The 60,948-nt window shown below is 43.9% G+C and overlaps 2 protein-coding genes across 4 annotated transcripts in view; both read left to right on the plus strand.

Moving 5' to 3' along the window:
• Positions 1-11,987, plus strand: part of LOC118233083 (potassium voltage-gated channel subfamily KQT member 4) — a 54,122-nt gene extending 42,135 nt beyond the window's left edge. The window contains exons 10-16 of one of the 2 annotated variants that reach the window (XM_035428435.1): positions 59-79; positions 998-1,054; positions 3,712-3,938; positions 4,418-4,517; positions 8,558-8,689; positions 8,807-8,942; positions 9,177-11,987. In XM_035428435.1, coding sequence (XP_035284326.1) covers positions 59-79; positions 998-1,054; positions 3,712-3,938; positions 4,418-4,517; positions 8,558-8,689; positions 8,807-8,942; positions 9,177-9,383 — 880 coding nt within the window. In that variant the 3' untranslated portion in view covers positions 9,384-11,987. The remainder of the gene's footprint in view (positions 1-58; positions 80-997; positions 1,055-3,711; positions 3,939-4,417; positions 4,518-8,557; positions 8,690-8,806; positions 8,943-9,176) is intronic. The other variant, XM_035428434.1, reaches the window with a different exon arrangement.
• Positions 11,988-29,179: 17,192 nt separating this feature from the next.
• Positions 29,180-58,957, plus strand: tinagl1 (tubulointerstitial nephritis antigen-like 1). 2 transcript variants are annotated; one of them, XM_035431541.1, is made up of 12 exons: positions 29,180-29,345; positions 34,816-35,126; positions 37,397-37,463; positions 41,957-42,049; positions 42,751-42,865; positions 44,102-44,225; positions 44,484-44,634; positions 44,893-45,079; positions 46,286-46,331; positions 49,402-49,525; positions 53,743-53,788; positions 54,254-58,957. In XM_035431541.1, the coding sequence occupies exons 2-12, from the start codon at positions 34,823-34,825 to the stop codon at positions 54,428-54,430; spliced, it is 1,434 nt and encodes a 477-aa protein (XP_035287432.1). In that variant the 5' UTR covers positions 29,180-29,345; positions 34,816-34,822; the 3' UTR covers positions 54,431-58,957. The 2 variants fall into 2 exon arrangements, with proteins under 2 accessions (XP_035287432.1, XP_035287433.1); XM_035431542.1 differs by lacking the exon at positions 29,180-29,345 and having other exon boundaries at positions 34,823-35,123; positions 54,254-54,430.
• The last annotated feature ends 1,991 nt before the right edge of the window (positions 58,958-60,948 follow it).

Consider the following 60,948-nt stretch of genomic DNA (forward strand, 5'->3'; position numbering starts at 1 on the left):
CCATTCTCTCTCTCTCTCTCTTTCTCTCACTCTCTCTCGGCCACCGTTCATGTTTCAGGAGGGATGAAGTCACGTGCAGGTTCGTTGAATGGCGCTGGGGTGGATTGATTGATTTTGTTCTTTACCTAACTTCTGCAGTTTTGCCGTGTGGGTGAGATTATGTGTTGTTTAGAACCGCATCCATGTTTGGGAAGGGAATTCGCACACACAGCCCCTCTATAAATTGATATTGATATTCCACATTTTTGCATCACTGTTAAGGAGAGAGGTGAGTTCTTTTGCCAGACCACAGAGGCATGTGATTTTGTTCTCTTTTTAAATACATTTTAAACGCATTACTTACTGTGTTTTCCTTCTCGAACCTACCAAAGCTAATCAGAAACATACAATATTATGGATCTGACTTTGTTCAGCCAGGTATGTAAGTGTTGGGTTTATGTATCGAGGCATACAGTGTCTAAACACATCACAGAGACAGCTCACAGCAGGAAGGAGACAGCAGACTATGGAGCGATTGCCATCACGTCACTGTGGATGCATACTAAGAGTCTCCCTCTATGGAACCTCACACAAGCACAGTCTTTTCTCTTTTCTACTCTCTCCTCTCCCTCACTCTCTTGCATCTCATGTCTCTGTGCCAAGTCTCCTACCTCTCTTTCTGAGTCATGTCCTTTTCAGCTATTTCACCTGTGCCCCGCATTGCCATTTGCCCCACCCCTCTCATCTCTGAGCCACACCCCTCTCATATCTAGGCCACACCTCTCACATCCCTGAGCCACACCCCTCACATCCCTGATCCACACCTGTCAGCCCCTGTAGCCACACCCCTCACACCCCTGAGCCACATACCCTCATGCTCTTGGGACACTCCTCTTACCTCTGTGAGCCACACCCCTCACATTCCTGAGCCACACCCCTCACCTTCATGAACCACACCCCTCGTATCCCGGAACCACACCCCTCACACAGTCTCCCTGTGCCTTGTGTGTCTCCTCAGTCAAATGATTTGTAAAAAGCGGGGTCTCTTCCGGATTCACGCGGGCCGCAAGCAGAGGTATCCATGGCAATGCGCCTGTGCACTGGGCACGGCCTGAACCCCACCCACCCCCCCCACCCCACCCAACCCCTGACCCAGCTTATCCTGCATCTACAGTCTCAAAGCCTTTTGGTCCAGAGCAGTCTGCTCCCAGTTCATCAGGCAGACTAGGGCACATGGGTTAAAGTGATGAATGTGCTTTTATCACTAGAACTAGAACAGCGCTGAAGATTGGGTGCAGCTCCAGCTCTGAATCAAAAGCCTTTGATGTTCCTGCTGATGTATGAGACACTGACAATCCTGAAGCCTTCAGGCTCTGTTGTACCTCTTGCTGCTGGTTAACATCACTTTTAAAATGTTCTAACTGGAAAGTGGTCAGTGGAGTTGGAATGAGCTATGTTTGCCTGTGCTTGACCTCATTAGGATGTTATATCACAACTGAAACATGGCTGCATACTCAAACGATTATGCGGACACAACTTTTTTTATGGTTGGTTTGTTACTCCGTAACAATAGATCCATCCTCCTTTTTTATATGTGAACATTTTAAAGCTTAAGAAAAATTCAATTAATTTGTTAATTTACTGTGTACCTTTCAAAGCTGATAAAGTCAAGCATTTCATCTTCCAGTAAGGCAAGGCTTTGAAAAGGTCACATGCATGACTGTTTGATGTTAAAAATGTGCAGTAGGCTGAAACAAATCCTTCCTTTGCCTGCTCTCCTGGGTACGCCACCCCCTCCCCCCCCCAAAACCCCAACCCCTGTCTGTTATGAAAAATTGGTTTGAAATGCATTGCATGTGACCACAGCTGTGCTTTAGCTCGAGAAACTTTTGTTTTGCAGCATCAGATTTGGTACTTGCGTAAATAAGTTGTGTTACGTGTACTGGCAGAAAAAATAGGAACTAATTTTTGTCACATGCGTCATCTGGTTGATCCAGCTGCACCGTGCTCATTTCTACCATTTCTGCAGGAGAAGCGGGATCCCAGAGAGTTTCATAGGACCCTTAATGCCTTCTCATTTATAGTTTTACTCTTGGTTTTTTTTCTTTGTGTGTTTGCATGTAAAAGGAGTAAATCCACTCCCAACACCACCCTTCCTTTGCTATTTAAATATTCATTTAAATGGCGGCCCAAACGCACAGAGTAAATATCGTAGAGAACTTCGGACGTAAACAGCGTCTTTGGTTGCGTAGGCATGATGCCTTACAGTGTTTTAAAATCAATCTTACAAGCCCTGCTAACAGTGTATGTGGGGGGAGTGGACACCACAAAAAGTTTCAATGGGAGGGAACTTCTTTGATCTAGTTGTTAAAAGTGGGAGGTGCTTTGGAAATTTCCAGAAAGGTGGACTGTCCCCTCTGCCATGTATGTCCTGCCATGCAAATGTCACTCAAGGATCAACACCTCTTCCTCAGTTTACTGAGTCTACATTATATAAGAGTTTAGTCAAGCAATCACATGATCCAGGATGGCTAGAGAGTGTTCCTGTTGTAAGTAGTACTCTTTCTACACACATTGTGCAAATTGTGCAAAGTGTATTTGGTTCTCTCTGTTAAAGTGTATTTCTCACCATCCACTCAAAGTATTGGAAAATCAGTTAGAGAATGTATGGTCTTTGAAATGTCACTGCTATTGTTTAAATCCACTAGCACTGATCATTGTCCCCTTAAGGATTTCTTATTACAGTAGAAATCATTGCTTAATACAATATGTGATTGGCCATTTTTATCGTCGGTTGCATATTTTTGGATGATTGTAAGCACTAAAATGTTCTTCATTTCGTTCTTGATTCAAATACTGCTAGCTGGTATATTATTTTCTGTTTAGAATAACTACAGTTTCCTACATTGACTGGTTCCTAGCCTTGGTAGATTATGTAAGTCGTGCACCTGCCCTTGATAGATCTGATTTTCTTGGAAAAGCTGGATATGTATGGTATGCCTGCACTGTGCGTAACTATGAGAGGCCAGCTGACTCTTAAGGTATAATTCTGGTGATTTATAGTCTAGGAGTTAACAGAGGCTTGGAACAATGATCACAGCACTGTTAATAAAAATGTCCCTCTTCTAAGAACTATGAAGCCTTCAAAAGGCATTAAACATGTTTTCATACTCTCCCTTTTAGAATCAATCTGTTCTGTCTTCTTGACCCATCTGCGGTTAATCTCTCTCCACCTCTCAGTTGTTTTTCCATCCTCGTATTTCCAGTCAGAGGCTATGTGTGTTTGCCTGTTTGTCTGTCTCGCCATTTGACTGACTAACTGCCTCGATAAGTGTGCTGCACGTGCTGTCATGAATCCCATAATGTCAGACTGACCCACAAACCTGACTTTAAGCAAGTCCACTTGGGGTCAGTCAAGCATGGATTTTGGGTAATGGAAAGATAATTGACATTTTTTGATGTTTTAGTAAGGTAGAGGGAGTTGAAGTTTGTATTGAAGACAAAAAACATTGTTAGGAATTTTTGATTCTACTAGGCGGCAGTGTAGTATAATGGGTAAGGAGCTGGTCTTTTCAAAAGCTAAGGGTACCAGTCCAACCTGACAAATGTTACATTTGAAAGAGAGCATATTTAAAAGAGGAAATGAGTGCTGTTCTCCCCTGTGCCCCTGTGCTCAGTACTTCCTGTTTGTGAACAAAGGGTGGCAGGTTAATAATGGGTCTCTTGTGGCAGTGGGAAGATGGGGTTTCGGGATCGAATCCGGATGAACAACTCGCGTTCATCCCAGGGGATACGCGGTAAGGCATCCCCACTGCCCCCGGGGGGGGTCCGTCGTACCCCAAGCTCAGAGAACGTTCCGGAGGCCACCAGTCCAGGAAAGGTCCAGAAGAGCTGGAGCTTCAACGACCGCACCCGTTTCCGAACCTCCCTGAGGCTGAAACCCCGCCCCGCTGCCGAAGGTACCTACGCCTCACACACAGCCCTCATCTCCACACACTGAACACACTGTGAGTGCTACACACTGTAGTCTAAATGCCACACACTTTACACACTGAGTGTTCTACGCCATAGACCAAAAACCCACTAAAAACCTACCCCTTATGCTCATTACACTCAGCCCAAATGCTTCTGTCCTACTATGCAGACTGCACACCTTTCTCACACACACTCCACACATTCCACACAATTCATCAACATTTCGCCAACCAGCCAGGAGGTCACATCCGTTAACTATACATCCATTTACTTTACATTACTGTACTATAGGTTATGCACATGCATACCCAATACAGACACAAAACATGCTATAAAATATCAAGCACGCTGCTCTGAAATGTGTCATGGTTAAAATGTAAAGCATTCTTTACACTAATGTGATGCTCTTTCCCTCTTCATTTTTTCCCTATTGCTCTCTCACCCTTTCCTCCCCCTCTCTCAGTGGAGGGCACAGGGGAGGAGAGCACGGAGGACAAGGCATACTGTGACGTGGCCATGGATGAGGTGATTCCCGCAGTGAAGACTCTGATTCGGGCTGTCAGGTGAGCCCCTGGTTTATTTGACTTAAACACTAATCGTCTTGAGGAAGTTTAAAATGTTACCCTCCACGTGGATACACTGTAAACTTGTACACTGAGGCAGGTGTTGCTTGTTTCTCTGGGTGTGTTTTAGTCAGATGGAAGACTCACAGGGGCGAACACCAACATTTAACTTTTGATAAGATAAATAAATTAGCTTCCATTGTAACAAGCTTTTCCTTATTTTCGACCATGTGACCCACCAGCTACATGACTGAGCTGATGCCCTGTTTCAGGAAAGCATGGGTAGAAATTCCAGTAGTCTCATGAATCGCCTGTCTGCGCCTGTCCATAAGCGTTCCAGCTGACAGAGGGGAACGTCCACTTTATCACCCTAACCGAGGTGCTCAGCCACGGGCAGGCCTCCTGGCCCCAACCCTGTTGCTCAGGCGACCCGTGCCATGGCAACACATCCATCAATCAGCGGAGCACCGCGCAGTTGGCGGTTTAGTGATTGCGGCCAAGCGGCTGCTGAGCTCACAGAAAGAGAGCCTCGTCGCAGTGTGCTGCTGCATGTGCATCTGCGTCGAACACTACCTGTTCCACCTTCTGTCCATCAGCATTAGCGGCCTGTCCATCTTATGCCTCTGCAGGCAGGGCATCTCTACAAGGCTGCGAGCGTGAATGCGTGCTACATTGTTCTGTTTTTTATTTTATTTTTAATCTGCAGTAACTGCCGGCACATTGCTTTTAAAGCTTTTCTTTGAAAGTGAAGAAAGAGCCAGATTTAGCACAGTACACTCAGACAGGAAGCCTCCTTATGTGTGGATATCAGGCCTTCTCTCTGCCTTTAAATATGTAAACATCCCCATGCTTCAGAGGGTAGGTATCCTGTAGCACGGACGTCCACGCTGTCTCCCCCCCACCCCCACCCCTCCTCACACTCAGGGGCCACAAATATTTTATACTGAGGGAAGCAGAAAAAATCAAAGTGCCAGCAAACATCTGGATAGCAGGCAGGTTTCCCTGGAGAGGGCCCGCAAATGGATTACTCTCAGCCCCCGTCAAGGCTGGAATGCAGACACAAGGTATTTCTTGTGTGCATGTGCATTATGCGTGGACTTGTCCACGTTTCGCTAAATGTCTCCCTGTGTCCAGAAATCTGCTTTGCCCTTCTCTTGAAGATCCGTCCTTTGGTTAGTCTTTCCTTGGTGCTGTGGAAAGGAATTGTCATGGCTTTTCAGTGTTATATATCAGATTGAGTAGCATGACTGGAGGACTGTAACTAGGCCCTTGATAAGGTGGGCCCCTGGTGATGCAGATAAGTGAGAGAGGAGTTCCTGTGGATTCCTGTGGTGGAGAGCTGGGCTCGTGTGTTGCGCAGGACTCGGCTGTGTTGACAGTGTCAGCACCGTACGCCGGTGAAAGTTTCAGACTTGGCTTTGGATCACCTTGTCTGCACCCACCACCCCGAGTCAGGTGACCACTGCTGGAGCAAGCAGGAAGGGTTGACTTCAGCAAGACTAGCGCTGTGCACTGAATAGACTGCATAAAGGCCGATATTTCTACACAGGTACTTCAACTGAAGATGGATGTCCTGTGGAAAAGGTAAATTTAGCAATAGGCAAAATGCTGAGGTTTTGCTTTGAAGTCAGACATGCAGTTTATCAGAGCACCACAGCAGAGATGTTGAGCATGGGTAGCATCGGAGATCATTGGGCTGATTTAGGAAAGAAACATTAAAGGCCTTTTGTATTTGTCTCCTAGCAAACAAGAAGCTGCACACAAGGCAATAAAATACGGCTTTACTCCGCCCCACCCAAATATATCTGGAATGTATCATAAAGTTTATTTATTTTGCTGATGCACAGTTAATGCTGCACTCTTCTGTGTACGACTGTACGCATGAAGGTTAAGCGCCCGTCTCTAACCAGTGATTTTACAGTCCAACAGTCTGCTGGTCATCTAAACAACCAGCCACAGCTCCAAACCCATGTCTTTGAGTCACTCCAAGGAGGGTAATGGATGTTGGTGTCCATCTCAAGTGGATGAGGTTGGGAGACAGGAAGAGAAGAAGAATCCATGTCGAGAGGAGACCTTAGAAAGAAAGGCGATGGGGGAAATTTTCGTGGCAGACCACATAATGATATTTGGGTGCAGTGTGTGTGTGAGAGAGAGAGAAAGAGAGAGAGAGAGAGAGAGAGAGAGAGAGAGAGAGAGAGAGAGAGAGAGAGAAGCAGTCGTTAGCCAGTCAGCACTTTACAGAAACCCTCAGAGGAAGAAAATAAATGGGATTTTGTTTTTTCCCCCACTTCACTTCTTCCTCACCCTTTTTTTTACCTGCACCTGAGGCCCACCGACGCAAAATGTGCAGCTACCTGCAAAAACACGCGCAGAAAATAAAAAAACTCGAGTCATCAAGAAACCCGAAGGCGGTTCTTCCGGAGAGAGTCTGAGGGGCTGCCGCGGCACTGCCGGCTGTGTGGACTTCCTCCGGTCTTCCGGGGGCAGAAACGCAATCAGACGGGGGAGTCGCAACTGTGGCAGCCGCCCGCGAATGGGACCTCCTCGCCGCCTCGTGCGCGCCCCCGCTTGTTTCCGGATCGCTCCACGCTTCCCGCGCGGTCCGGCTCTCAGGGATGTGTGATGCGATTCCTTTCTTCTCTGTGACAGAGAGCCTGGGTGTTACAGGGAGCCTCATCTCGCAGGCCGCCATCTGTTTGCGGGAGATAGGGCTTTCTCGTAAAAAGAAAAGGCCGGCTTCCCTCCCCCAGCTCTGTCCTGCGAAGTTATCCATCACACCGAGGGGTGATGTTTTAAGTGCCGCTGTGTCGTGAAATGTTTTTTTTTTTTTTTTTTTTTTTTTTTAAATCTGGTGTTTTGCCTTTCTGCCGAGTCAGCAGCCTCAGCCATGGTAATATGGGAGTGATAAGAGGAAGTGGCTTTCACCAGAGAGGAAGGGTAGCGTGTGCTAACTGTCCCTGCAGGCCTGACACCTTGCGCCACAAGTTCCTGCTATGGGGGGGGTCTCTCTCCAGGGCTGCCCAACCCTGATCTAATAGATCTATTGTCCTGTAGGTTTTCATTTTAACCCTAATTTGGCACACCTCATTCTACTAGGCAGCAGTGTAGGATAATGGGTAAGGAGCCTTACCCTTTAGCAAGGTACTTAACCTGCATTGCTTCAGTATACATCCAAATCTCTTACCCTTTTAAAATAATGTATTTGCTTGTAGCATCTCATTGAAGATGCATTAAATTATTTATAATAGTTGTGCATACGTATGTGTACAGGTGTGACATGGCAAATGCATTACATAGGCTATTGATTTCTCAATCTATTGATCAATATCCTACATATCATGAAATGATTGGCACACGTTGTAATACGTCTGTGTCCGTATGTACAACTGGTGAAGTGAAAAGGATAATCATCCATGCTTGTTGGATGCCAGCTTGCATTTTACAAGGAAGTCGTTGACCTCTGGCTCCTGGGATCAATAAAGCAGCCTGGAGGTGTGACCTCGAGCGGTCCATCAGGGATCATTACCGCCGGCTCCCTCTGCGAGCTCCGCTCCATTAGGCGGAGGTGGAGACGGTCGATGCCAGCTCTTCTCACGGTCAGCTCGGATGATTCCCCCTTTGCGAGGAGAGTTTAACACGGCACCAGCTGACCCGTCTGAACGCAGAGGCCACGCAGGGGGTGCTTTATGAGAGAAGGGTTTGTCCAGGGTGGCTCGACTAGCGGCTGGGGTTGTCGCTCTCAGTGCATGGACCGAGTCGTTATTTTCAGCAACATGAGGAAGGATACGATAGGGCTGCCATTTACGGAAATGTACAGTAGCTGATATTTGACCGCTGCGTTCTTATTTTTAATAGCTTTTTATTGGCCGATTATAGCTCCTCATCTCATTTATCTCAGTTCATGGAGGGTTTTTTTTCTACCCCTTTTCCAATAGTGTTTAAGCTGCATTTCTCTGGAACCTCTGTAATTACGAAGTAACACAAACCAGCAAATGAAGAATGTGCTGCTACTGTGTGATTGTCTGTTCACATCTGCGCAGGATTCTCAAGTTCCTGGTGGCCAAGCGCAAGTTTAAGGAGACGCTGCGTCCGTATGATGTGAAGGATGTGATCGAGCAGTACTCCGCTGGACACCTGGACATGCTGGGCAGGATCAAGAGCTTGCAGACCAGGTAAACGTCCAACACAAACGTGCACACACACACACAAACACACTGCCCCTGAGCTTATGAGTTATTTTATTTTGGGAAATATTATATGTTACATGGATGCGTATGTTATTCTGGCAGGGTCGACCAGATTGTGGGCCGAGGATCAATTCAGCCTGACAAGAAGGTGCGTGAGAAGGGCGAGAAGACGCCTCCCGAGATGGACCCTATGGACGAGCTAAGCATGATGGGACGTGTAGTGAAAGTGGAGAAGCAGGTACAGCACACATTCACAGCTGTGTCACCTAAGCAGAATTTTCTTCCCTGCTGTCTCTTTAATCTTTCTCTACTGTATTCATCCTCTTTATTTTCCTGTCTCTGTCTGTCTTTTCTGTCCGAGTTATATAACAGATCTTTTATGGGTCACAGTATGTAATAGATGACATGTGAGTGACAGGCATCACATGGGTGACACATGCACTGTGAGTGACAGGTGACGTGTGGTTCCCAGGTGCAGTCCATCGAGAACAAGCTGGACCTGCTGCTGAACTTCTACACGCAGTGCGTGAAGAAGGGCTCGTCCAACTTCACCCTGTCGTCCCTGCTGGAGCCCGACCTCACCTCCGATTACCACAGCCCCACCGACCACCGCGAGCTCTTCCCCTCCGCCAACACGCTCACCATCTCCCGCTCCGAGAGCGGCGGTACCATGGACTGAGCGGAGAACCCCCCCCCCCCCCCCCCGGAGCGGCAGCCAGGGTGGGCCTCGCTCATCCAAACCCAGCCAGGACTGAGCAGGAGGCACAAGCACAATGTTCCCCCAACAACCCCACTTCACACTGCTATTCTATCACCCCAACCCTTTACTCATCCACTCCACCCTTACCTCAACCCCCCAGCCCTCTTTTTAACACTCACTTCACCATCTATCTCTCTCAGCAAAATGCTTCACCTCTTTTCATGCCCTATCCCCTTCCCCTTCTCCAAACCGTCTTTTCGTTTCTCTCTATTCTTGACTCCTAACCCTCAACACCTTGAACTGTCTCCTTCCTCTCTTCATTGCTCCCTTCTCCCCTCACCCTCTCCATGGCAACCCCATGCACCAGCAAGGCTTGCCGGGAGAAACACAGCCCTGCTCCAGTTTTGAGGCTGTAATTAAGACTTTTTTCCACCAGGGGGCAATGCCTGAGCAGAGACACTGTAAAGTCCGCTCACTGAATCTTCCTCTCTAGATCTAAATCTCTGACTGGAGGGGGATAAACGCTACCTGACTACTGATATGCAAGCACTGTTTTACACACCTCTCCTCATCAGTTTTTCTTTTTTCTTACTTCCAGCATCTGTGGACACACACACAGACACACACTGTACAATGTCAACTGTCTTTTGATGATTTTATTTGTTTTTGATTATTTGTTTCAGATTTCATTTATTAGAGTTCCTACATGTTTATGTTTGCAATCAATAGACTGCCTAAAAATTTTTAAACTATTTTTTGGAGTCGTGAGTAGTGGGGTTGGACATATTTTTTTCCATTTTGGCAGAAATCGATTTCCTCACGATTGAAATCTGCACTTTTCTGCCGAAACACAGCGATCAGACCATGGGCAGCCATTGAGCCTCAGAAGAATGTAATCACTGCGCCTAAGCAGCCGAAGACATCGGCCAGAAGGAGGCAAACACCTTCTCTTACCGTCCCCTCCTGAACCTTTCCGCATGGCCCCGGCGCACCCGCTAAACCGGTCCTGAGGGAAACGATCCATACTGACAGAACCTCAGTTCCCACGCTGGGAGAGGAGGAATCATCACCTTGTGGAGCTGATGGAGTTGCAATTTCCTGCCACTCAGGTCTACGTTTCAGCATTAAGAAGCCCACTGTGCAAAAAAGAGAGAAAAAAAAAACCTTGCAATACTCCTTTAATATAAACTGGTGGCATGCATGATTGTGAAAGGGTGGGTTATAGAGGTCTACACGACAGAGTATTGATATTTTCCAAGACCAGAGTGCAATTAATGGAGAGGTTTTGTCACCTGAGTGTTTGGATGCATGCGTTCCAGGCTGCAGACATTAGGCACGACTTGCATGCACGTCCTCTGTAGCCAACTTTTGAGGTTCGACGGAATCCGGGTCAGAAAAGCCGGGTATCGGACACACTTTTCAGTCTTTTGCCTTCATCATTTCTCTTCATCCTCACTTCCATACTGCGGAGGTTCAGTACAAATTTGTATAACCATAGTATTTAGATCCCCAGACATTCTGGGCTCAGTGAAAAGGTGCACTGTTCAGGTGATTCAAGGATCAGGGAATGTGCACATGTGTTGATTCAAAAAAAGAGAGATATCTTCTTTGCACCTTTCTGTTTTCACTTTGATTTACCTTGTCATTGCTGTTTTCATGGCCAGGTATAAAGATGGGAATGTCTTTAAGATCATTACAGGTTACTGTGATGATGGGTATAGTAATAGTAATGTGCCTAAGCTACATGACACTAAGCCTGCCTAGTTTTGATTTCACTTTGTTTCACTTTTTCAGTTAATTTGCAGGGCACCTCTGGAATGTTTTTCTAAATGCAAACATTTCATTTTCTTTTCAGATAGACTTTAAGCCTTTTGCTTGGGAAAACTATATATGCCTAGCTTGTCTCTAGTAGGCAAGAAAGAAGTTGACTGAATGTCTGGAATTTATCTCGACAAACTTGAACTCCCATTTCCGTATGTGTGTGTGTACAGTATGTATGTATATGCGTGTGTATGTATGTATGTATGTATGTATGTCTGCATCCTAAGGAACATTTACTTCTGAACAAGAAATACTGTCTGCATTCATATCGATAGCATTGCTCGGTATGTATCAAAGACCACAGTACACTGCGTAGCCTAGAGAACTATTCCACATCAACTATATTTTCCGCATAAACCATATGTTTTAGCATTTAGCATTGAGTTTAGCAAAGGTTCTCTCTTGTAGTGGCATTTAATCACAGAAATGGACAGAACTGGAATACACAGGTCCAACAGTCTATACTTAACACACAAACACCACAGCACTTTAATCAATAATTTATGGAAGAAAATACTTGTTCTAGAATGTTGCTCTTTTTAATTCTGTTTTCTTTTGGGCTGTCTCTTTCTCAGATTATCATATACTTGGGTACTCTAGAAAAGCCTCAATATTTTTCCACTGTTTTATTTTTTTAAATAAATCCAGATATTGAAAGCCATTGTAATACTTAACTGATGTTAAACATGAAATGTCCCTTTATCTCTGAATTGATATTCAGAAAAGTTCAATAAATCTAGTGCTTATGAGTGACAATAACTTGCAACAGGAAAATGGCAAAATCATTCCTTCACCTTAGTGACTGGTAAGGATCAGCCAATCATTGATAGTTTTGATTCCTACAAAAAATTAAGGCAGGACTAGATTTTGCGCCACAAGTTTAGTGAATAAGCAATTGAATCCTGCCTTGATATTATTTTTGTAAAAGGTACTGTTAACACTCAGGAATAGATTAACAGATTAGAATAACTGTTTGACTTTGGTATATAATTACATGCTATATGGAATTCATTTTGAAGAAATCAGTCACTAAGCAAACATAAAGAACTAGCGTTGTCTTGTTCCAACCATACATTTGCTGTCAAATTAATGCAGCCATTATGGCAAACCATAAAGAGCACAGAGAATGAGGCATTTGGAATGAAGCAAACTGAGATGACAGATCAAGGAATCCAGCTGACAAACTGAGTGACAATGACAACAATTAGGTATCTATGAGAACTAAATGTCTGAAGCAATTTTCTGTCAGCTATGTTTTTTTAACATCTATTGCTGCCCGTTCTCTCTGCCAGTACATATAAGCACACCCCCTCCCCATCCCACACCCCAGAGAATTGGGAGATTTTAATTTGGTACAATCCAGCCAACAGTTTAGTTGACCCAGGTGGTTAAATGCTCAGACTGAGGAAACCTTTCCCCTATGGGGTTCCATATGACAGGATGGGGGTCGTGATTGTAATCACAAGGGCCCTGGCTGGGGTATCATACAGCACCAGAGTTTAATGTGCTAAGTGGTAGTTGATCATCTTCCTGGTGTCTGTGTATTTTTATAAAATCTGTGGGAAATGTGTCAGGTGGGGTTTTTAGTTCTATTGACCACGCGTAATTATCTACACCCTCGACCAATGGAGATGAAATGGTTGAAACACATGACTGAGCACTGCGTTTGACTGCATGCGTGTGGGAGCCTGGTTGGGGGGGAGGAGGGGGGAGTTGGGGGTGTTGGGGGGCTTTCTCTTTCTTGCTTTTGCAAGCCCCAAGACCTCGATTAAGACCTCACTTTGCTCCCCTCCCCCTTATTTGATTTTCCAGTGAGAATTTTTTGATTGGACACTGCATGCCAGTTAGAGCTCCATAGTGACTCAGAATGCAGTACAGTGGACATGATAACCTCATATCGGCATGATTATTTGAGATTAAGTGATCAAGGAGAGCAGCAATTTTGCACTGTAGTGTATGTTAGTGAAATGGCATTTTTCAATTTCCAAGCAAACTGTTTGCTTCCAGATCTCCTCATGACACAGCTGTCAAGAGAAGGCCAATTTTGAAGTCAAAATAAGTGAATGGATGTGACAGTAATTCAGCGGATGCCAATTAGAAATTAGCAAAAATGACTACAGATTTGGTTATGTTGGCAGAATTTAATTGATGTGAAATCTAATGATTCCTCAAAAATTCATCATTCTTTTTATTAGGATATTTATGTAGAATAACCAAACACCTTTCAAAAGTAAATACTTCTCAGAAACAGGGCTTCTCAGTGCCAAATCAAATTTACAGTAAATTTATGAGGGTCAAACTTTGGACATATACTTCCATTACCACAGTATGCCACAGCATAATTGAATTTAATGCAAAAAGAAACCCATCTGTACACATTACATGCATGCACTAGTCTGCATGCATTGAAAAAAACTGAGGGGTAAGATGTTAGCCACACATCTCGTGGTATTGAACATGCATACTGCTTATCCTTGGCATGCTATCCAGTCCTACAGACCACTACACGCTTACGCACAAAAATTTACTTTTATTGCCAAACGCAAGCATTATTTTATAAACTTTTAATAGCAATGATCAAAGCTACTACATGAATGCCATGCATGATCGAATTCTTCTGCATGCTTCCTGTCTTTAAAAAAAAAAAATAGACAAAAAAAAGCATTACATCCCATCTTGCTCTCATTCCAATCACAAACTTTCCCTGTTTGCACTCCTCATATATATGCAGCAATTGTTGTAATATTATAAAATGACTGTATCAAGCAATAAAATGCTAACAGACTAATTAAAAAGCTCTCAGTAAAATTTGAATAGATATTATTACTGATTTTCCTCTTGTGTACAGCTGATTGCGTTAACAAAGAGAAACATGCTTATTGATTGAATATAGTACCTCACTTGATTAACTTGTTAATTTATTTGTTTCAATAAAACATTTTTCTGAAGATTGAACATTGTGATGCTGGTTTTAATGTTTAAACCCTTCAGACACTTACATTTGTACAGTGTTTTGGGCCTCAAAGGGATGTATTGTTGATGTCTACAACAAGGAAATTGCATGAATTACTGTATGCCAGAATGAAAGTATGAATTGAACTCCAAGTTTGAAATACTAACATGAACTATTATGCATCCAACTGTGACAAGTGTGACTCTAGAATATAATTAGCCTGACAAAAACACTGATATCCACTAGAGGACAGTCTTAACTGTCATAATGTCTGCATGTGAACACTCTCACTGTTAAAACAGGAGAGACATATGGTATGGTATTCAATTATAAGTAACAGTAGCAGACTGAGACTAATGAATAGTAGCTCTAGGTACGACATTGTTTGTGTGATAATATGTCGAATGACATGGCAGTTTTGGAGTAAAATATTGCATTATCAGCAGAATGAGTGACATGTAACATACATTTTCAGTTGCCTTTTTTGCTCATTTTAGTAGGGCTACACAAAGTTTGGCGTATCTAGCATGGTTGTATAAAACAGGGATGATTGCGTTGCTATGATTGTAATATATGGATTGTTCCCACATGCTCAGAATTTCACCCTGATCGAATATTCAGCTCCTCTGGGACACAGGAATGTAAAGATTTATAGACTGTTGCTCTTTTGCTTTTGACAGCACCATAAATAATAATGTACATCTGGTAAAAATCTGTGAAGAACAATAGTCTTGAAATGTTATGTTGTTCCTTTCATCGTGTTTGACTTTAACTTGTGCTTTGATGGGATTAACTCCAGGGATAATGTTAGTTAACGGTATTAAATGACATAATTTGTTTACCTTTTCCAGCTTTTACCACTTGCCATCTGAATCTACCAGCTCTCTATAAACAGTGGAAAATCAGCAAACCTCTGTGTGTCATATGATGGCAACAGCACACTGACACTAATGCTGCAGACATAATAATTCTGTGCTCTCATTTTTGTTCTTCATGCTTTGTTAATTGTAAATAATCATGACACTGAAAATTAATACGGAGGACAAGAAGAACATAAAGATCAAGAGACACTACTTGCAGACAAATTATTTTGTATATCCATAATATGTATTTATTTATGTAGGTATTCATTTATTTTACTTTGGTGTGTGTGTGGAGGGGTGAGAAATACCACAAGTGGTAAGAAATACACCAAAACCACAAACAAAATGGGAACATTTAGTCATTTCAGTTGCTGATTGTTGTATTGTGCGTAGGCTTCTGTCACACACGTGGGATGTCACAGCTGAACAACTACACCAGTCTCGGTTGAAATGAATCTTTTATTCCCCCGACTCAGCAGGCGGTCTGTATCATGTGTCTGCGCTTATGTCTGCCCAGTTGCTCGCTTCTCTCCGCGATTCCCATCATTCCTGAGGGGAGAGAATCGGGGCGCAAGCCTTTGATTCGCAGCCCTGTGGCTGAGGCCCCCTGGTTGGGCTTAATCTCCTGTGTGAACACGGGAAGGGGTATCTTGGAGAGCAGGAGGGTGCATGGATGGTCTGTTCACTCTGGCCAAGTCTCCATGACTCGAAAATATATCCAACATGGTTAAAATATTCAAAGGATGTTTTACATTACGAAATACAGAGATCATTGGGGAGTTATTCCAACAAGCCTCTGCAAGTTTGTTGGCTGGATACTCCATTGTTTATATATTTTTCCCCAGTGTTGAGGGAGAATACCAGTATGATTCACCTTAGAAGTTGTGCTACAAAAAAAAAAAAAGAGTATATTTCAACATAAGCCATGGATATCATAGCAATTTTTGTTTTTGGCCACTTTCTCCTCTCTGGCAAGAGATTTATTTGGGTTGGGTGGGGGAGGTGGGGGGGGGGGGGGCACTGTCTTTCTGTATTTCAGCGGATGTTTATCTTGAATTGGGAATGGACATTGGACACCTTGATTTGTAATTAAGCAGATTGCTCAGTTACAGCTGTTATTTCCTCATCCTCCTGTCTCACATTGATACTAGTGATTCTCAGTGTTTTCATTCATCATATAATAAGATGATTGCCGGTGTGAGGATCTCACTGTTCTGGAATGTTCAGCCATCTGAATGACAGCATTATGACATCACCCTTTTCATTCTGGAACTGGAACCCTCTGGCCAGACAGAACCTGCTGATAAAAGAAATGTCACCTTTCTTCAGACTGGTCCAGTGAATATACACAAAACAAAGGTATTATTGTGAACTGCTGTATAGAATTGTGAAAATGTGCACAGCACACACCTCATTGAAAGGACAGATTATTCTATGTCTCTCTGGACAGGAAATAAGCAGGGATTTTATTATAATCATAATACACAGACATATTGCAATGGTAATTTGTGGTACTTTTTTGGTACTGACTTTAACCAAGTGCTCAACAGTTGCAGTGGTAGTTTTTGAAATACACACAAGAGGGCAGTATTAAGCTGTACTGATTCCCACTCTTTCTTTGTTCTCTGGGAATAATACAATTTCACGATTAAACAGGTTTTTCTCTCTATTTTTCAAATATTGAAATAAATAAAAGCTTATTTTGCCTCATACTTCATCTGAAGTAATGAAGCTGGTACAAAGAACAAAAGAAAATTTATTGTCTTGGCAATCGCAGTGATTTTAGTTCCTGTTTCTATGAGGGGGGTTGATTTTGGGGTTGTCCGGTAACCTTCTCAATATCCTGGTGGTATTGGTGGGAGGGCGGGGTCACTGAGGTATCAGACACCGCACAACTGTCGGAGTCTGGAACGTTGGCTTCATTCTTGCGCAGAATTCCTCTCACGGTAATTCCAGGGTGCCTGTTTGTCTACAGCATGTGTCCAGCTTAAGTCTCTTTCTTGAATATTTTTTGCAATTCCTGACATACTGAGAGAGAGAGTGTGTGTGTGAGAGAGAGAGAGAAAGAGGGAGAGAGAGAATACACATCTACACTTGAATAAAAAAGCAAATTAGTGATCAACATAACACTAAGTCAAGCAAGTGAGGGAAAATGAAAAATGTTACTCTAGTCCCAGTAGCACATGAGTTCATCATTTTATATAATATAACTAGATTGACATCTTTTGAAATTTTGTTCTAAAGACACTGATGTTATTTGAAGAAAACTCTGCTGCCATCCACTGCAAACAGCCATGAAGACAGCACTTACACCATAACTTGCAATGCCAACCAACAGAAATTTGACTCAGTTCAATTTATTGAATTGTTCTTTCGTCAAAAACAAAGTTTGATGAGTTTAACAATAGCCAAACTTAACTCGCCAAAATATGATTGTGAGGAGAATCACAATCACGCTTTTTTTTTTTAATTTGTCCATTTTTTTATTGGTCAAATATTTTATTTGTCAGATATTGTTTCAGTCCAGGCCTCGATATGGGAAAACCAGATGAAGCCTGTCAAATTCATGTTCATATGTTCATAGCAAGTGGGAATCGCACCCACGCAATGTACGCTATGGGAAAATGTATTGCAAGAATTATGTCTAATATATCAAGGGATCAACAGGCTGTGAAGAATTGTGGAATGTAAGCATACTGGAGTTTGGTGCTCTCCAAGATGTCCTGAACATTGATAAAAGGGCATGAGAGAATATTTAAGAGGGGATGAAAGAGGATTTGGCCTGGAGTCCTGGGTGGACACTGCTGCCTTAGAGAACATCACTTCCACAGCCTTGATATTTTTTAAAGGAAGAGATGGGAGGAGGACGGATCTGGAAATCTCTGCATGTAAGGGAAAAACAAGTCAAAGGATCTGCCTAGAGCCTTTATTGATTGGCAGGGGAAGCAGCAGAATTGTGGCCTCTCCTCCTTAGCTTTAGTTGTCTTTGTTGTTCATGTTGGGCCACCATCTGAAACAGAACCACAAGCCGGACCTTGTTTTCAGATGCATCAACGATTCACTTCCTGAGCTGAACAAACACGGGCTTTGGGATGGAGTGCTCGGGCCTACTGTGGGGTATGCGCCACAGTGTGAAGAGCAGGGGGGGCAGAGGCCGTGTCAAGGTGGGGGGTAGCAAAGCAAGGGGAAGGGGAGACTGATTGTGTGTCTTTGGGACATTTGAGAAGCCGCGACTATTGACTTCTTCTCTGTCCAGTTGGCGTGATGAACATTCCTTGCTTCCATTCGCATTAGCCATGCTATGTCACAGGACTGCATTTCTGTAATGCGTGCCAATGTCTTTAATGCGGAAATGTTCAGCAGAAGTGTTTTTAATGCAGTGCTGTAATGCAAGGCTTTTATCTGTTGTCAGATCTTGGTTTGCAACATGCATTGTTTAGCATCTTTTCCCCTCTTTAATTGTCACAGGTGCAGAACGTAGAACTAATCCACAACTTCTAAGACAGATTTCCTGTCTGGTGGCATCGGCCTGCCCATTTTATCAGACATAAATGTATATCTGGGCTTTTGTTTTCTCTAAAAAGAAAAGTATCTAATTATGTCACTCGTTATGTCCTTATGTATCCTCTTATTGATGCTTTTAACAGGTTCTGACTGTAACAATGTTGTGCAGTATCAGTTTTGTGATGTTGCTATATTTGGAATACTGCAGCTCTCAGTGGAATTCCTGTTCTTCATCACATCACAGCACAGGAATGAATAAACAGTTGAGTTGTCATTTTGAATTTTTGGTTCCAGAAGAAGATACATGCACCACTGAAGCAGTTTGTTTAATGTTTTGCAGGAACTTGCCTCCTTACTCAGATTGTCAGAGTTATTGGATATTACAGGGTGGAGGACCAAGCTAATTTTCTGAAAAAAGTGGAGAAACAAGCGTTAAAATAGCATCACTGCGCTAAACCCATTCATTATGATGTCATTATTATTATCTCTTGGCTTTGCGGGCTGGCTACTGAGCAGAAAGTGTTTACAATACAATACAGAAATCTGAAGATTCCTGACACTTTTTACTTGAACAGAGTATGTTGGAAGTGAAATGTTTTTGAACGATTACATATTGCAGTATACTGAAAATATGTAGAATTTTTGGAAAGGTAACAATTTTACACAGCTGTGTAATATATTGCAATATCTTAAAGCAACATTAATATCTTTATTTCAAATACATTAAATTCCATTTCCATAAGGATAGTACCAGGCCGCACTTTGAACGATGAGGTCCGTTGTTATCTCCCTTTACATGTAAACAAATCAAATTCACGCAGCTGCATAAACTATTTTATGCAGTCCCATAATAAATGACAATGGAGAGGAGACGAGCAACGTAGACCTGCAGAAATGGGGGCCATGGCATTACCATAGACATACCACACGGGCAGAGGTGAATATAATTGCAGCGAGGGCTAATTGACCTTTGACACTGCTGGAAGGGATTCGGGGTCAGGTGTACATGTGGTAATGCAACAAAAATGCAAACAATGGGGGCTGGACCGCACGGCTGCCTGCACTTTCCCAAATGAAAGCTGAGGTTATGGCGATGAGCACTAACGGGGGATAAGCGTTTGATTGACATGTAGATAAACCTCTGGTTTTCTGTGCGGTGGTATGTCTCACAGCCACAGCATCCCTCAGGTAGAGAAGGCTTCTCCTCCCACTCATACAATAGAAATTCATTTGGTCACCCATGGATACCTGTGGTTACCTGCGGTTCAGCTGTTGGCTGCCATTACCAGCTTTACCAGCTTCTGTGGTACCACAGAATTCTAATGAGCTGGCGTGTGGCCAGGCTGGAGGGAACTCCATGAAAATCTCCACTTTTTATGTGAAGCGTCATGCTTGTGCAGGGAGCTCTGCATCCTTGAGGAATTCTGGACATTTGCTACCCTGTGCAGCACCCTTGCTCCCTTAAGTTCAGAGGGATCTTCCCCTAGGGAGCAGAGGTCTCATTTGAGAGAGGGTGAATGCCTTTATCTTTTATTGATCGTTTCCTGGATCCACCTCCAGAGGGGTGGCTGACGGGTCACCAATTAAACTAATTTGTCGATTGATTGATTTGTTTATTGACAGCCCTTCCCCTCTCTCCAGCGCTTCTGTTGACGTTTAATTAGCACACATCTACAGCTGAAGCTCGTATGTGGGGTGTGGCTTACACCTGGGCAGTAGATACAGAAACATATGCTTTTTAGCACAACATTATTATACTAATTCGTTGTTACTCATACGGTTGTCCTCTCCTGGAACCCTGCTTTTTAAAGTCTTAAAGGCAAATTCCATTATGGGAGGGGTGGAGAAACAGCAAGGTTACTGCTCCGCCACTTCCCCGCCTCCACCAACACCCCCAGGGCCGCAAGGGTACATCAGGACATTATTATGTCTTTCTCCTGGCTCTCCCGCCTTTTGTCTTCGCACTTCATTTTGTGTGCTGTAGTTCAGTCAGATAGCGTATCTGAGCAATCCAGAGAATTTAATGGGAAGGGGGGGGGGCTTGTGGGCACATGCCTGGGAGTAGGGTTAAAAAATAGAGCAAAAGAGACAGAGAGATGCCTCCACCTTTCATCTCTGCCTTCTCCTCAAGGTCTCCTCTAATGGAGGGATTTGCGATGGAATATCGCAAACGCTTTACCGGCGTCCTTTCGCCTGTTACATCGCCGATTTCCTCATGAAACCATGAGGCCAGGGTGTCCTCGCCTCTCAGTTCATCGGAGAGCTCAGGGCTCTGTCCCCAACATTCAGCAGTGCTGCCCCAGGACACAGGGGACGCAGGGAAGGACGTGTTTCAATTCATTTCAATCCTGCAGGATGGCAATGTGAAAACGACACGCTTGCTTTTATGCCCCAGCTGAGCAGACTTAACCTTAACCTCCTATTTTCAGACGTAATGCCGGAGGGTAAGAAGTATTGATGAGAGCCAGGCGCTGTCAACGTGCATAGATTCTTTAAACGAGGATCAATATTAATGGAAGGGTAAATGAGGTTGTCTGAAGGTCTTACGGAAAGGACTCTCCTAGCCTCTTGCCTAAATAGAACAGATAAAAAAGTCCAGAAAGCCCTTTGAACCCCTGAGTGCTACAGCTTAAATCCTCTTTTTTCAGCTGAGAACTCATCACCAGTAGAGGATGACATATCACTCCAGACAGCATAAAAAATTCCACAGTCTGGCTGGGCTGAGAGATACATAATACATAATTAAGGTGAGTCACAGATGTCTGCCATTGATTTTTTTAAATCCCAGGAGTACATTTTTAACCACAAACACCCCTGTTCAACCCTCACAGAAATCCATTGGTACTTCCCTCTATTAAACATGTCATGGTCCCTCCTAAGATCATCCAATTTTGCCTATGCCTTTTAAACCAGTGGTTCTCAAACTCTGTCCTGGGGTACCACTGTGTATGCTGGTTTTCATTCCAACCTCATCTGTAATCCCAGAATTTTAACAAGCTGTTAATTTTTCTTCATTAGGTGCTTTTCATGTATTAGAGCTCTTATCCAGAAAGGGCCAGTGTGGGTGCACACACCTGATTCTACTAATCAAGTTGCTTAAAGACGCTAGTGGTTGATCCCAGAATTTTAACAAGCTGTTAATTTTTCTTCATTAGGTGCTTTTCATGTATTAGAGCTGGGGTCCCCAGTCTTATCCAGAAAGGGCCAGTGTGGGTGCACACACCTGATTCTACTAATCAAGTTGCTTAAAGACGCTAGTGGTTGATTAGTAGAATCAGGTGTGTGCATCCACACTGGCCCTTTTTGGATAAGACTGGGGACCCCAGCTCTAAAACATGAAAAGCACCTAATGAAGAAAAATTAACAGCTTGTTAAAATTCTGGGATTGCAGATGAGGTTGGAATGAAAACCAGCATACACAGTGGTCCCCCAGGACAGAGTTTGAGAACCACTGCTTTAAACTATAACATTATAAGCTGAACAAGGCTGCTTACACTGGTGCTAAAAATAAGTGTTTTCAACTCTCTGTGGAAGTCGTCTGTTCATTTCTAGTGAACAGGCACTACCGCAGGTAGATGGAGAGCGCCTCTAAAGGTGAAAAAATATTCATAACGGAAAGACAGGTCAAACTCTGTACCCCGCAGCGTCACCCACAATCACTTGTTCCTACCCCAGCAGTTAGTTGTTATTGTTGCTACTGGGACAGCCTCTGCCAGTTGTCGTGGCGACTAGCATGCGAGCACAACACGGAACATGACGCGGGATTTTCCGCAAGCGTCCAAGAATGCGGTCCCAGCTTGCAGAAGAGGGCCCAGTCCTCCTGCTGCGAGACAATGGCTCTCCACAGAGATCTCCAACATGAGACGCCCACTCCTGGGCGGGGCCAGCAGTGAGAGAAAACATCAACCCCACTACTGATGTCAGACATCTCAAAGAGCCCCTCTGCTGTCGGACAACACAAATATCCTCAAGCAGTAGCACAGCAATTATAGGAGAGAAAAACAAGGAAAACAGACATATTCCACTTTAGTTCACAGATTGCTTTAAAGCCAAATAAGGGCCTCTGTTGATTGGGCAGAGAACGAAAATCTGGACCCTCAGAATGTTGTGCCAGACAAAAAAAGTATTCCTCCGGGTAACATTCCCTCCACAAATAGCAGCTGCATGGACCTGTGGAGAATTCCCACGTAGGACTGTGTCACCAGAACACAGCCCACGGTCTGTGGCTGAGAGCCAGACATCTGATAAAGCAGGTAAGACGTATCCATAGCCAAACCAGAGCCCGTTTTCCAAAACACATTTCAGAAGTATTCCTCTCCAGGTTCTCACAGTGATTATTTTATTTTTTGCAGAATGAAATTCCAGATAAAATAGCCGTGGCGGTCAGACACACCCGCAGGCTCAGGTCTGTTTTTAGAATCTCGTAACAAATTGTGCAACGGGAGCAGCGGGGAGAAAAACATCCTGAGATGAATTCCTTTGATGGTCTGGAGTACAGAGAGATTCTCCTCAGCCTCTCTCAGCGCTCAGAGAAGAGTGTGCATCCCTGCAATACTCCAGAGAGTCCCCAGCAAAAGCTACCTGTCATTTCCAGTGTGATAATGATCATCATAATGAGCTGAATGTATATCAACCCTTTCAATCCTGTCCAAGCATCTCAGTGCACTTTACAGTTTGGAAGTATGTGCTGGTGGAGGGCTTAACTCACCAAAACCATCACTAATGTGTTTCCTGCCCCAAGCTAAATGATCCTAATTTCTGCAGAAGCCCCACACATTAGTAGAGGTGGTCAGAGAGTAACAGATTTAATTATATAAACTGAGGGATGGTTAGGTGGCCAGAGATACATAGCCACAATCTGACAGATGTTATCAAGTTATGTGAGATTTAGAGGCACCAGTAATTCCCCTCTGTTAGAGTATGTTCTGTCTGATTCTCTCCCGTGCCCCACTGGAGGGGGAGACTCAAAGCCAGGTCAATACGCAGTCCCTGGGAGGGGCTGTTTCTGGAGCGATCGAACTTAAGATAACAGGTATTGAACGGTGGAGTGACCGACTGGCAGGGTTGGGACAATCCCACTGGGGATTTGGGGGATGTGCTGTGAAGAGGGGAGGGGGCTAATGAAGAAGCACCTGAGACCCCCACTATCAAATGTTTATGAGAGCTGAGTGACATCATACAGGGAAGGGGGGTTGGGTGAAGACACACACAGACACACACGCACACACACAAACACACACATGAATGGACTCGCCTCTCCTCTTTGCATTCGGTACAGTAGGTTCACCTTTGTCTCTTCTTCCTTGAATCAATTAGAGAAGACACTGATGTACCCTCTTGTCTCTCAAGGGGGAACCACATCTTAGTGGCCTGCGGACATTTTAATAGTTAAAAAATGATTTTTAATTCATTTAAATAGCAGGGTGCTCTGTTTTGGATCCAGCTGCTTGCTGTCCTACACAAAACTATTAAAAGGTTGTTTTATGTTCCCTTTCACCTCTGAGATTCCGTATACATGCGGACACTAAATGGTGCACTGTTCTGTGTGCGGTGTTTGGGTGTGTTTGTTGAGCGACAGGCAGACATAGCAAGGAATGCCACACCCCTTGGCTCTCCATTCCAGTCTCCAAGTGGAGTCTCCCCCTCATCCAATCCATAGGGAATGTGGGTGGGGGGTGTTGTAGAGGTAAACATGAGCCAGCATGTCCCTACCTTTAAAAGAACAATGTAGCCAGATGCAGTCTGGAGAGTGTAGTTAGATCCTGTGTACACACACCAGGTGTGGGACTGCTGCGGGTAATCCGCCTAATCAGGGAGAGAGCCGGCCTGAAAGAGCTTCTCTGATTGGATAATTACACCCCACTGTGATGTCGCCTGTACTCTGAACGATATGTGCTAGACTGACCATTCATGAAAAATAGCTATGAAAAGGTATTACTAATGTATATGGATGGATAGCCAATAGATTTACAGAAATAATTTGGGCGCCTGATTCCATGATGCTGTATAAAAAATTTCACCTCGGTCAGCGCACAGTCATCACAAAATAGCTTTTGCGTAGTTATAAAAACATGAGTAAGACTGCTCGAAAATCAATGAGTCAGAGCAGGGTTTGAGCAAAGTTAAGCAAATCGTGACTTCTCAGTATGAAACCGGAGCAATCTATTCTTGAAGTTCCTGGGTTGCTGGGTTACCCCAGTTCATGCATCACTTCTCACTATGATCCCTTGGTTGCAAGAAGTTTATCTTCCGAGAGGAAGATAGAGTGACGAGTTTGTTGTCTACGCTGCTGGAATCCGAGAAGGCTTTCAAAGCAAGCTGGCTGTGAGTGAGAGAGAGAGAGTGAGAGAGAGGGAGAGAATGAATGAAAAAGGAATTTTCAATGGAATGCACATTTGCACTGGGATTTGTGCTTCTGCAGCATTGCGTCAAGGTTCCAGGTCCTAAACTGCGTCATATGCACAACCCCTCAGACAGTGAAACCTACACTCCTCCTCCCATCACCCCCCCTTCACCCAACAGAAAACCCAGGGTTTGGGCAGAACAGCCAGTCCCCAGGTTTTCTGAGTATTCTCCAGTGGTAATGGAGATTTTGCATGCCTGAGAATATACTGCATTTGGCATCTTTGCTATTTGTTTATACAAAAATCAACAGGTGTTGAGGAGGCTCAGAAATTTTAGTGATGTTCTGTTATAATGTCAAACCCAGTGGAGCAGTTAAGTCTCCTGAACGATTTTACAGATGAGCCTCGTGCAACATCCATGCGGCTGCGCTTGGCACATGCAACCTTGTTTACCATTTATTCTACACCAAGGGGGCGTAGAACCGAACAGGATGAGAAGTTCTCCATGTCCTTGGAATACCGTCTCCGTCACTCTGGGACTGGAGAACATATTTTATCGATTATGCATCCCACCTGGTCCCCCTGACCTCAGTTTGGAGTTAGCAGACCCCACTGAGGAGCGCTGGTAGTACTGGAGAAAGAGCTAGATTGTTCTGCAACACAATGGCCTACACTGCTTCTCTCTCTCTCTCTCTCTCTCTCTCTCTCTCTCTTTTTCTCTCTTTCATATATCACAGATCCATAGGCCTTTCCTACTTGTGAAAGAACAAGTCATACAACTGTGGGAGTCATTGTTGCCATATGTCTCACTATCTCCCACAACCAGGCCTACTTTTTGGAAGTGACATTATCAGAGAGTTTTAAGACAAGCGTAGACTTATCTGTGTCTCCTTTCTTTCTTCTCCTACTTGAAAACTGACAGTAAAAGCTATACATGCGTATGGTAGGAAGCAAACCGTGGATGGCTGGGTTGACTCCTGACTCATTATCAGGCAGTCCTCCCACACGAGCCTGCGTTGCGCAATGGCGCTCCACATGTTGCAGGGTTCTGCCTATACATTCCGTGACCCCTGCGTAACAGCACAGCCCCTGAGTCCACATCCAGTGAGTCACAGTGAGGCCCCCATCTCGTGACCAAAGTCTGATTCAGGAAGTTAATGGAGGTAGGGGGTTATCTGAGAACCCCCTCGGGCCTTTGGCGACCACAATTAAGGTCCTGTGCTTTTACCGTAAGGGAAAGGCGTTGGACTGAATCACAGTGCTGGGATGTTTTTGCCGTATTGCCTGTTTCCTGCGTGTTACAGCACGTGTAGGCGTTTGGAACGTTCATCTTTCAGCTAAACGGCTATGACTGATCGCACACATGGTCAAGAAGACCAGGGATGGTGGAGTCATGTTCTCAATAGGACTGAATAGAACAATGCTGATATTGATGGGATCAGGGAGTGGGGGTGCCATTTATTTTAGTAATGGTGAGTGGGAGGGGCTTGCAGTATGACAAAGATCTGTAGCCAGTCAGTTTATGGATAATAAAATAAATGAAATGCAGTCTGTTGTGATCCCCAACCATTCTTAAATTTACCTTACAACAAATTAGACCTTGGTAATTGATATTAAATTCAGCACATTGTTGTCGAATGTGGCAGGGGAAACACTAGAGTAATCAAACTGGGCCTTTCAGTTCTGTTCTGTTCAGTTCAGTTCAGTAACAAAATCCTCAATGTCTCTTGGTCAAAATGAACATTGGGTGCTTTTGCATTGCCTTTCTTACATGCTTTATGCTTGTGAGTGAGCATGTGTACTGATATGTACGCTAATCTATCTGTCTGTCTGTGTGTCTTTGTGTGTGTGTGCGTGTGTGTGTGTGTGTGTGTGTGTGTGTGTGCATGTTTATGCAAGGAAATGGAAGGGTGTAACTGCCTATATGACTTATGGCTATTGAGTCTCAAACAGGGGAAATTGATATGACCATAAATTTATTTAGAAATAATCCTGAAACTGATTTTTGTGACAAAAAAAACAGAACAAAATAAATTACTTTAGCAAATAATTTTACGTTAAGCATAATCAAACAGAACTTCCACACATTACAGAAGAAATGAATATGCTTCCTAATGGGTGGTCTGAAAAACCGACATGCTAAGTGATCATAATGGTGTTTTTAGGTGTTTTCTCTGTCTACTATTTGTAGCTCACCACTGATGATAGAGAACACAAAAATTGCTAACGCAGTAACAGCACATAGGTATAGCAATCACATAGTTATGTACCGTAGACAGAAGGCACTACAGGAGAGAATGTGCAAGGTAATCAGAATAAAGCACGTATAAATTAGAGCTACAATATAAACAAACAACGCTGAGTCATCACCATTAAATAATGATGTGCCATCTCTCTGGAATAAAATTGATTATTTTTCTGTACTGTCTGGAGTTTAGGTACATTAAAGTATTTTTCCACATGTAGAAGCTGTCTTACTAGGTGGTGACGCTAGCCTTTCAGATACTGTAGGCTTTGCACTGTATTTGTCTTTTACAACCACTCACTGGCCCTTCACCTGGAAAAAATTGAAATTTCGAAAAGTAAGAATACATTGCTCAACTATGTGAGTCATGTGATAACACCCCTTTCCTGAAATATTTTTTTCTTCAGTCTCATGTCTTTCTTTGCTCTATGAGGAGTGGAGAACTTTCAAGAAACTGATGACTCACTCTGAGTTTCAGATAAATGTCAAATCCTGGAATGTATGTAATAAATACATTTTCACCCACTTAATTTCTGTAGACAGATACCATGCCCCATGTATGCCCCATGTGAAAAAATAGTTTGCTTATGTATACTTGAAGCATATATGTATGTAATTATAATTCAAGTATGCTGAAGTATATTATGCAAAAAAGTGAACCTTGGAATAAATACAGGTTCAGTTGCATTTTAGGTTTTACCTCCTTTACTAAAATCATCAATAGCCAATCCAGTTGAATTATATGAATTCTGCAGTTTGTTCTCATTATTATTCAAGATATTTTACAGTTTTTGGTCATGAAATTGTGCATATTTGTTTGCATTTTGGCACTTTGGAGAATGGGGTGTCTGTCAATGATCACGCTTGGTAGATTACTTTGCTGTATTGTGTTGACGGTTTGCTCACATTTGACCTCTACCCCCAGGCTTCCCCACCCTTCCCTTGTCGTGCGTTATTGATTATAGGTTTCGGGCTATTGATTCCAGTATGCAACATCTGTGGCCCAAGTTAACAAGCTTTCAGGGGTCTGTTAGCTCCAAGTACCCAGATTCCTGCTGCCACAGCTCCATCAAAAAGGAGGACATTCAGAAGCCTCAGATTCCACGGCAGGACAGCTGCAGAAGAAAGAGAACACCTGTCACTATCTCCGACACCATGGGAGAGAGAGAGAGAGAGAGAGAGAGATTTTATTGGGACATTGCTCAACCACAGAAATTACTGTACTTCAAAATAAAAATTATATACAAGCAACAAAAACAATTAACAAACTAACCACAGGTAGAAAAGCGAGAATAGATAGAGAAGAGAGAGAGAGAGAGAGAGAGAGAGAGAGATGTATGCTCCTCTCTTTTGGTTTGAAGCTAATCACATATCAATCCATCATTCTTAGTAGAAAGACTGGCTCTACTGTTTTGTACAGGTTCAAAGAAAATAAGTGGTAATTTCTAATGACCATTTTGTTTATGTAATTTATATTGTTCGTACCTGCTGTTGCAGTAAAAATATTTCAACTCAGTTGTCTGCTTGTCTTGACAGCAACCTGCGATGCTCTTTTCATGCAGAAATACAGTCTGGCACCTGAACCACAAGAGGGAGCTGAAGATACCACACTATAAAAATGCAGGTTGTTGCGTCTGTGTTCAGAAACCGTAAAAAGTAAAAAGTACAAATAGAGTTTAGAGAAATGTAAGGGGCATTACAGGGCTTTTGTTTTTCAGTATAAGAAAAAGTTGATGTTTAGGACTATATACTGAAAGACAAGTCTCAATCATGATTGTGAAGAGAAAAGACACTTCCCTTTTATCTTTTACAAGCGTCTTTCTGATACGGTTATATAGAAAAAACATATATGAAGAAGCAATAGAGGTCAGAGTAAAAAGGAATATGAAAAGAGCAAAGAGATAAGAGGTTCAGTAGATGGCACAGGCAGAGAGAGAGAGAGAGAGGAAGGGAGGGAGGGAGGCAGGAAGAAAGAGGGGGTGGGGAGGAGGGCTTACCCACAGTGACTGACAGACCCTCCTCTCAGCTGTTATATAGAGAGGTCAGTGAGCCTGGTGGAGAGCACACAGACTGCCTGAAAGAGAGCCAGAGAGCCAGAGTGAGAGACAGACAGAGAGACAGCAACCTGCGCCTCAGTACCAAAATACGCACTCTGCGTTCCACCAGTGGATTATAATACAGATAAGGGAATCCCTGCAGTTTTTACTCAAGGTAAGGAAAACTTTCTGCCTCGGCTCTTTCTTCCGCTTTCTTTTATAGCAACACCCCCTCCCTTCTCGTATTCCACATAGGTGCAAATTTCATGTCAGCTGGATATTTCCCAGGTTTCTTTCTACCTGATAAATGGACGGTGTGCCTGCATTGGAGTCCTCAAAGCACAATGGGAACAATTGTGATGTTTTTCCGCTTGTTAAAATGTACACAGGTGTAGGATTTGATTTCTGGCCCAGCTGATTCATAAAAATGAATAATCCTGCTGATTGTGACTGTAAAGCGTACAGTATATTTTGTCTTTAGGGCACATAGTAGAGGGCGTATCCACACTTACACGTGATTCCATGGATGACAGTGTAATTCAAGAGTGCTTTATTTGTAAGCACAATAAAGCACGCTCTAAGCACCGGGTTTACACCAGGTTGTTCGATAGCAGGACCACTGTGCCACACAGAGCGATCGCTCTGTCTTGGCTGCTGCTCTTACACCTGCGTCAGGCGCTGGAGGATTCCTCATTCTGTGACCTCCCGTGCGTCGGACACCGGAGCAGGCGCTCGTTCGCCCCTGTCCCAGATTGAGCTTTTGTTATCTGAGCTTAACCGCAAATTGGCGGGCCCAGGGAAGGGTGCCAGCGCTCCAGGTCACCGCCAGCAGACCCAACGCACGCGCTCTGCAGTCAAAAAGCCGCACTCCAGCGACGTGTTCCGCCTCCCTTGAGCAACCGAGTCACTTGGTAGTCGGTCGTAAAATAATTTTTCAAAGCGCAATCGACAGGTGCCGTGTCCGGGCGTGTGTGTGTGTGTGTGTATGTGTGTGTGTGTGTAAGAGAGAGGGTCTGTGTGCGTCTGTGCGCATCAGACATAGTGTGCATTTGCACGTGTTCAGGAGTTCAGAGTGTTAGAGAAATTGATCATTTGATTTAATTACTTAACCAGTTTTGCTAACAGGGACAGTGCACAGTACTCAACATATCTATGTTAGCATCACTGTAAATGTGTGGTAACTCAGAAACTCCTTTTTTTCTGTAGATCATGGCGGGTTAGTGTAGATATGATGACATAATATCAACAAAAATAAAAAAAACATACAAATAACAAAAACAATTGGCCGTTGAAATGAGGCACCCCCGTTTGAATCTTATTCTTTTTAACTTGGTTACATCCGATGTAATATAATCACATTTGTGCACATAAAATAATAAAAGACAACAACGGCCTTTTGGTCGAAATATGAAATTTCATTTATGTTTAATTGAGCTCTAATGATACTAAATTGGAAATGTAAATGCAGATGCAGGTGGGTGATCCTTGGTGGTAGGGCTAATTAATCATGAAAAACAAGCAAAAACAGGTTCAGGACAATTATGAGTTTAAAGTTAAGTTCTCTGTCTCTTGCTAATCTATCTGTCTGTGTGTGTGTGCATGTGTTTGTGTGAGTGAGTGTGTGTTTGTGGTGTGCGTATGGTGTGTGTGTGCGTGTGCTTGTGTGTGTGCGCGTATGTGTGCATATGTGTGTGTGTGCATGTCTGTGTGTGGTGTGTGTGTGTGTGCATTGTAATGGGGGAGGGGGTTGCTGCTCTGTGTTATTGTAGTGCTTGTCATTGTCTTTCTGATTACTTCCACACCACCGAAACACAGCTGCACATGTTGCAGGTCCATCTGAGGAACCCTTCCTTATAACCATAATGCAGCAGTAATGGAAGGCTTCACTGGAGACCGGTTCCCTTTAGCCAAACGTGCTGCAGTCCAGCCCTGGGGCATGGTATCTGAACCCCACTGTACTGATGGGTCATTGTTGGACAAGGCTGTCCAACTGACCATCCTACTGGGTGAAAAACGCTTGGAAACTGCTAGAAGCAGTCTTGATCTGAGCTCAGCTGCCCTTATTGATGCAACTTCGGGGATGCGGCTATGGGTTTTAAATCCTACAGAATCCCTGGGGAGTCTGTCTGCCTCATATTGACTGGGCTTTGTGGAACTGGGAGGTGATGGAGGATTTCACACCCGTTCTCTGCTGTCACACACACACTGGCCCTGCAATTGGAAAATGAAAGTCTAACGTGCACAGGAAGTGGTGAAAGTCTAACGTACACAGGAAGTGGTGAAAGTCTAACGTACACAGGAAGTAGACATACCTCTGTGCTGGAGGGGACAGGAGTTTGCAGCATTGTGCTCCAAGCTCATGTTTTTTTTTTTAGCCACATCTGAAATTAATGAAATTTCCCTGTCTGGTGTGCTTCCTTTATGAGTCTGCCCTTCAATACACCTGCATGAGTGGTCCCTAGCTCAGTATTCCTCAAAGCTTTGAGAGGTATGCGATATCTTAACCTGCATGTGTAGTCACATCCCCCCTCCCTGCTGTTACCTTGAAGCCGGTAATTATCAGGACACAGCCAGAATCCTGAGGTAAATGCTTCCTACTGAATGGAAATCCCGTGCAGGTGCAGTTCTTATCGGGGTTACATTGTGCAAAACACTGGGCTCGTGTCTGGCATGATTTACAATGCATACTTTTTTCTGCCTTCCCCCATTTGTACAGCTTGAAATTCACAGATGTAACTGTAGAATTTTTCATAGCTTCGATGGCAGCACCCCACTTGAAATTTGAGCCCTCCAGCTGACGGCCGATAATTGCTGTCGGCTGCCTTTCACGAGTTCCCCCTGTCGTTGCTGATGGTGTTGCTGATGGTGTTGATAGAAGATGCCTCAAGGTGATCATAACCACCTAATCAACATAGCTGAAAGGTGGCTCCAGTGACACTTTGGAGACAGTAAGCTATGTCAGCAGCAGTGTCTGTGGAAGACATTCTGGAATGTAGAGCATGTATGTTCTACAGTCACTACACAATAAAATGGAATCGTACCAAACAGAGCTGAGTACGCTACTCTGAATCATGGGCTCTCCATACCTTGACCTCATTGGATCCCGCTGTTTGCTTGACCACTCCACAGAAGTGAAAAGTCAGTCATAAAAGGAAGGGCCATAAGGCTCAACTTGGCAGAAACTGAGCATTGCTGTTGGGTGTGTGTGTGTGTGTGTGTGTGCACGTGTGTGTGTGTGTGTGTGTGGGTGTGCGCGTGCGTGCGCACATGTTGCCGCTAACTAGAGGTGCAGTCATGCAGAAAACTGCACTGCAAATGACTTTTCCGGAGCTCCTCTTCATCCGTGGAAGGGCCATTGTGCTCCGGAAGCCGATTGGATAATTGATGATGGTATTTATATAAACAACCCACCCACTCATCCCCCTTCTGGACCGCCCATTCCTTCTGCTCCCCGCCCCCCGTCTCGGTAACTCAAGACCACAGCAGGCAGTGAAAACGCAGTCACGTGCGGAGATAAGCCATTGTTCTGTGGGCAGAGCGAGAGTGATGGGGGCAAAGTTCTTGCTCTGTGGAGCCTGGGGAGAGATGGCCAGGCAGCCACCTCCAGAGTGACTGGGAGTCCTGGGAGCAGAGGAGTCTGAGCTGCTTTACTGCAGTTTATGTATCGCCCGTCCTCACGTCATTTTTATTTCCATTTTTCATTTCTCACCGAATGCAAGGCTTTAAAAAAATATATATACTCATACATTTGAATGTTAAATTAGCTCACATCGGTACTGAGCTTAGTTTAGTTTAGGTTTCTTTATATATGTGAGGGCTTGTATGATTTGCCATCTGGTCTCTTTTCAGATTCCACCCGTCAGACTGTGAATGTGTGTGCTCGTGTGTGTGGGCGTGCACGCATGTGTGTGTGTGTGTGTGTGCGCATGCGTGTGTTTGCGTGTGTTTGTGTGTGTGAGTGTGTGTGTGCATGTGTATGTGTGTGTGCATGTGTGTGTGTGCCTGTGCATGTGTGCGTGCATGTGTTTGCTGTGTTTTATTTTAATGTCTCTGATGTGTGATGATTGCTCTGAGAGCAGGAAACATGCCTCTTTCCATTCCGAAGATAGCACAGGGCTCTCACATGGTGGTGATAATTTCATGGCCTTTTTGCACTCTCACATGTGCAGTCACATTTTGATTTTTTTTTAAAAAACGCCTATCTTGTTTCCTTCCATTTCCTTTGCATTAAATGACCATATATGTCGAGCCGTTGCTTTCAACACTAACCCAGCTTAGGCTCATCTTCTTCAAATGACCAATTAGCTATGTTGCAATGGGTTGTGATGAAATCTAATTACTTTTTTTAAATGTTCTTTAATTTTTTGGAATAGTTTTTAAAGTTCTCAGAGCATTCTGACTGGATTCCACAAAAAAACTTCTCAAAACTATATAATGAAATAAAACGACCCCCATTAAATACCCATAAGTATGCATTTAGATACGTGGTGCAATATCCATTTTACTGTTGAATGGTTGACTGTCCATCACACCCACAGCTATTTAGATTTGTCTTAAAATAATTACTGATCACAGTGTGTATCCACACAGTAAAATATCCCTTGTTAATTAAACTCTAACAGAGTATATATGAGTCTAATAACACTGAACATTTTACTGTTCATCCAACAATGCTGTGTAAAGTAGTTAGAGCTTGTTTATGAGTCATGATTTTACTTGTGTGTGAGAATAGTGTATGCTATAATCTTAGTTGAGAGACATGTGCATGCTCTAGCCTACTCCACGTAAGACTTCTTCATATAAGAATGGTTTGTTCTACACCTGTGTGCGAGATGGTGTATGCTGTAATCTTTAGTGAAAGACGGGGACACACTATACTCCTTGTGTAAGTGTTTGATGTGAAGACTAGTGTTTGCTGTACTCCTGAGTAAGTGCAATAAGTGGAATTATTTGAGGTGGCACTAGAAAAGGAAAAAGGCTGTGTATTGTTTATTGTATGATGTAACATACAGGCCAAGGCACTCCAGACTGGGAAGTTATTGTATGAGCGCAATTCTATCTGTTATTTCTTAATTGCATAATATAATATGCAATTTGCTTTGAGCAAAATACATTGATTTGCAACATCAGTTATGGAACACAGTGCAATATATCTTAGAAAAATATGTGTGGGTGTTTGCATAGGCGCATAAGTGTGTTTGCACATGTGAGTAGAAGCAGATTTAAAAATGAAGAGTTTTTTTTACAGAGGTGTATATTTGAGCCCTGTTGTTAGGGTGTTCTTGTCTCGGAGAAGGGCTTTACCCCCAGTACATGTGAACAGAGCACAACTTATCAAAGCGTCCCAAGATCATTGCCTGGATACGCTCCACTTTTCAACAGCTGTAGGGTCAGGAGTCCATCTCCTGCACTCTTACACCATAAAATGTGGCTTTACTCTACGCTGACTTTCTGTTTCTCATTCCAACCAGCTTTATTTGTCATGAATTACCAGCAAATCTGATCCTATTAACAGTTAGCCTTGGCTGGTTCCTCTGTTGGAAACTATGGCTCTTTGGCAGAGAAGACTAGTAGCATGCTATTTAAAAAAGGAATGCACTTTCTCACGTCTGATTATTGTTGTTGTTGTTTCTTGTATCCTGCAGGTGAGCAATGAAGTTCCTACTGATGACAGTGGCCCTTGGGCTCCTCCTCCTGGCAGAGGATGGAATGGGGAGACGCGCGTCACGGACGAGGAGAGATCTGAACAGCCCCCTGCACAGGGGCGGGATTCGGGACCCGTTCGGGTCTTACTGCGAGCGGAGAGGGGGCTGCTGTCCGGGACGGGATGACCAGTGCACTGTCCCATACCTGGACACCATATGCTACTGCGACCTGTTCTGCAACCGCACTGTTTCCGACTGCTGTCCCGACTTCTGGGGGCACTGTCTGGGTGTCCCACCTCCCCTCATTGGTGGTGAGAGAGAAATAGGAGAAGCAAAGGGGAGGAGCTTGGGAGGGGGGTGTGGGTAGGGTATTGGGGGCTAAGCACCTTGTTAGCCACAAGAACAGCATTTCAGATTATACTAACCAATCAGGACCAAAGCTGTGCATCATGTTAAAGTGTCTAAAGTACGTCACATGGTTAACCACATGCCATGACACGTACAACGATGCAGTGCACAGGTTAATGAACTGGGCTGAAACCTGAAGCTTACAGCTTGCTCATTCTCCCAGTAAGACAGTATCACTGTACACTTGAACAAAATGGTGAACCTGAACAGCAATAGGAAGTATCCTACTAATAATATATGCCATGAATTCATAATATGTAATATGTGAGCTGTGTATGTTAAAAAAAACCTATATATCTTATAGCACTGCTACAGCTGAAATACAAATGTGTTACTGAGCTATGTTTTGACTGAAATACAACCACTGCACAAACCTCTTGACCTTGCATCTGCGTGAGATAAGACCAGCAGGGACATCTCAAAAATATCTTTTCAGGCTGAGGCAGAGGCACAGCATAGCAATGCTCTCTGCACATCTACATGGAAATTGCTATCATAGCACAGCATTAGAGAGAGGCATTAATTATTCTATTCTGGAGGTTTAGCCTCTACATTTGCATATGCAAATCAGATAAGTTGCAATCTCTCTGCCCAGCGGAAAAGGTGTAAATTTTGCACAGACGGGCAGAAATGTACCTGTAAATCAGAAGGGAACAGTAGGTTTCTTATTAGTGGAAAGAGAAGGGGGGAGGTACAGAGAGATGGATGAATGGAGGTCAGGGGAAAGAATGCCTGCAATGTAGAGGGAGGGAGGGAGGGAGGGAGGGAGAGAGAGAGGGGACGAGAGTGAGAGCGGAGGTACGGAGAGGGTGTGACAGGTATGTGCTCGTTAGACGATGGGGGGAGTTTGCTGAAGGAGAGGGACGGGGGTCCACAGGTGTGTCACCAGGTTACTGAATCACACCAGACCAGGTGTTTACTGACACAGACTTTATCTTCCTCATTCTCTCCTCTCTCTCATTTTTTTTCTCTTTACTTATTCTTTCTTTTGCTCTTTTGCTCTCATGCCCAATCTCTTTCCACCTTCCATTCCATCTCTATCCTTTCTCTTTCTCTCTCTCTTTCTCATTCTTTTTCTCTTTACTCATTCTTTCTTTTGCTCTTTTGCTCTCATACTCACTCACTTTCCACCCTTCCATTCCATATTTTTCTCTCTCTCTTCCATCCTCTGTTGTTATCTGCTCAACTTACCTGTATGAAAGGGTAGGAGCCTCAGTCGAGGAAGAACAAGCTCTTTCATAGTGAACAGGGCTGGTGTGGATTACTGTACCAGTACTTTCACGGAGAGCCGAGCTGGCTAAAGTATCCAGCCGGCTTCAGAAGCGACTCTTAAAAGGGGAAAGGGAAAGGAACTGCTCAGTCAGAGTACCTGGAAACAGTCCTGTCCTCCCATGCACTCCAGAAGCACATCAGCTGCCACATAACATTACCGTGACATCACGGTGCCACAATGCCCAGTGTGACCCCGCCGCTACAAAATAGCAGATATGTGCTGAAGGGGTTTACGACAGGGCTGGCGGGAACGTAAAGGGTGTAACACAAGTCTGCTCCTGTCAAGTTAAAACGTTCATGCAGCAGCGCCTGCAAAAACACCCTGTGCTTGCTGGTATGACATATGGCAGACTACCGTGTGTTGTATCAGCTTGATTGTGTCAGAGTTCATTAGCCGGCTGTGGGAGGACCAGCATGCAAGAGTGATAAATCATAGGAATAGGAAGTTCCATGGATGTATGTTTCTCAGGGTGTCTCTTGTCTGGGGTCTGGGGTGGGTGGGTGGGTGCTGGGGTCTGGGGTGGGTGGGTAGGCGGGTGAGGGTGAGGTGGGGCGGGGGGGCGGAGGCTTCGTGATTTAGCTACATGAGAACCAGACAGTCCGGCTGATGTGAGGAGCTCTAATTAAGCATGTTAAAGCGTGACCAGGACCTCACATCGCTGGGAAAAGGCCGAAGAACATTCCGATGCCGGATTACCGGAGCATCGCACTGTCCAAAGAACGTCGGTGTTAACCTGCTCAGACCTGGTTTCTCTGCAGTGCTTGTATGTGTGAATGTGTGTGTGTGTGTGTGTGTCTGTGCATGCTTGTGTGTGTCACTGAGTTGTTTCCAATTGCCCAAACAGTCAGACGTACAGCACCTGCAGACGTGTAGTAATAGGTTTTGTTGTTATTATTTCAGGGTCTTGTGAGAGGAATGGACAGAGGTTCCCCTCAGGAGCAACATACAAAGAAAACTGCAATTTGTGGTGAGTCCCATCTCTCACTTTCCTTCCTCTGTTTCTGCTCTTTGCTTTATCTCAGCAATGAAAGGCATCGCAGGCCTTTGTATTCCGGTAGGTGTTGTTAGCAACAAGACTTCATCCATAGGGTGGTCGATAAAGGGGGAGCGGTTGTTTTGAATGTGTCCATGTAAGGCATTTATCACCACAATACTAGGCAGTCTGGTAGAGAACTGAGTTTATTAATATGGGGGTGGTGGGGGGCGGGGGGGGGGGGGGGGGGGATTAGTACCACACACATTCCTGAGAAACCCGTCTAGCTCAACCCTTTCCTCCCCCGTCTGTTTCACTCTGGCTCACGGGCCACTCTTGCTCGTGGCACAGTAAAGAGGAATGACTGCTTACACTGCAAACATCCAGCTGGATTAATGCACAGAGGCACCATGGTCTACTCACTCTGTTTATATTATGGCCACTCTCACCCATATGTTAGTGTATACTGTGATTACTGACTCTTACAGCAAATTGTCTTAATCCAGTGGTGACAGGAACAACTGTATAGAAACTTCATTGGAGGTCAGTTCCATTCACCTCTCATGAAAAATTAATAATAATAAGACAAAACTCACTCATGGATTTTATTCTGTTAAATTCAGACTCCTTACATTCAAATACTTCTTCATCTATGTTTTGCAAATCAATCAGTCAGTCTTGCAAATAAATTCTGTACTTTTGGAAATTCAAGAATTTCCAAAAGTACAGAATATAATAATAATAAGAAGAATAACAATGAGAATAAGAATATGAATAAGAAGAATCAAGCTGCTATTGTTTATTTTTCTTTTTTAAGTTAACAAAGTTCTGTCGTATACGAGTTTGATTTTTTAAATTTATTTTATTTTATTTTTGGTTTCATTGAGTGGCAGCATTAATATCAACATAATTTTCAGGTCTAAAACTTTCCACCACCTCCAGTTATTGAGGTTCTTAGGCTGTGCTTTGATTTTTGCCAAATTCTCCAGCAATTTCTCCAGCAGACTCCTAATATGTAAACTACTGGAATTCCACTTAACTGCTGTTCAGTTCCTCATGACAACCCCCCCCACCTCCACTCCACACTGCCCTCCGCAGAGAATGTTGTTCTTTGATATGACTTCAATAGATTTATAAAGAAACAACACTCCTCTTATCCTTCTCTCTCTCTTTCAAACACACACACACACTCACATACACACACACATACCACACACCCACACACAAACACACACACACACACACTCACACACACACACATACCACACACACACACACACACACACACACAAAGCTAGAATATTAGGAAGTGAAATTCCCCACCTATATGTCAGAGCAGTTTCTCACATACATGGTATGTGCAATCCACTCAGACCGATAACCAGTGTGTGGTCTGTGTATATGTGTGTGTGTGCTTGAGTCTCATCCACCGTACAGCACGTGTGTGTCTGTATGGGTGTGGCTGAGTGCATGTGCATGAGTTACACATGAGGAACTTCGTCCATATCCAGCAAACCTTCACTCACTCACCTTGGAAATGTTAGTGTCCGTCCAGTCTGGTTCAGTCAGGTATGGTCTTTTCTGCTACAGGCTTCTGCCATTGACCATGACACATCAACATCATCATGCGTTCAGTACATGTGGTATCTGGAACTGGGTTAAACATCTGTGACATCATCGCACATCATTACAGAGATCGGAAGCTCTGTCACCAGCTGTGTTCAGTCTCCTCGCGCAGTAGAGGTGACCCCAAGGGTTGTGAAAGCACACACCAGTTACACAAGGGTCACTTTCATGTCTGTGTGCTATTACCATCCTCTCACTCCCTCCTGCTCCTCCCAGAAACCTCAGCTGAGGTTAAACAGGGGTACCTCCCTGCTGGATAAAAATAGGCCTGTGTGCACAAGAAGATCTGCGGCAGGATTATAGTGCCAACTCCCCTCTCGCCTGCAAACTGAAACAAAAGATTTGACACACGGGGATGCCTGCCCCACACGCACACACAGACACACACGTGTGCACACCCACATGCAGGTTTCTTTCTCAAAGGCGTAGGAGACTTCCCGTTCTGAGAGTGTCCACCCTTCTGTTCCTCTCATCCTGCTGCCCCCCCTCTGTTCCCCTGTCCCCAGCCACCCCCCCCCCCCCAAGCACCAAAAGTGTCTTATCTTTTCTTTCCACACTCCAAGAGGAACCAACTGACGAGTTGATTACCACAAGAACAAAATGTCAAAGCCACACAGCAACGTTTCTCTAACAGTACAACACTAACAACAGCCGGAGGGCCTGGACCTCCAAGATAGAGCCTCCGCCTGCCTCCACCCCCCCCCCCCCCACAACCACTAGGACTAGGGTGGAGAGCTCACTCTGTCTGAGATGGAGGAGCCTGTCTGTGTCTTTATGATCTAGTGATGAAATCTGTAAGAAGGACATTGGGGCCTGCATCTTAGTGGGAAGGAGACTTTGCTGAGATAAGCGCACAGATAACTATGCACAGGGCATCCTGGGAGTACAGTTCAGCTTCAGAAACACATGCTTGTGTGTGCATGTGTGCATGTGTGTGTGTACTTTAGATAAGGGAAGAATTTCATATTCCTGACATATTCTCTGCACTGAAAAATCATTGGCTGTTTGGTACAATAACCTTTTGCTTGATGGCTACACTCACAGTGATGGTTGCCCTCACTAACTTAAATTAATATTCTCAGATCAAATAATTTAAGACAATGTTATTTTTAGAGGCCGGCATCTAATTTCATGGCCATTGGCCTTTAAGGTTCTTCAGAGCATCATAGCAGTGTACCTTCTTACTGGTCGATACAGCATGTTGTAGCCAAAATACTCCTGGGTGAGAAACATGACAGTGGTAGCAGTTCGCAGGGAGAGTGAGAAACAGCTTTCCGCTCACAAGGACTCTCTGTGGCTGCACTTTCAAGGCCCATGTATCATTCTGAACCCGTGCCAGGAGACCAGGAATGTGTTTCCCAGCACCGGAGTGTGAATTTATGTCTGTCCTGACCCACTGGGTCCAGCTCTTAAAATGGAGGTCCTGTGTATTTTTCAGGGACAATAAAGGGAAGGGGAGGTCAGAGGTCCTGGTCTATCTTCCCCCAATCAAAATGTCAAGGCCCAAGATTTTGATGTGTGTGTGTGTGCGTGCGCGCATGTGTATGCTTGTGGTGTGTGTGTGTGTGTGTGTGTATGTGTGGACAAGATGGGAGAGGGAAACGGTGGCCATTTCCAATTTGTGTGTCTGGAGAACTGGACAAAACAAAACATGTACTGTACACAGTGTCTAATTGAAACAGGACTCCAATAACTCAAAAGGGTGTGTTGAACTGAGTCTTTGGAGAAAAGGGTTACATAACACTGTCAAGTAGGTACACCACCTCAATCAATCACAGTTAGCCACAGCACTGTCGAAGCTCGTACATCCTCATTGGTTATTCACCATTGTTAAGGGGAAGCATATCCAGTTCACTTTAATGAATTACTGCTATTAAGCCTTAATAACAGGTCCAAGAACCAACCGCATTCTGGTGGAAAGAGCAGCTAGGGCACTAATCCACCAGTTATGCAGTTTGTTACTGCATCACAGGCCCATTGTAACACTGGATATTAAACAGTAATTGTTTTTTAAGGTTTGACATTAGATCTAGCCATGTTACAAAGACATGAAGAAACTTGCAAATATGCATAGATGGTGTGCAGAATCGGTCTTTTAGAATGACCAGTACAGGTCAAGCAATGGTCAATGCTCTCTCTCAAACACACACACACACACACAGAGAAGAATACTGAGACCACAGATATAATATTTCCAGATTTGGGTATTAAATTCACTTAGTGATGCATGTCTGTGACAGACAACCCTATGGGAAGAAAGTGTGTCTCTGAGCAGTCTAACTGTTTCGGTTCATCACTTCATACTTACTTTGTGCAGTTACAGAGACACATGAACGCACCGTGACGCATCGTTTTAAAGACAGGAATTCCTTTTTGTGTGTGAATCACAAACACAGCATTTTAAAAGAAATCAATGTGAAATATCCTCACAGTATTGGAAAAGATAGGCTCTCCAAGGGGCCTGTGACTAAAAATGGACATTTTTCAAAATACTGCAGCCATAAAAGGCTGGCTTCTCGCTCTCTTTCTCCCCCCCCCCCCCCCCCCCCCTCTCTTTGCCTGCCTCTCTGTTCTAAAACTCTCTGTTCTTTCTCTTCCTGTCTCTCCTCCCTCTCTCTCTTGTTGGTGCCAAGTATGAGATTTTGATCCCGTTGTCTTTCCAAGGGGACTCCCACTATTCTTTAATCCCCACACATTTGTTATTTTTGAACTATATCATTTTATCTAAAATTCTCTTGCCCATTGTTGAAATCGTTTTTTGCGTGTCTGACAGCACAGTGAGTTTAATCCTCTATGGTGCAAACAGCATTCTCATACTTTATGTGATTAGCTAAGGAAATCACTTTGCTCACCACCCTCAGCACGTGCGGTCCAGTGGGACGCTGGGAATGTGAGCAGCATGCCTGCCTGATGGAGAATGACATGATTCAGCAGATCAACAGAGGGAACTATGGGTAAGACAACTGATGCATTCTAAGACCCACTGGCTCTCACTAAGCATGAGATGCACTGAGGCTAACTGACACGTACTAGCAGTGAGACAAACTGAGGCTAACTGACATACACTAACAGTGAGATGCACTGAGGCTAACTGACATATACTAGCAGTGAGACAAACTGAGGCTAACTGACATACACTAACAGTGAGATGCACTGAGGCTAACTGACATGTACTAGCAGTGAGACAAACTGAGGCTAACTGACATACACTAACAGTGAGATGCACTGAGGCTAACTGACATATACTAGCAGTGAGACAAACTGAAGCTAACTGACATACACTAACAGTGAGACAAGCTGAGGCTAACTGACATATACTAGCAGTGAGACAAACTGAGGCTAACTGACATACACTAACAGTGAGACATGCTGAAGCTTACTGACACATACTAGCAGTTAGTCACACTGTGGCAGACTGATTCACACTGTACATTGAATTACACTAAGACTGACTGACACATACCAAACATGAACCAGGAAGTGGTTTTTGACAAGCAAGACATGCTAAAAGTACTACTGATAATCCACAAGCAGACTTAGAACTGAACTGTTGATGCAAAAGCAACTTTTGGAAATTCAGAACAGCTGCAGACCACCTCAACCATGGCAGACCACTTCGCATTTTTACACTCGCTCTTACTGTGTCTCCCCCTAGATGGCGGGCCGGGAACTACAGCCAGTTCTGGGGTATGTCCCTGGATCAGGGTTTGCGTTACCGCCTGGGGACCCAGCGGCCGTCCTGGACTGTGATGAGCATGAACGAAATCCAGGTGAGAGAGTCACGCAGCTGGAGGAGGGAGTGGGGCAGCCTTCTCAGTCTGATACTGATAAGTGTGGTGGGAAAGATTAGCGACTGCTGACTTTCACCTTGAAAACTGCGGTCACAAAGACCTTCGACACACAGTCACGTGGTCTAGTGGGAGTTCTGCATGAGAAAAAAGCTATAATCATGGCATTCCTGTTTATCCTGTTTAACATTCACATTATCATTCAGTTGAATTCAATAATATACTGTGGTTTATCAGTTTCCTCCAGATATATTATTTTGTAAAAACAAAATATAATGAAAGGCTTGCGGGAGGTGGGTGGGGATGGTCGGCAGACGGGGGAGAAACAATTCCTTGTCTGATCTCCACTTCATACACACCCCCACACACACACTCACACTGAACACACTTACAGTACAAACATGTCCATACCTGTGCCCAATGCTACTCAGATCCTATCAGGGCAGCCCATTCATAAATATGTCTCACAACTGACTCCCAGTTCAGGCACCAAACGCCAATGCTGTGGATTATGGGTAATAAATGGGCCAACTGCAGTGCCCCAAGGCCAGAGCTGCACACCCACACACACACATGCACACACCCACACACACACACACACATCCACACATTCCCAGAGGCTAGAATTTCTCCTTTCTCACACACCTAATCTCTAACCACAGCGTGAACAGCCACCTCCTCTCAGGGTCAAGCTTCGCTTCGAGGCGTGGCCCAATGTGGACTTTGAACACTTCTCATTAACTGCCAACTGACCCAACTGATGACCGACTGCATTCCTGCCATTGCTCTGTTTTACGTCAGGATGGAGCCTCGGCTAATCATTAAGATATTAACTTCAGGAATGAGGCAATACAGGGGGCTACTCTTTGCCAAAATGGTAGCATAACTAATAAGAGCGACACTTTTTTCAAAGTGAAACGTGCAGTTATAACCCTGGTTCTTTGGACCTTGTTGATAATTGACTCTCTGGTTTCAGTGCAGCAGCTAATCTGAAGACAGAATGTTCCAGATGGTTTCTAAACATTTAAAACCTTTGTGCTGTGGAAGTCTGGAAGCCTTGCCTACAGTAGTTTCTAATTAGCTCCCAAACGTTAAGCAATGCTGCATCCTATGTGTAAACTTTGCCTTTTCTTTAGATTGTGTGTAACAAAATAAATGGCAATGAAAGCTATTCTCTCTCTCTCTCTCTCTCTCTCTCTCTCTCTCTCTCTCTCTCAGATGAACATGGACACTGCAGAACACCTTCCTTCGTACTTCAATGCAGCTGAAAAGTGGCCTGGAAAGATCCATGAGCCGCTTGATCAGGGAAATTGTGCAGCATCCTGGGCCTTCTCTACTGCAGGTACACACACACATACACACGCACTCACACACACACACACATACACACGCACTTCCTGTCCATTCCATCTGAGTCACATGGCTCCTTTGCACATCACTCAAATTTTGATTGTCGCTAGAACATACATTATTCTGTAATAACAAATACACGTCACTGTACCAATTAGCAAATACTTGAATTAGGCCTTAATTTTGTTTCTGAATTACTGACTCTGTTGGTGTCACTGACCTCTTTCTTCCCCTCTATCTCCCTCTTCAGCTGTTGCATCAGATCGCATTTCCATCCAATCCATGGGTCACATGACCCCTCAGCTGTCTCCCCAGAACCTTATTTCCTGTGACACACGTAACCAAGGGGGCTGTGCAGGGGGACGGATCGATGGGGCCTGGTGGTACCTGCGTCGCAGTGGGTAGGAGACCTTTCAGTGCTACACCACTTCCTGAATCGTATTTAGGGAGATTCAGAATGAATGAAGAGTACTCCTTAAATCGTAACTGACTCTCTTACATTTACTGTACTTTCCTTCCATCTCTAATTATAGTAATAATGATGCAGTTATAATAATTCTAATAGCAAATGTCGCAATAAAGTAAAATTAATTCAAATTATGTATTTAACGTATAAAACTTATACAAATTAAGTTTTGATGTGTGTCCATGTGATGCAGGGTGGTGACAGAGGAGTGCTACCCCTTCACCCCGCCCCAGCACACCCCCACTGAGGTGGGCCAATGCATGATGCAGAGCCGCTCTGTGGGACGGGGGAAGAGGCAGGCCACAGCCCACTGTCCCAACAGCCACAGTTACCACAACGAAATCTACCAGTCCACCCCGCCCTACAGGCTGTCATCGAATGTACGTACCAGCTGCCCCACAACTCCTGCCTACACTACCCACCTCATCTCTGCAGACCCACCCACTCAGACAATGTCATATGCACACACTCGGACCTACCCACACACACTTGTTCACAAACACACCCACACACACACATTCCAATACTGGCACCCGCTCACACACACACACACACACCTGCTCTCTCTCACAGACATATGCTCAGGTCCGAACACATATTCCGTTCCTGGGACAGATATCTTTCACATTAGCAGAAACACGGCACCACAATTTTTTTTTATGTGGCAACAATTGGCTGACATTTCATTTGTTTCTTTTTGCCAGAATGCCAATTCCAATTCCTTCCTACCCAGTTTTCCTTGTTTTGTTTGGGCAGATTTCAAGTTTAGTCTGTTGCCAGCTTTCCTCAGAAACAGTGCAGCTTTTGGCATACGGCACACACACTGTACTGCCTTGACTTGGCAAGTTGCAGAGCAGACATGGGAAATCCATGTACTCAGTACTACTGGGATCTGAGGACTCTTATTTCAGTGAAAAGTTGGGAATATATTTTGTATCCTGTCCATGAGGTGATCTGGTGGTGTAATTTTGTCAGTGGTTGTTGCTCTTGGCTGTAATCAGAGGTTAACTTGTAAACATCAGAGAGGTAAAAAGCATTACAAGCACACAGTTTAGTTGAGTCTGCTGTCGAGCCCCTGAATTCTGGCTTGCTGACACTGGTTTACACGTGCTGTTCCGTCATAGAGACCACAGCTTTCTTCTTCAGCCAGTGAACACCCTGCAGCTGCTTGGCTCTGGTTCTGATTGGTTCTGGTTCTGATCCTGTATGACAGCATGAGGGCTCAGGGGTGCTGAACTGCACTAAGCACCTGCTCCTAGATCTGATCATAATCATCAAGTTAATTTGCACCGGAAGACTGTTTAAATTCACTCATTTGCTCACTCACACACACACAGACATCCAGTCTGGTTTTTAGAATACATGTGAACAAGTCGAGTAAAATGAAAGATGCATTATTAAATTTATTGAAGTGACTTTAGTTCTGCTTTGTTCATCATGTCTGTGTTTCTCAGGCACGGTTTTCCATTTATTTATGAACTAATTTATTTCGTAACATGTTTTACTTCCTGTGTGTCCTGCAGTGCAGTGGCACTCCATACACTGTATACATCCATGCACACCTTTCTCATTTATTTCACTCACAGGAGAAGGAGATCATGAAGGAGATCATGGATAATGGCCCTGTGCAAGGTGAGTGAGATGTCCATGTGCCTGTTCATTCCAAGCCTGCCAATCTGCAGATACTTCTCTGCCTAACACAGCACTGGGGTAAAAGAAGGGTTGTTGTCTGGGTTTGTGCAGGAGGTGAACCGGCTTTAGAATTATGGAGGTTGTGTGTGTGTGTGTGTGTGTGTGTATGAGAGAGAGAGAGAGAGAGAGCTAAACCTCCTGTCCACACAGGTCTTATCCATTCAGTCATCTCTCCATCCCATATCCGAGAGTAGATCAAAGGGGCGAGAGGCCCAGACTACACATGACAGAGTCCAGAGAGGGGTGCAGAGAGACAGAGTCACATTGAAGAGGGAAAGACAATATGCCAGATTAATCTATGCTTTTGTATGTATGTGTGTTTGGTAGAGACAATGGGAGACAGAGAGAGAACTATGCAAAGAACCAGTTTACAATATGCATTTGTGTCAAGATCTTATCTCAAGCATTAAGATCATTATTGGACAGGAATGTTTAATTACAATGCAGTGTGGCTCATATGATCTACTGAGCCTTGGGTTTTTTGGATACTACTGACCCCTGCTGTATAGAAGGAGTGGTAATATTGGGTGGAGTCAGCCCTTGTAGGCGTGGTTAGTGCTCTGTATGAGTTCCTGGTCAGTGAGGTGGTAGGGAACACCAGAGAATTCTCATGTTCTGGAAATCAGTGGGAGGTCTGGGGGAGCTCCTTCCCATTTTTGTCATGCACTGCCTCCCTCCATGAAGTGAAAGTCTGTTAGCCCTCTTCACAATTGTGTTTGTATTGGTTACAGTGGCTGTGAACTGTTCTTTTTATAAGTGAGGCAGCTGACACGCTGTTCATGCACGCTCGTCTGTGCTACAGAATACTGCAGTCATTCAGCACCCTGTATTTTCACAGTCTGTTGTGGCATTTAGCACCACAGTCTTCGGTACTTCTTTAGCTGAAATGGTTCTCCATGGTGAGCCACTGGAGCAGTGTAAGACCACCAACAAGGAAGTCACAAATCTGTCCATTAAAATGGATGCATCCGGTATCACATACAATAGTATAGACACATTTGTTAAGCGTTTTAAAGACTTGAGAAAAGAAAATTTTAGGCAATTGAAAGATCACAATAGAAGTAGAAATCACAATAGATAATAAAAGTATTTTGATAAAGGTGCCCTGTAATAGACTAAGGTACAGCAATGAGTCAACAATGTCTTGAGATTTCTTTCAGTCTATATGTTGTGTATGGATGTTACATGTCTGTGTGTATTTCCATTTTGTGTGCTTATATATGTTACATGGTGACAGACGGGGTTCAAGTTCTGTGTTTCATCTAAGTAAATTAAAGGGGGGGGGGGGTACCTGCACAAGCCCAGACATCTTTCATCTTAGAAGATCACTAAAGAATTCCAAACTTGTACATATGAGCCTCAATCCATCCACAAATGAGGTGAAAAATGATGCCTCCGGTATAGGTTGTGACCCTGGAGGAGTTTATGCTTGACCTTGTCGACCTGTTTGTGTCTGTGCCCGTGGTCAGCAGTTAACGGTCTGCCCTTTCAACTTTGCCCTGTCTCACCTGGTGGGAGACGGTCGCAATTAACGTTCCATCCATTCACAAAACGAAACTATTCAGAGGTTCATGCCCATGGCTCCTGTTAGATAGAACGACAATTTCTGGAATGGCTCTCCTAGGTTAAAGCAAACTTCAAAATGTACAAGACCTTTTGTGGTCATAATATAAAGTTGGTACTTTACAAATCAGACAGAATTTTCAGATGCTGTAGAATTATAGATTATGGATGTTAGTAAGTGGAACTGAACAGGATGGGACTGACATGTGTGTTTTTTTACTCTGAGGAAGACATTGTAAATGTCGAAATGCCAGTCCCACCCTGTTCATTAAAACAGTGTTGTTTGCCCTGAGCAACGTGTGCTCCGGTGTTCCTTATTTTGGGCCAGTCCCCATGAAGTGGCTGGGTAAGGAATTTTTACTCTAATTTGACCATCCTGACTGTTGAGCACCTATCCAGTCCTCTGTTCTTTAGCTCGCTTGAAGCGTGTTGGGCATCTTCTTTATTTCCCATACTATCATCTTTGAGTGTGATTTCCCGGTTTTTGTCATTTATATTTTATTGTGAGTGTGTTTGTTATACTTTATATTGTCAGGAAAATAAAACATATTTGAATTTAAAGGATAGACAGAACATGCACAGATTGGCAGCCTGAACGTACACACGTGTGGCTGAGCAGAGGTTCTCGGTGGCCTGTGCCAGTCCCCAGCCACATTGTTCCTAACAGCGGGAGGGAATTTTGGGCCGGCGCCAAGTTTCATCTCTTGTTTTTCCTTTTCTTTTTCTAAACTGTGTTTCGACTGAGAGAGAGAAAGGCTGATGCGGGGATTTTGTGTCCGGGCGGGAGTGCGAAATGATCAGCCGCTCGTAATTAACCGGCCTGCTGTGAAAGGCTTTGGCGGCCGGGCTCTTTATAATTAAATTTTAAGAGAACGAGGCCACCCCTGTCAGTCCTCACCCTAAATGGACATTGACCTTTCAGGAGCTGGTCAGGTTTCCTACAGCATCGCGGCTGTAATAACCAACACAGGGCTGTTCTTCTGGGTGCTGTTACTCTCAAGGCTTATTGAAGCTAAAATTTACACCTGACTGCGACGACTTTGTATCCCGCGTTGGGCATAGGGCTTGAAAAGGATTGCAAGCGGTGATGTGAACAGGAATAAAACCCAGGAAAAGTGTTAGATATCCTGCATCGATAACACACTTTATGTGTTTGTGTTCAGTACAGCTATATAAACACTGGCTCTAGGGTTCATTTCCTAAATACTTAACTATTCAGGAGGTATTCACTTTAATACTGCAGTGTGCTGAAAATGGATGTTTAATGTTAATTAATGAAGATGTGTCGCTCTGTTACAATATATTATTAAGCAGATGGTAATTATAGGTAATTATAGATTACAATTATACATAACAATGTAGATTTAATTCTATCGCAGCTCTGCCAAGCAAAGCTGTAAATGTGTACATGTGATGTAATGGATGTGTCTCTCTCTGCCCCCCTCAGCTATCCTGGAAGTCCACGAGGATTTCTTCATCTATCAGAGCGGCATCTACCGGCACACGGACGTCAACGTCCACAAGCCCCAGCAGTACCGCAAACACGGCACCCATTCCGTCAGGATCACCGGGTAAGAGCCAGATCCATCAGGGTCTCCTTTTCCCCCTTTATGGACAGCAGTACAGTCTGTGTGTGCCCCTTATCTTAGGCTGAGCCCAGGCAGACACAAACACATGCAGAGAATACAAGGCCATGGACTGGACATTGGATATGGCTCCTGCAGCCTTTTGGTGTGTCTGGCTGTATGGAGGCACAGTGGTCTTGGTGACCTCACCTCCCTCCCACCTCTGCAGCAGATCTGAGTTTCCCATGTGTACAGCTTAAATAAGTGATCTGTGGCAAAGTACACAAGCCACACCTAGTTTATTTTCACCTGTCTTTGCTTGCCAAGTTCATATCACTCTGCACTGTCTGTCTCTCTCTCTCTCCTGTGCACCCACACAAAAATGCTCACCTGCACATACATACGCGGGCACATATATTATTCTCGACGCATCAACCTGAAATCATGATGTATGTGTAACTCGCATGCAAGAACGTACGATCGTGCTCAGGAAATAGACCAGCACGCCCTGCAGGTGTGCCCAGTGACTAAGGGTCCCACTTCTATAAAAGCTGATGCGCTCCGCACACACCCTGGCTCCGGCTGTCTGCGTCTGCCTCCTTCTCCGCAGCCACCGCAAAAATGCAGGCAGACTGTACACCTGGATCAGCTCCATACCTCTCCCGCCCCCTGCCACTCCCCTACCCTGCACCGCACACCCCGACTTCACCCAGAACCTATAGCCAGGTCCCCACTCTCATTACCCCCTGCCCCAACATCTGAGCTTGTCCCCCTTCCCTGGCTCCGGATCGTTTAGTTCTCGTCTGAAAGAACAGACGTCCCTGTGCCTCTGTCTGCCATCCGTCTGCGACAGTTCTCCATGTCTGGCATTGGCCAAGGTATGCTCCGGGCCCACTTTCTCCTGTAAATATTTTGGCTTCTTTGCTTCAGCAGACCAGCTGGTTTACAATTGGCCTTAATGAGCAGTTTGTGTCTTGTGAAATTAAAGAGAGGGAGAGAGAGAGAGGCGAGAGGCCTGGGGAGAGAAGAGCGTTGCCCTCACGCGGTATCACTTTCGGCAAGTTCGAATTTGCCAGCCTGTGGTTCTCTCAGGGCACATGTTTGGAACACAGCGTCTGACAAAAGGGGAACAATTTCTTTGCTTCTGGAGTGATGTGTGATTTTTTGCCATTCCTGGAGAGGATAATGCTGCCGGGGGATGAAAGAAAAACAGATAGAGCTTGCACAGAATGGAAGCATCATCCGAGAGACGCTATCGGTTCTTATCTGATCGGCTATTGATCAAGACAAACAGAGCATGCAGGATGGTCTTCCTGGAGCATTGTGTGGTTATGTGGTTAGCGCAGTATGTGAGATTGTGTATGTGTGTCTGCGTATGCGTATGTGTAGAAAGTGCCACGTCTCTTCTGCAAGAGAGATTTTGATCTCAAAAGACTTCTCCCCAGTTAAATAAATGTTAAATAAAATATCAGCATTGTACATAAGCCTAGCCAGCACAGAACAGAAATGTATTCAGTGATGATTCCAAAAATTTGGCACTAAATAAAATAAAAATAATTATTTAATATTGCAAACATAGCGCAAAAATATAATTCACTGCCATAGTATGGGGTTGTCACCACAGACATATGAGTTCAATAAATATGTCAATGATATTTGCAACCAATTGTATAAATTAAATTTATAAATTAAGGTGTTGTCATGGTTTTGGGTGATAACACCATTTCTTTTCCACCTGCGTCATTCTTTCATTTATAACGGCCATTGGTTTATTCTGCGCCTTTTTTTCAGTTATTACGGCCATTGTTTTTTCTACGCATTTTCTTCAGTTATTATGGCCATTACGTTTTCTTCGTTTCCTTGATTGAATTATACGCGTGCAAATCTCTTTTTACAATTTGCACCTGTTGGCTTTCTATTTAAACCCCTAGCAAGCCGCCACACTTCGCTTCAGTGTCACTTACGTTACACGAGAGCTGGTAATCTGTCAAGTGTGGTAAAGGTATAGGATTGCGAGTTTGCGGTATTGGATTGTTGTAGCTACAAAGTTAGCACAACGGTCTTTAGCTTAATGGGTTGTTGGCAACAAGTTAGTGCCACAACCTAAAGTCTGTTACCCTGTTTTCTGCACAGGCAGTTTTTTTTTTTTTTCCAGAAAGTTCATACTCCTTAAGCTTTTGTTTTTTACCCAGTACGCGGGTTGTTTAGAGCTTTTCATTGGGACACTCTCCCTTAGGAGTATTGTTTTTCTTTTCGTTCTTTTCCCCCTGTCGTTTTGTCTCTTTCGAGACAGTGGTTATTTTACCTCAGGTGAATAGCTTAAAGAATCCCTGTTCAGTCGCGTTTGGTCTTCCAAAACCCCCATTCCCTCCTGTTACCATTCATCAGTTTAGCATTCATTTATATTCTATATTTTAAATTAATATTATAATAAAATGTGTTCATTGCTAATGCAAATTGATGTTTTTTCCCCCATTTTTATTTACTAACAGAAATGGCACTGCCAGTGTTGCTTTAACAACACTGACACGTCAATAAAGCCTGTTTGTGTATGAGCCTGCATGTTTGCTACTCCGATAATGATAACAAGGATAAGAGGATGATGTTAATAGGTGTTTGGCTACACCCTGTTTTTCTCTTCTGCACCATCCCTGCTGACACTGCACTTCCTTTGGTGGGCTCCAGGGTTGGGGGTACAGAGGGCATGAGTGGTGTGGAGATGGAGTGACTGGGAAGGGGGGCGTCAGTGTTTGGACAGTGAAAATCCAGCCACAGTGAGCTCCATTAAGCCTGGAGCCTGGGAAAGTTTGTGGAAAGCACATTGATGTCCACTCTTGTGGAAGTGCCATTGTCTGAGCGCCTGGTCCCAAATGTACCGGAGAGAGGGGGATAAAACACAAGAGATGGAGGAGTTTGGAATGGTTGGGGTGGTGGGGTGCTGGCTGTTTTTAGGTCCTGTGGTATTTGTGATTGCCTAGGCCCCAGGGAGTCCATCTCCCAGCTAAATAATAAAAGTCTACTGTGGCATCCACTGTTTGAGCCTGTTCTGCCAATTGCACAGGCCTGGCCTTTAAAAAAACTCATCTTACAATCAATCTTTTTGCTTTAGATGTTTTATTTGCACAGCTTTTTTATTTGTTCAATAACAGTCTACTGAAGTCTGATTCCGTCTGGATTAGCTTCCAAAATAAAGATTGACTGAAGGGGTCATAGATTCAGGAGAGGTGCCAGAATTTGTATTGAAAGCTCTGAAGTTAGCTAGGAATGAGCTCGAAATAGTTTCCTTTCTCATGCACAGGCAGACAGACACAGTCACACACGTGCGCGCCCACGCAAACACACACACACAAGTACTTGGACATCATCACCGCTGAGGAAATATGCTTCATAAACAGGATGAAAATAGAGCTGAGGGTGGAGCTGTCTGAAGACCAGGGCATGCTGGGAGCTTTGGGTGGTAGCCTAAAGCTGTCTCCGTTTGGGGTATGCTGTTCGGAGGAGAGAGAGAGGCCATCGAATCTCCCCCTGGGCAAGATATCAGCCTCAACCAAACCCCCCGATGTTGTCTGTCCGTCGTGAGATGACACGGGTCTGGGGTGACGCCCACTTCCTGTCTGTCCAACCCTTCTGCTTTCTTTGGAGAGGGGGAAATAATGTTTCACACGCCAGTGTCTTAAAGGAGTGGCTCTCAGGCCTGTTGGGGCAACTGGCTTTAAATACACCCCTGTTTTCAGGATGCCTTTTGCACAAGATAGATGCTTCTTTGTTCCCGGATGGAGCTCCCCTTCCTCCAGCTTCACGTCACTTGTTTCAAACCCACTTTCAAGGGGCAAACAACCCTTTAGGATTTATATGTCTGCCAACAAATTCCTTGGAAAACATCCTTTGAACACATACTTGGGATGGAAATGCCTTTGTAGTCAGCTTGTTTGTCCTTTGTCCTTCTGTACTTCAGCTAAAAATACTGTTCACACTGGGATTAGGAAACTCTGTCTCGCTAATTTTCTCCTAACAACAAATGTAGGTTCTTGAGTAACTAATTCAGGAGAGGTGCCGGAATTTATATCATTAGTCTAATGATTCATTCACCAAAGATGTTAAGGGTTTAGAGCACAATGGGCTGTGAATGTATTACAGTGTTACCTAATGGAGAGCTATAAAGTGTACATTTCACTAGCGCTTGAAAGTTCCTGCACTTAAAATGCTTCTGCCTTGTATTTCAGATGGGGAGAGGAGAGAGACTATACTGGTCAAACACGGAAGTACTGGGTAAGAAAACGGGACTAACTAATTCCTTATGGAAATAATAGTGCATTGGCATATGTACTTGATTGTCTTACTGGAAGTCATACATTATATATAGTATTAGATATAACTTTTTTTTTAAAGGGGCTACAGTACAATTTTTCTAATTTTCCCTTGAAAAGTTGTGACATTACAATACTCACATAATATCCGTTTGAGAGTGATTGAAATGCAAATATGCAAATAAACATTCCAAAATAAAATAACATTAATGTACTAAATATAAACCCAGACAATTCAACCTATTGCAAATTATTTTTGTTTGTCCATTCTTTCATTTTATTTCAACATACAGTATAATTTATTGGCAGGTGCCCCAGGGTTATTACACCATGAATTTCACATTTTTTCAATTAAAAGAATAAGCATTTTTCTTAATATGTTGGCCTTTATTATTGACCTTCTGTTTCTCACCTTACTTTACCGCAGATTGCTGCCAACTCCTGGGGAAAGAACTGGGGAGAAAATGGCTACTTCCGCATCGCCCGTGGGAAGAACGAGTGTCAGATTGAGGCCTTCGTCATCGGAGTGTGGGGCAGGGTCACCATGGAGGACATGCAGAGCCACCACAATCACCACCACCACCACCACAACAAGCGCAAGTAGAGACGCACCTTCGGCCCTCCCTGCCAACCCTCCTCCTCCTCCAAGGGACCCATGTACATCGCAGACTTCCGCTCTCAGATGCCAAAACCTCTGCCAGCCACATGGGAGCATAACTACTGCCCCCCTAACTGGCTTCCTGAACAGCAAACACATCAGGCCTCACTTCCAAAGCTCGCACCCCAAAGGCTCCCAGGCTTTTAACCGGTCTAATTTTCTTTTCTGTGTGTGTGCGCGCGCGTGTCCCGCTGTCTGGATGACGATGGACAGACAAGCTTGATCTGAACTGGTTTCTTCTCTGGTGGAGATGAGCAGATCTCTCACTCTGCTACTTTTCATTCCTTGTCTATAATTCTCAGTGACCAACTCCCAGCAGACAGGCTGGGGTGAAAAAAACAGCAAGCACCTTATGTAGTATGTAGGCTAGTGAGCCTCATTCCTTTGGAACTGTTAGACAGAAAATAACACTTGCTCTACTATTCTGTTTTTTTTTCTTTACCACTTGAGGACCTAACGCTCACTCAGTTCCTATTGCTAAATGACTCACTTCCTGTCCCTGTTTGTAGCATTTCTGAACAGTCGATGACATAACGAAACGCAGCACTCCACACATTCACACAGATGGGCAGAACCACAGGCTGGAAGAAGGGGGAGGGACTGGGGATGGTCTGGCTATGGGGATAGGCTGGCTATGGGGATAGGCTTCAGTTTAGGCCAATGGTAAAAACAAAAGAAAACCCTTTACGTTCAAAGACTGTGGTAGATGTATGTCAGGCCTGCACACCCATAGTCTTTGGAAAATTCTGCTTAATAGGTGGGGTTTGCCAAACTTTAAAGCAGTGCTATGTCTGACTTATCTTGCCTCTTTTATGTATCTGAAAGTTACATATCAAAGTATAGGCCAGACAATGATAAGACAGAGCAAAACCTCAGGCTGGTGAACTTATCTCCCACAATGTGCATGGGCCACCCTCTACCAAATAATCACATGACGACAGAGAGTTTCAGCATTTTGACATTTGAGAAGATTTTCCCAGCATTGCATCCTATTCAGTAACCCCTCTTTAGAAATCCTCTTTAATACATGTAAATACAAAACAGAAAGCAGCTGTTTCTGTTGAATCATTGGAGCAGGTGAGGAGGTTCAAAGCCCTGATCCTTGAGACCTCCAAAATCAGGGTCATTTTATTTGATTCCCCTCACATAATCTTTGGGGGAAAAACAAAACATTTAGAAAAATGCAAATCGTATATTGGGTTATCGTTTATGGTTTCAGTTCTGTTGCTTTTCATTTGCAGTTATGTTCCCCTGTCCAACCATACACAGAGGATTACTGAAATGTTTTAGTTTTATTTTTTATAAACATGCATAATTGACGAGTTCTTGAGATACTAAGTAACGATATCTAGAAATTCATCACTTTAACAATCTGACTTTCTGGGTGTTTATTTTCATTTATTTATAGATTTAAATAAGAGTTGTGACAAACCACACCATTCAGCCTTTCCAGATGAAGGGCTGGCCAGTTTTGTAGTCTTAATCTATTTTATTCTGTGTTTTGTCTGGTGTCATTCTTGTTGCTGTTATTGCTATTATTTGATTAACTACTGTAAGAGACTCACAGCTTTGCTCCATAAGGAATGGCTTCAGCCCCTCCCACCCTTCCTTCCTGCTCAGCTTTGAAGGTGCTTATACTCTGAAAAGAAGAAATCAAAGCAACAGGGTTTGAAGGAGGCGGGTGTGGGAGGGCGGGGTTGTTTCTGCCAAAGTCTGTTTGGCGCAGTCTCATTGTAGATGAATTCAACCCATTCAACCCAGTGCTCCAGTTGATAAGCCATTGAAATATTGCGCATGCAAGTTTCAATGGCTGACCATTTCAAAGCCAAAAACAGCTCATGAAATCACTATTGCATGTCTTCAGGGAGGGGGTTGGCCATTGATTTACTTGAGCTAGAAACCAGTCCAATCCGATCCGGTGGAATTTGAGTTTCCAGATTTGAGTATGGGAATCACTGGATGGGACTGAGGCTTGTCAATATATTTCTGCATTTAACTGACTTTTGATTTCTGAGCTGCGCTTTAAAAGAAATTTCCCATACCAATGAATATGTGCCCATAACCATGCTTACATTTGAGATCGTGCCTTTTTCACTGTTGTGCTGCTGGTAGACGTCGCTTCCCTGATAATCCATTCAGACAGTTAATTTGCAGTTTAGCTTTGAATGGTTTCACGTGCACCTCTGGGTGTAGCTTTAGGTGATCTATAATGCCTGCTTCCCTACCTAACATGCATGGAAAGCTCTCAGAACCTCGCAGAGATGCTGAAGCGGCTTGAGAATATTATGTACTCTTCGTGGTTCACCGGAGGTCCGCTTCCATTCACACTCCCCCATGAGCGAAGAGCGTTGTCATTACTTCCCGTCTCACTCACTTCCATGAAAGGCACCATCCCGGCGCTCAAACAAACGCGAAACGTGTGGTGCCGGGTCGAGGCGGAGAGATAAACAGACCTCACACCGCATCCATGCAGACGTAACTTTGCTTTTCCCGTTCAAATGAAGCGAAGAGGGAGACGAAGACGATCAAAGCCGAGAGGGGCTGGCAAGAGATGCACTCTGGGTAAATGAGGCGTGACCGGGGAGAGCGGAGGGGGAAGTGAGACACTGGGGTCATGTGACCCCCCCTTGAGCATAAGCACAGCTGTTTGCTTTTTAGGGATGGGGGGGGGGGGGTGAAAAAGTACAAACTAAACAATAACATGCCTAGCCATGATGAAGTCATCTTATTGTGTGGAGTCCCTCACATCAGCAATAAATGCTTTCTGTCATCAGTGATCACATGACTCTCATTTGACTGAGTGATGGGTTTTGTAAAACTTACCTGTAAGCTGCAATAAATCATATTGGCACATAAAAGGCATATTGCTGATGTGTGTACGATCTGTAATCTGTAAACCTTTCTAAGCTTCTTTGTATTTTTATGTTTCCAGCATTATAAATTAATGACTCATTCACAAATTCTAAAACTATTTAGTGCTTTTCAAAGTCTTCAATAATAAGAAGGGCATTTTAATTTGATTCATCTATGAATATGCAGCTAAGAAAGTAGTAGCTAAATAGCAACAGTGGTTCCCCCTGGAATCAAAATGGTTTACGTTCAGTAAGTTACTGGCAACAAACATGGATTGAGATGCATTTCCCTCTCCATTTGCTTAGAAATTCTGTGTTAACATTGATAGTAAGCATAGGGGATGACCAATTTTTATTTATTTTTTTAAATGTACAACAACCATTATAAGCTATGATCAATGTTATGAAAGCTTAAATTTGTGCTCACTAGCACTAAATCCAAGCTATTTCAGTTTAAAAAACAATATTACCAATTAGTTGAGCTGGGTCCTATCCAGAAACACCATGAACCTATTACATTTAATTCTGTTTAAGTCGGTGGGCCCATTTTCTCATCTAATCATCCAGCAGCTGTTTCCTTATATGGATAATTTGAGAATAGATTACTTGGATCAATGAAGTTAGTTTAACAAACTGGATCCAAGTCATGTGTAGGAAATGGGGTTGAACTTGACCAAACCTGGGAAAATGCAGTCTCGTGTGCTCCTGAAAATTAGGATTCATATGGGACCTCCCTAAATACCTTTCTGCAATGCTGTGGGTTCATTACTGCCACCGTTGGTAGGTAGTCCTAATGTGATTGAGATAGAGTAGTAATAATCCTTCCTGGTTATCGTCCTTGAAAAATACTGGTTATTGAACCAAATGATTTCTTTGAATTACCTATGATTGAGCTGCTAATTGAAAAGTTATTTGTACCTTCAATCGGTCCTGTGTCTAACAAACATGCTGGAAGTTTCTGTGTTAAAACAAAGTAAGTTAAAAGCTTACCAAAGTTAAGGGGTTAATTTAACATGTTTGTTTCTTGTTAGTTCCACCAGCTCTTCCAAATGACTGGTAAAGCCAGACTGTTAATTTCATTGCTAATAGTGTTCAGTTTAATTAACACCAATATTAATTTGCCTGTGTCATTCTGTCAGTCTTAACAGCCACTCCTCAACACCTCTATTTCACAGAGGACTATAAGCAGATACCAGACAGGTGATGATGCAGATGAGCACATCTAAACCAAAACATCTATAAAAACCCAGTAGAAAGAGTACCCCTGGAATCAAGATTGAGTAACCATGTTGTTAGGGGATACAATGGGCCTCAGCAGAGTATGCTGGGAGTGGGCGGTATTGCCCTGATGATCCGCTCACACGGATTGGTTGAGTTCTTGTACTCAGTGGTGTAGCTGTCTTTTGACAGAAGTGCAAATGCATAGAAACACCTTCAAAGCCTTTGTTGGTGGGATTACACCATTGAACGGATATTTCCTTGTCAATTTAAGACTTGGAAGGCTGTCGTGTTCCCTCTTTTCATGCCACATGTATTGCCGTGTATTATCATAATGTGTACACTGAATGCAAAACCACAGCAGTGTTCTTCCATGTCTCACAATAAAAAAAATGCTTTTCAACAGTTGTCCACTTCCTCTGTTAATGTCATCTGTAAAAACTGTGTTTACCTCCCTCTCCAGTGCCACCGCATTTCAATCACAGAAAGTGCACCAGAGTTCCTGTGCTATCCGTAGAGCTTCAAAATAAGATACCCAGTGTAGTCCTTATTCAGCTGCATCTTCTGTTGGGTCAGGGGATCACTTCCTCATTCACAGTAACTTAACAATAAAGAGGTCCTGTGCTAGCGAAGCTCAGTTTATGGGACCATCTATAGTAGTAAAACTGATGCAACATCATCGACACAGATGGGAATGGCCTCTGCGCATCCCTGCAGTGCTGTAGGGTTGATGAATGGATGCCAATCCAGAACGCATAAGCTACTGAAACTACGGAATGGGACACAAATAAACTAGACACACTGCCCACAGGTGTATCATCAGGTACCAGCATCTAGCCTAACCTTCCAGTACTTCTGAAAAATTGGAAGAACGTCTGAGGACATTCAATGAACCCTCATATGTCTGCATCTCGCTGTGTGCAGGGGGAGGATGAATTGATATGGCCTGAACATCTACAAGGAGCATGTGATGTTCACATGTCCACCAAAACGGCCATAAGGTAAGGCGTAACAATTAAGTGCCAGTCTGGTATGCCCAGTAAGGAGACACACACACACACACACACACTGCTATACCCCCACCCGTATGCCCTCAATAGACCTTTCACAGGGAGATGGAGTGAGGGGAAGTGTGTACACAGTGCAGTAGGGCGTGTTGAATCTGGGGACCACTGGATGGGCTTTTTGTGGGTCTGAGGTTGGGGGGAGAGGAGTAGTTTGTACAGCAGGCCGGACAGTGCTGTGTCAGCTCAGTGTTCCTCCATTGAGACTAATACCTCAGTCTGCCTGCCCTGCGGCTACGGCTACGAGACGTGTGTGTGATGGTGTGTGTGCATGTGTGTGCGGATTAGGAGTTACAGAGAGCACGTGGCTATGCGAGACTGTGCGCATTCAAGAATTCACACATGTAAGCATGCGTGTATGTGTGCCCGCACATGTGAGCACGGAAGTGTTTTTCATCGTTTTTCACGTGCACCTGTGAGTGTGAGTACGTGTGCGAGAATGTGTGTGTGTGCATTTGTGTAAGCGTGTGTTTCATCATCCATGCATACTGTAAGCATGTGCACTCACAGCTGTGAGAACACCCATATAAGTAGGATGCTACAGTATTTTTCACCAAAACCTATTTTGATTTGAAAATATATCAGACAGTTGATAATTTTATCATCTTTATACTAGCAGAGGGTAATAGTACACTTTTGTTTTCAATGCATGTTCTGGAAGTTGGGTGTATTAAACAATACCCATCAAAGAAACTACAGTACACAACTGGGAACAGAATGTGACATTGTCCAGACAGCAAAAGGCAAATAGATTAAAGTCATAATGCAGCACATTCATAAAGGAGGGTTATTAGTCACTTGAAAGCTTTCATGCTGTTCTCTGGTGTCCTGCATTATATTACAGACATTTAGCAGATGCTCTTATCCAGCGGCAAATGGGTAAGGAATCCAAAGACTGCTGCCTTTAGAATAAAGATAAGTGACTAATTTAAGAATGCCTCTGTTTGTATGAGAAAGTGCATATTAGAAAGCATGTGATGCGCATGTATGAATAAAATTTTGAATCTTGAGTTATTTTCTGGCGTTCTGTATGAAAAATAAAGCAATGTCCTTCACTCCTAAAACACATAGGCTAAACATTGTCAGTAGTACTTCTCAGAACATCTTGCTCACTAATTTTTTTTCATTGTCTCAATTCAGTAACCGCAGAGGTAGCCAAGGGAAAGACCAGGATTAGGAACTCACTCGTGATAAACATTTCTTTAGCCATTCCTGTAGTACCCCACCCAGAGATACAGTATACACAACAATAATGCTGAGAGAACTGAACACACACACACACGGCCACGCTCGTACACACAAGATTTTTTTTCTCTTCAAAGAATCACTT

Source organism: Anguilla anguilla, chromosome 8 (genome assembly GCF_013347855.1).
Source record: "Anguilla anguilla isolate fAngAng1 chromosome 8, fAngAng1.pri, whole genome shotgun sequence".
Lineage (NCBI taxonomy): Eukaryota > Metazoa > Chordata > Actinopteri > Anguilliformes > Anguillidae > Anguilla > Anguilla anguilla.

What these genes read in the sequence shown, in the direction of transcription:
- tinagl1 (XM_035431541.1), top strand. Translation starts at nt 34,823, where the DNA reads ATGAAGTTCCTACTGATGACAGTGGCCCTTGGGCTCCTCCTCCTGGCA. An exon ending in CCCACCTCCCCTCATTGGTG is followed by an intron (nt 35,127 to 37,396) that starts GTGAGAGAGAAA and finishes TTATTATTTCAG; the next exon opens with GGTCTTGTGAGAGGAATGGA. An exon ending in CATTCCGTCAGGATCACCGG is followed by an intron (nt 49,526 to 53,742) that starts GTAAGAGCCAGA and finishes CTTGTATTTCAG; the next exon opens with ATGGGGAGAGGAGAGAGACT.